Source organism: Lactuca serriola, chromosome 7 (assembly GCF_051521515.1).
Source record: "Lactuca serriola cultivar US96UC23 chromosome 7, Lser_US96UC23_V15, whole genome shotgun sequence".
NCBI classification, from domain to species: Eukaryota; Viridiplantae; Streptophyta; class Magnoliopsida; order Asterales; family Asteraceae; genus Lactuca; species Lactuca serriola.
The window spans coordinates 201054234-201108439 of record NC_136414.1 but is presented as its reverse complement, the minus strand read 5'-3'; the positions used below and the strand labels follow the sequence as shown (position 1 = coordinate 201108439).

The following is a 54206-nucleotide window of genomic DNA, read 5'->3' as shown; positions in this document are numbered from 1 at the left end:
CAAAGTATGATCGGTTGTGGATGGTTTGAATAATGTTATTATTCGGGAAGTCAAAACATGCAAGGTGAAACACAAGAAAAATATTAATCCCATATGGCCTCAAACTTTTGAGTATAAAAAAAAAACTCATTTTCTATCATCTATATTATTTTAAAACAAGTTACAAAAATGGTCATTCTGGTTTACCAAATGTCACGAATTCAGTCATTTTATACTTGAAAAGACGAAAATGTCATTCCTGAATACTAACGGAGTTAGTAAAATGGCCACACGTGCATGTTTTGCAAACCACAATTCCCATTTGCATAATGAAAATTAATAGTGACCGACTTTGTGACATTTGACAAACCATTAGGACTATTTTTATAATTTTGTCTAAAAAATAAAGTATTAACGTAAACTGATAAATAAAATTACATTAATTAACTATACATAATGGTTAATATTTTAAAAAAGCTACATAATCGAACATAAAAATAACCAAATAGATAAGCTTTTACTAATTAATAATAACAATAGTTAAAAAGTTATCATTAAATCTAAAAATAAATTTTTATTTTATTTTCACTCAAACCATGGATTGAAGTCATTGATTAATGTGATTGTAATATATATTTGTTTTATAATATATACTTCATCTTATTATAAGATTTTCAGTATTTTATAGTAAACGTAAAATGAAATAATTGTTTTTATAAAGTATATTTTTAATAATTTTTGTTATGTAATGTTAACATATATCAAGCATGTTGCCTAATTTTGTATACCAGGAAACACTTGAGATAAAAGTAATGGAAATCATCAACCTTAATAGAAAAAATATATTACAAAGTATATCAAATTACACAAAACACAAAAACATGTGAATGATAGCACTCGACAACAATTTAATCTAGCCACAAATATCATGAATGCGATCAAATAAAAAAGATTATAATCTCCGGATCAATCAAATCGCCCGAGCTCTATAATGGATTTTTCTTTTCTTTTTTTGATATCGTTGTACAATCTACTTCTTGGAAGGTGGTGGAGCAAAGAAAGGAATATTGGGAAGAGTTGTTGGAAAGTTAGGGATGGTAGGCATAGAAGGCAATGGAGGCAATGAAACTTTGGGCAAGTTAGGGATGCTGGGTATTTGTGGTAGTGGCAGTGTGGGGATGGTGGGCATTTGTGGTTGTGGCATTGTCGGGATTGTTGGTATCTGTGGCTGTGGCATTGTCGGGATTGTTGGTATCTGTGGTTGTGGCAGTGTCGGGAATGTGGTTGCTTGCAGCAAATTGCGGGAAGCAAAACACATCTCATTTGTTGTAATTGAGAATAGTGCAATTGCAAAAATGTAAAGGTAGGAGGTGGAAGCCATTGTAGGATTTTTTTGAGTCGCTAAAGATGAGTCAAAAGACTCTGAGAGGTGATCGAAGATTAATGAAGTTGATTAACCTGTGAAAAATAATGTACAAGAGACCATGTATATATAGGTAATGCACAGTGATAATGATTGATCCATAAATAATTAACGTGTCATGAGTTTTGTTGAGACTTACATTAGGTTGGTTGGTATGAAGATATCCAAGGCATGTAATGTTGTTAAACAACTTCCTGATAACAAGAAATCGTTTATTAACCCTCGTATATGTTAGGTAAGCTATTTTGCCACATAATATCGAGAGTTTTCCTTTTATGAAATTAATGACAAAAAAAAAAAAAAAAGTAAATTCACTCACAATTGCTAGTCAATGGTTTCCTAAACGGCCCAGATCTTGTATCTAAATTTGCTGCATCAATGGCCCTCAAACACCCACAAAATATGGATTATTCTGTTCAACTATTGGACCAATGTGAAAGTCCCTCCGGTCTTTGCTTTAAACTCTCTGATCAAAGTTTACTCCAAGAGAGCTCAACTACTGAAAAAAGCTTCGATTTCTATAAAAGAATTGTAAAATCGAATCATAAACCTGATAATTACTTGTTTACGTTCTTGATCAATTCTGCTGCACAGTTAGTGGATAAGAATTTTGGTTTGGCTGTACATGGGACTGCTTTGAAATACGCCTTGGATCAAGACCCACATGTTCAAAGCGGGTTGATTAATTTGTACGCTGAAATGGGGTCTCTTAGGGACTTAAAAGATTTGCTTTTTAGCATCAACAACCCAGATTTGGTAACTCAGACAACAATGGTGGTCGCCTGTGCAAAGTTAGGAGATATCAAATTCACACGCCAAGAGTTTGAAATAACGCTCGACCGAGATGTGATTGCCTGGAACGCAATGAAAGCAGGGTACGTGCGTTTCGGGGAGCCTTTAAACGGACTCGAACTGTTTAACACAATGGAAACGAAAGGTTTGAAGGTTCATGTATTATCTGCATGCACTCGGTTAAGTGCTTTAGATGCGGGACAACCGGCATATAGATATATAAAGTATAAAAAACTACAAATCAACACAACTCTTGGTAGTGCACTAGTCCATATATACGAAAAGTGTGGGGGTTTTAACACGGCAATGAATGTTTTTTTGGGTGATGAAAGAAAAGAATGTCTACACATGGAGTGGTGCCATGGGAGGACTAGCCATGCATGGTTATGGTAAAGAGTATCTTGACCTTTTTACCCTTATGCAACAAAAAAACATCACACGAAATGAGGTCACTTTCATTTCAATCTTAAAGGCTTGTAGTGTAGCGGGTCTTGTTGAAGAAGGTTGGAAGCATTCTTAATCTATGACCAAAGAGTAGAGCAGTATGGATGTATGGTTGATTTATACGGCCGATTGATCCGTTTGGATGAATCATTACGCTTCATCCAGAGTATGCCATGTGCACCGATTGCTGAAGCATGGGGTGCACCGTCTAAATGCCAACAAGATTTATAAAAATGTGGAAATGGCTAAACTTGCGTCTAGAAAGATGGTGGAATTAGAGGCTAACAGTGATGGTGCGTATGTGGAGTTGTCGAATGTTTTTGCGGATTTCAAGAATTTGAATGGTGTTGATGGCGTGAGGCATAAAATGAAATCAAAAGGTGTTGTGAAGATCCATGTTGTTATCGTTATCGATAGCAGTTAAGTTGAACATGTTGAACTGGTACTTAACTTTGTTTTGACTTTTTGACAATCGTTTCATTTTGAGAAATATTTAACCATTCATTGCATGTTTCTGTAATTATTGCAATTTTAATAGGTATTTTAGTTCTTGCCATTTCAATGCATTTTTTTCGTAATTTTTTAGTTTTCATGTATTTTTGTAAGTTTTATAAAACATTTAGTTTATTTCTTTAAAAAAAATCAATTTATAAATTTGTACCACTTAATGCTCAATAATTTTTAAAAGTATTATATGGTATTAAAAAAAATTGTTTTTATTATAAAAAAAATCAGTTGAAGCACATTAGATCGGACAAAAGGAATCTAATAAAACCAAAACGGTACCAGGCCTTTACAATTGTCTCAACAATATTTATTTCAGAGAAATTCAATATACTCCTACCTTTTATTCCTACCTATTTAAGATTGTGACAAATGTACAGATTTAACATCTTAATCTAATCTAAATTAAATTGAATGACACATGTCACCACCTAAATAGGTATGAAGATATTAGTGATGGGACCCGATTTATGGACCGGTTTAGAATCGGACTAACCCGGATTATGTTTAGCTCTTATTATTACAAGGTTACGACCCTAATTATGTACATATATGAACATAGTATACGAACTCCCCTTTACAAAACTTGCATAGATGGTTCACTAGTTTTGCTTCTCACACAACATCCTTTAATTATGTAAATCTTGTCAACCATAAAACATAACAAGATTTCACATAAGTGCAATGAAAAATAAAATTTTCTACCAAGACATAGAATTGTAACTTTTGAATTATTTACTAATAATAATAGTTAATGGTTTTAAAATAACTAATGGATGATCTTTCATAACTTTTTAATAGTAATAACTAGTTTAAAAATAGTGCACAATAATAATGATTAATAATAATAAAAAACGTAATATGTTTTTTTAACTTACAAACAATGGTTAGTATTTTAGAATATTATCATAATTGAAATCTAAAATGGACCAAATAAGTAAATTTTGATTAAATAATCATGACAATAGTTAAAAATGTAACAATAAGTTGAGAATTAAATTTAGTTTTATTTACACCCAATGAAGCCCTGAGTGATGTGAATTTAATATGTGTTGCACTACTAGAAACATAGGTATTGGTCACGAACATTTCTGTCGGGAAATCAGTTGGTAAAGCCATTAGTTACAAATCAATGATGGATACAGACGAAAAAACCTTGGTAGCTAATGGGCAGCGACAGATCAACAAGTGATTGGGCTATCGCGGAAGACTTTTGGATCAACTACATTTTGTCAAAGATCCGTCGCTAATTGCTGTCGCTTATCCGTTGTTGATTATTTGTAAATGAACAATTTTTCTATATATTTAATCATTGTTACTAATGTAATTAGCCATGGTCTATTAGGTGTTGAATCTACCACTAATCCTTACCCAAGTGTCACAAATTAAATTCAAGATTAACAAAGAAATAATAACCATGTTTACACCAAATTAAACAGCAAGCCGTATCATTTTATTAATAAGAACATACTTTCAAATCGAATAAAAAACTAGCAACATACTTTCAACTTAAATAAAAACTAGCCACAATTAATACCAACGTACAATTTACACAATTTGTAAAAGCTTTTGTTTATGTCCTTATAATATATTTATAATAATCATGCATTATCGTTTTGATTATTGCAAAAAGAGTAGTGGAATGCTTTATGGTCATCAGAAGTTGTGGTTGTGAAGACCTAAGTAAATGTTCCCATAATTAGAAACTGTATGAAAATGCTATACTAAAAAAAATGGAAATTTTCAATACCATAAACATGCATTTCCATCGACTTTTGACGTTAGTGACAAAACAAACAATCATATGGTAGTGCGTGTAAAAGAACGAAAAAAGTAAATGTTTTATATAGTAAAAGCACGTGTTAAGAAAGCAATGAACATCATAAAGAGGTATAGTTAAGGCTATTTTGTTCCACATTAAATGCTTTAAATATACAGTGTTTAATTGATGTTTAAAAACACTTAAGAAGATGGAAGATATAACTTGCAAAATACAAGACTTGTTGTTGGTTGCCATATTTGCTTCCTAAAATCATATCACAAACATCTAAATTAGAGCTGAAAAGTTATAATCCAAATATGGATAATAGCAACTTCATGAATACATGAGAAATTAATTGAAAGAACTAAATTATAAAGGCTGAAAAATTATAAACCAAATATGAATAGTAGCACTATGTATATACCTACTAAAGTAGTTTGATATCTTCCAAACTTGTAGGCATGGGAAACATAATAACAACTTCACGCACTCCTCGAAAAATGCATCAACTTTTCATTTAAATATGTAACTGAATGTTTGGCATATACATCTGTTAGGTTATAAATTTAAGAATTAAAATACAAATATTTTTCCAGTTAGGAGTTAGTAACAAAAGAATTACATAAAATCTAGGGTTTTTGTATAATATTACTTATATGAACTTACCTTGAAGTACTTATTTCATTATCTACACATGGGTGGTTACAAAATTTTCAACTCTTAGTACACATACAGAGTGCCGAATCCAAGATCAAAGTAAAAGGCTATCCCCAAAAATTTTCCTTGGCTACCTCGGGAACCACCTAGGTATGCTTATGATAGTACACATGTCTTGTTCATAAGCCTTTTACAGTTTTCCCCCTTCCCCTCACCTTCTATCTCCATCGCTGGTTATAGACTCCAACCAACACACCTTTACTTTGGATCCCCATAACATTGAGCATAGTCAAAACAAAAATTAGATAACATCAAAGGCACATACAAACTCTACTTAGTTCACCTTTTTTAGTATGGTCAAAATCTGATGGGCTTTGAGCACTACATCAATCATATGGTGTACATGCAAACCCTAAAGCATTGGATCTAGTTTGTCTAATGAACATGCAATAATCATCCAACGCTCATAAACCCTAATTCTAGCATACAATAATCGAAATTGACAAAAGAATAGAGTTTAGATCTTACATTGATTTTTATGTAGCAATAACAATCTCAATTCCCTTTGATCTTGACCTTTGAAAGCTTAGTGCCTTAAATGTTGCACCTCTAATGGAGTCACAAACACCATGAGCAACAAGATGGCCTAGGAGAAGGAGGAGGAGCACCAAAAACGTCCAAGAACCCTTATGGATTACTTCACCACATTTTGGGGCCTTAGGGGTTCCTTATATTGGTAGGCTATTAGGGTTTTGAACTAGAAAACCCTAATTTCACTGCTTAGGCCCTAAGGAGCCCATGACCTCTCTCTTTAGAGGCCTTGCACGAATTCTTATGGGTTTCCCCATAGATTTCATCCGCTCCAACTTCTATGGAGTCCATTAGCCCATTTATGCAACTATCATATAATTACATAATCAGTCCCCTTTATTTAATTAATCTCTTTTAGCCACAAAATTAATTATTATTAATTGTTGACAAATATTTATTAAACAATATAATTTCTCTTTTAATATATTATCCATATAATATATTAATAAATCATAATTAATCCTCTTTCTCCTTATTATATCCTATCAGTTGCATATGACTTCGGAACCTGATCAACAACCGTAGCTTTCAAAAGCCGCTGTCGAACTCTGATCATATCAGAAACGTGTCCTGTAGATAAGGGATCATATATTCCTCCATTCTAGATATCGTATGAACTGAGACATGGATTTTAATCAGACTCTCTGTTCATGTGTTGTTTCCCGATTTCCGATTTATGACGACTGACAACACACTACAATTCAACACATCAACTTAGTCCTGGCTCTGCCAAGCGCTTAGGGTGTCATCACTAAATCATCGAGGGCCCCATATATATCGCTTTTATCCCACTTTGGGTAAAAGGAACGGATAAAATTGGACTCAATGCTCGCTTGTACCTACCCATCAAATCACACACAACAATATGTTTTATAACACCAAGTTACTGGTGCGTTTACATATTATCAATGTGCAACCGAATTACAGAATAAAATTCACACGTCTCGGTTTCAAGAATATATGATATTATCGTCTCACTAATCACTCGTGATAAAATCCATGATGCGATCCAAGTGAGCATGTGTTTAATCCAATACTGTAATCTTACAGGAGCACTGATGAACCCTGCAACAAACTTTTGTTATGTCTAAGACACTTTAGACAATCTACAGTCAGATTCATGACAGTCTTCTTTCATACCTACTTCCAAAGTATGATCGGTTGTGGATGGTTTGAATAATGTTATTATTCGGGAAGTCAAAACATGCAAGGTGAAACACAAGAAAAATATTAATCCCATATGGCCTCAAACTTTTGAGTATAAAAAAAAAACTCATTTTCTATCATCTATATTATTTTAAAACAAGTTACAAAAATGGTCATTCTGGTTTACCAAATGTCACGAATTCAGTCATTTTATACTTGAAAAGACGAAAATGTCATTCCTGAATACTAACGGAGTTAGTAAAATGGCCACACGTGCATGTTTTGCAAACCACAATTCCCATTTGCATAATGAAAATTAATAGTGACCGACTTTGTGACATTTGACAAACCATTAGGACTATTTTTATAATTTTGTCTAAAAAATAAAGTATTAACGTAAACTGATAAATAAAATTACATTAATTAACTATACATAATGGTTAATATTTTAAAAAAGCTACATAATCGAACATAAAAATAACCAAATAGATAAGCTTTTACTAATTAATAATAACAATAGTTAAAAAGTTATCATTAAATCTAAAAATAAATTTTTATTTTATTTTCACTCAAACCATGGATTGAAGTCATTGATTAATGTGATTGTAATATATATTTGTTTTATAATATATACTTCATCTTATTATAAGATTTTCAGTATTTTATAGTAAACGTAAAATGAAATAATTGTTTTTATAAAGTATATTTTTAATAATTTTTGTTATGTAATGTTAACATATATCAAGCATGTTGCCTAATTTTGTATACCAGGAAACACTTGAGATAAAAGTAATGGAAATCATCAACCTTAATAGAAAAAATATATTACAAAGTATATCAAATTACACAAAACACAAAAACATGTGAATGATAGCACTCGACAACAATTTAATCTAGCCACAAATATCATGAATGCGATCAAATAAAAAAGATTATAATCTCCGGATCAATCAAATCGCCCGAGCTCTATAATGGATTTTTCTTTTCTTTTTTTGATATCGTTGTACAATCTACTTCTTGGAAGGTGGTGGAGCAAAGAAAGGAATATTGGGAAGAGTTGTTGGAAAGTTAGGGATGGTAGGCATAGAAGGCAATGGAGGCAATGAAACTTTGGGCATGTTAGGGATGCTGGGTATTTGTGGTAGTGGCAGTGTGGGGATGGTGGGCATTTGTGGTTGTGGCATTGTCGGGATTGTTGGTATCTGTGGCTGTGGCATTGTCGGGATTGTTGGTATCTGTGGTTGTGGCAGTGTCGGGAATGTGGTTGCTTGCAGCAAATTGCGGGAAGCAAAACACATCTCATTTGTTGTAATTGAGAATAGTGCAATTGCAAAAATGTAAAGGTAGGAGGTGGAAGCCATTGTAGGATTTTTTTGAGTCGCTAAAGATGAGTCAAAAGACTCTGAGAGGTGATCGAAGATTAATGAAGTTGATTAACCTGTGAAAAATAATGTACAAGAGACCATGTATATATAGGTAATGCACAGTGATAATGATTGATCCATAAATAATTAACGTGTCATGAGTTTTGTTGAGACTTACATTAGGTTGGTTGGTATGAAGATATCCAAGGCATGTAATGTTGTTAAACAACTTCCTGATAACAAGAAATCGTTTATTAACCCTCGTATATGTTAGGTAAGCTATTTTGCCACATAATATCGAGAGTTTTCCTTTTATGAAATTAATGACAAAAAAAAAAAAAAAAGTAAATTCACTCACAATTGCTAGTCAATGGTTTCCTAAACGGCCCAGATCTTGTATCTAAATTTGCTGCATCAATGGCCCTCAAACACCCACAAAATATGGATTATTCTGTTCAACTATTGGACCAATGTGAAAGTCCCTCCGGTCTTTGCTTTAAACTCTCTGATCAAAGTTTACTCCAAGAGAGCTCAACTACTGAAAAAAGCTTCGATTTCTATAAAAGAATTGTAAAATCGAATCATAAACCTGATAATTACTTGTTTACGTTCTTGATCAATTCTGCTGCACAGTTAGTGGATAAGAATTTTGGTTTGGCTGTACATGGGACTGCTTTGAAATACGCCTTGGATCAAGACCCACATGTTCAAAGCGGGTTGATTAATTTGTACGCTGAAATGGGGTCTCTTAGGGACTTAAAAGATTTGCTTTTTAGCATCAACAACCCAGATTTGGTAACTCAGACAACAATGGTGGTCGCCTGTGCAAAGTTAGGAGATATCAAATTCACACGCCAAGAGTTTGAAATAACGCTCGACCGAGATGTGATTGCCTGGAACGCAATGAAAGCAGGGTACGTGCGTTTCGGGGAGCCTTTAAACGGACTCGAACTGTTTAACGCAATGGAAATGAAAGGTTTGAAGGTTCATGTATTATCTGCATGCACTCGGTTAAGTGCTTTAGATGCGGGACAACCGGCATATAGATATATAAAGTATAAAAAACTACAAATCAACACAACTCTTGGTAGTGCACTAGTCCATATATACGAAAAGTGTGGGGGTTTTAACACGGCAATGAATGTTTTTTTGGGTGATGAAAGAAAAGAATGTCTACACATGGAGTGGTGCCATGGGAGGACTAGCCATGCATGGTTATGGTAAAGAGTATCTTGACCTTTTTACCCTTATGCAACAAAAAAACATCACACGAAATGAGGTCACTTTCATTTCAATCTTAAAGGCTTGTAGTGTAGCGGGTCATGTTGAAGAAGGTTTGGAAGCATTCTTAATCTATGACCAAAGAGTAGAGCAGTATGGATGTATGGTTGATTTATACGGCCGATTGATCCGTTTGGATGAATCATTACGCTTCATCCAGAGTATGCCGTGTGCACCGATTGCTGAAGCATAGGGTGCACCGTCTAAATGCCAACAAGATTTATAAAAATGTGGAAATGGCTAAACTTGCGTCTAGAAAGATGGTGGAATTAGAGGCTAACAGTGATGGTGCGTATGTGGAGTTGTCGAATGTTTTTGCGGATTTCAAGAATTTGAATGGTGTTGATGGCGTGAGGCATAAAATGAAATCAAAAGGTGTTGTGAAGATCCATGTTGTTATCGTTATCGATAGCAGTTAAGTGGAACATGTTGAACTGGTACTTAACTTTGTTTTGACTTTTTGACAATCGTTTCATTTTGAAAAATATTTAACCATTCATTGCATGTTTCTGTAATTATTGCAATTTTAATAGGTATTTTAGTTCTTGCCATTTCAATGCATTTTTTTCGTAATTTTTTAGTTTCCATGTATTTTTGGAAGTTTTATAAAACATTTAGTTTATTTCTTTAAAAAAAATCAATTTATAAATTTGTACCACTTAATGCTCAATAATTTTTAAAAGTATTATATGGTATTAAAAAAAAATGTTTTTATTATAAAAAAAATCAGTTGAAGCACATTAGATCGGACAAAAGGAATCTAATAAAACCAAAACGGTACCAGGCCTTTACAATTGTCTCAACAATATTTATTTCAGAGAAATTCAGTATATTCCTACCTTTTATTCCTACCTATTTAAGATTGTGACAAATGTACAGATTTAACATCTTAATCTAAGCTAAATTAAATTGAATGACACATGTCACCACCTAAATAGGTATGAAGATATTAGTGATGGGACCCGATTTATGGACCGGTTTAGAATCGGACTAACCCAGATTATGTTTAGGTCTTGTTATTACAAGGTTACGACCCTAATTATATACATATATGAACATAGTATACGAACTCCCCTTTACAAAACTTGCATACATGGTTCACTAGTTTTGCTTCTCACACAACATCATTTAATTATGTAAATCTTGTCAACCATAAAGCATAACAAGATTTCACATAAGTGCAATGAAAAATAAAATTTTCTACCAAGACATAGAATTGTAACTTTTGAATTATTTACTAATAATAATAGTTAATGGTTTTAAAATAACTAATGGATGATCTTTCATAACTTTTTAATAGTAATAACTAGTTTAAAAATAGTGCACAACAATAATGATTAATAATAATAAAAAACGTAATATGTTTTTTTAACTTACAAACAATGGTTAGTATTTTAGAATATTATCATAATCGAAATCTAAAATGGACCAAATAAGTAAATTTTGTTTAAATAATCATGACAATAGTTAAAAATGTAACAATAAATTAAGAATTAAATTTAGTTTTATTTACACCCAATGAAGCCCTGATTGATGTGAATTTAATATGTGTTGCACTACTAGAAACATAGGTATTGGTCACGAACATTTCTGTCGGGAAATCAGTTGGTAAAGCCATTAGTTACAAATCAATGATGGATACAGACGAAAAAACCTTGGTAGCTAATGGGCAGCGACAGATCAACAAGTGATTGGGCTATCGCGGAAGACTTTTGGATCAACTACATTTTGTCAAAGATCCGTCGCTAATTGCTGTCGCTTATCCGTTGTTGATTATTTGTAAATGAACAATTTTTCTATATATTTAATCATTGTTACTAATGTAATTAGCCATGGTCTATTAGGTGTTGAATCTACCACTAATCCTTACCCAAGTGTCACAAATTAAATTCAAGATTAACAAAGAAATAATAACCATGTTTACACCAAATTAAACAGCAAGCCGTATCATTTTATTAATAAGAACATACTTTCAAATCGAATAAAAAACTAGCAACATACTTTCAACTTAAATAAAAACTAGCCACAATTAATACCAACGTACAATTTACACAATTTGTAAAAGCTTTTGTTTATGTCCTTATAATATATTTATAATAATCATGCATTATCGTTTTGATTATTGCAAAAAGAGTAGTGGAATGCTTTATGGTCATCAGAAGTTGTGGTTGTGAAGACCTAAGTAAATGTTCCCATAATTAGAAACTGTATGAAAATGCTATACTAAAAAAAATGGAAATTTTCAATACCATAAACATGCATTTCCATCGACTTTTGACGTTAGTGACAAAACAAACAATCATATGGTAGTGCGTGTAAAAGAACGAAAAAAGTAAATGTTTTATATAGTAAAAGCACGTGTTAAGAAAGCAATGAACATCATAAAGAGGTATAGTTAAGGCTATTTTGTTCCACATTAAATGCTTTAAATATACAGTGTTTAATTGATGTTTAAAAACACTTAAGAAGATGGAAGATATAACTTGCAAAATACAAGACTTGTTGTTGGTTGCCATGTTTGCTTCCTAAAATCATATCACAAACATCAAAATTAGAGCTGAAAAGTTATAATCCAAATATGGATAATAGCAACTTCATGAATACATGAGAGATTAATTGAAAGAACTAAATTATAAAGGCTGAAAAGTTATAATCCAAATATGAATAGTAGCACTATGTATATACCTACTAAAGTAGTTTGATATCTTTCAATCTTGTAGGCATGGGAAACATAATAACAACTTCACGCACTCCTTGAACGATGCATCAACTTTTCATTTAAATATGTAACTGAATGCTTGGCATATACATCTGTTAGGTTATAAATTTAAGAATTAAAATACAAATATTTTTCCAGTTAGGAGTTAGTAACAAAAGAATTGCCTAAAATCTAGGGTTTTTGTATAATATTACTTATATGAACTTACCTTGAAGTACTTATTTCATTATCTACACATGGGTGGTTACAAAATTTTCAAATCTTAGTACACATACAGAGTGGCGGATCCAAGATCAAAGTAAAAGGCTATCCCCAAAATTTTTCCTTGGCTACCTCGGGAACCACCTAGGTATGCTTATGGTAGTACACATGTCTTATTCATAAGCCTTGTACAGTTTTCCCCCTCTCCTCACCTTCTATCTCCATCGCTGGTTATAGACTCCAACCAACACACCTTTACTTTGGATCCCCATAACATTGAGCATAGTCAAAACAAAAATTAGATAACATCAAAGGCACATACAAACTCTACTTAGTTCACCTTTTTCAGTATGGTCAAAATCTGATGGGCTTTGAGCACTACATCAATCATATGGTGTACATGCAAACCCTAAAGCTTTGGATCTAGTTTGTCTAATGAACATGCAATAATCATCCAACGCTCATAAACCCTAATTCTAGCATACAACAATCGAAATTGACAAAAGAATAGAGTTTAGATCTTACATTGATTTTTATGTAGCAATAACAATCTCAATTCCCTTTGATCTTGACCTTTGAAAGCTTAGTGCCTTAAATGTTGCGCCTCTAATGGAGTCACAAACACCATGAGCAACAAGATGGCCTAGGAGAAGGAGGATGAGCACCAAAAACGTCCAAGAACCCTTATGGATTACTTCACCACATTTTGGGGCCTTAGGGGTTCCTTATATTGGTAGGCTATTAGGGTTTTGAACTAGGAAACCCTAATTTCACTGCTTAGGCCCTAAGGAGCCCATGACCTCCCTCTTTAGAGGCCTTGCACGAATTCTTATGGGTTTCCCCATAGATTTCATCCGCTCCAACTTCTATGGAGTCCATTAGCCCATTTATGCAACTATCATATAATTACACAATCAGTCCCCTTTATTTAATTAATCTCTTTTAGCCACAAAATTAATTATTATTAATTGTTGACAAATATTTATTAAACAATATAATTTCTCTTTTAATATATTATCCATATAATATATTAATAAATCATAATTAATCCTCTTTCTCCTTATTTTATCCTATCAGTTGCATATGACTTCGGAACCTGATCAACAACCGTAGCTTTCAAAAGCCGCTGTCGAACTCTGATCATATCAGAAACGTGTCCTTTAGATAAGGGATCATATATTCCTCCATTCTAGATATCGTATGAACTGAGACATGGATTTTAATCAGACTCTCTGTTCATGTGTTGTTTCCCGATTTCCGATTTATGACGACTGACAACACACTACAATTCAACACATCAACTTAGTCCCGGCTCTGCCAAGCGCTTAGGGTGTCATCACTAAATCATCGAGGGCCCCATATATATCGCTTTTATCCCACTTTGGGTAAAAGGAACGGATAAAATTGGACTCAATGCTCGCTTGTACCTACCCATCAAATCACACACAACAATATGTTTTATAACACCAAGTTACTGGTGCGTTTACATATTATCAATGTGCAACCGAATTACAGAATAAAATTCACACGTCTCGGTTTCAAGAATATAGGATATTATCGTCTCACTAATCACTCGTGATAAAATCCATGATGCGATCCAAGTGAGCATGTGTTTAATCCAATACTGTAATCTTACAGGAGCACTGATGAACCCTGCAACAAACTTTTGTTATGTCTAAGACACTTTAGACAATCTACAGTCAGATTCATGACAGTCTTCTTTCATACCTACTTCCAAAGTATGATCGGTTGTGGATGGTTTGAATAATGTTATTATTCGGGAAGTCAAAACATGCAAGGTGAAACACAAGAAAAATATTAATCCCATATGGCCTCAAACTTTTGAGTATAAAAAAAAAACTCATTTTCTATCATCTATATTATTTTAAAACAAGTTACAAAAATGGTCATTCTGGTTTACCAAATGTCACGAATTCAGTCATTTTATACTTGAAAAGACGAAAATGTCATTCCTGAATACTAACGGAGTTAGTAAAATGGCCACACGTGCATGTTTTGCAAACCACAATTCCCATTTGCATAATGAAAATTAATAGTGACCGACTTTGTGACATTTGACAAACCATTAGGACTATTTTTATAATTTTGTCTAAAAAATAAAGTATTAACGTAAACTAATAAATAAAATTACATTAATTAACTATACATAATGGTTAATATTTTAAAAAAGCTACATAATCGAACATAAAAATAACCAAATAGATAAGCTTTTACTAATTAATAATAACAATAGTTAAAAAGTTATCATTAAATCTAAAAATAAATTTTTATTTTATTTTCACTCAAACCATGGATTGAAGTCATTGATTAATGTGATTGTAATATATATTTGTTTTATAATATATACTTCATCTTATTATAAGATTTTCAGTATTTTATAGTAAACGTAAAATGAAATAATTGTTTTTATAAAGTATATTTTTAATAATTTTTGTTATGTAATGTTAACATATATCAAGCATGTTGCCTAATTTTGTGTACCAGGAAACACTTGAGATAAAAGTAATGGAAATCATCAACCTTAATAGAAAAAATATATTACAATGTATATCAAATTACACAAAACACAAAAACATGTGAATGATAGCACTCGACAACAATTTAATCTAGCCACAAATATCATGAATGCGATCAAATAAAAAAGATTATAATCTCCGGATCAATCAAATCGCCCGAGCTCTATAATGGATTTTTCTTTTCTTTTTTTGATATCGTTGTACAATCTACTTCTTGGAAGGTGGTGGAGCAAAGAAAGGAATATTGGGAAGAGTTGTTGGAAAGTTAGGGATGGTAGGCATAGAAGGCAATGGAGGCAATGAAACTTTGGGCATGTTAGGGATGCTGGGTATTTGTGGTAGTGGCAGTGTGGGGATGGTGGGCATTTGTGGTTGTGGCATTGTCGGGATTGTTGGTATCTGTGGCTGTGGCATTGTCGGGATTGTTGGTATCTGTGGTTGTGGCAGTGTCGGGAATGTGGTTGCTTGCAGCAAATTGCGGGAAGCAAAACACATCTCATTTGTTGTAATTGAGAATAGTGCAATTGCAAAAATGTAAAGGTAGGAGGTGGAAGCCATTGTAGGATTTTTTTGAGTCGCTAAAGATGAGTCAAAAGACTCTGAGAGGTGATCGAAGATTAATGAAGTTGATTAACCTGTGAAAAATAATGTACAAGACACCATGTATATATAGGTAATGCACAGTGATAATGATTGATCCATAAATAATTAACGTGTCATGAGTTTTGTTGAGACTTACATTAGGTTGGTTGGTATGAAGATATCCAAGGCATGTAATGTTGTTAAACAACTTCCTGATAACAAGAAATCGTTTATTAACCCTCGTATATGTTAGGTAAGCTATTTTGCCACATAATATCGAGAGTTTTCCTTTTATGAAATTAATGACAAAAAAAAAAAAAAAAAGTAAATTCACTCACAATTGCTAGTCAATGGTTTCCTAAACGGCCCAGATCTTGTATCTAAATTTGCTGCATCAATGGCCCTCAAACACCCACAAAATATGGATTATTCTGTTCAACTATTGGACCAATGTGAAAGTCCCTCCGGTCTTTGCTTTAAACTCTCTGATCAAAGTTTACTCCAAGAGAGCTCAACTACTGAAAAAAGCTTCGATTTCTATAAAAGAATTGTAAAATCGAATCATAAACCTGATAATTACTTGTTTACGTTCTTGATCAATTCTGCTGCACAGTTAGTGGATAAGAATTTTGGTTTGGCTGTACATGGGACTGCTTTGAAATACGCCTTGGATCAAGACCCACATGTTCAAAGCGGGTTGATTAATTTGTACGCTGAAATGGGGTCTCTTAGGGACTTAAAAGATTTGCTTTTTAGCATCAACAACCCAGATTTGGTAACTCAGACAACAATGGTGGTCGCCTGTGCAAAGTTAGGAGATATCAAATTCACACGCCAAGAGTTTGAAATAACGCTCGACCGAGATGTGATTGTCTGGAACGCAATGAAAGCAGGGTACGTGCGTTTCGGGGAGCCTTTAAACGGACTCGAACTGTTTAACGCAATGGAAATGAAAGGTTTGAAGGTTCATGTATTATCTGCATGCACTCGGTTAAGTGCTTTAGATGCGGGACAACCGGCATATAGATATATAAAGTATAAAAAACTACAAATCAACACAACTCTTGGTAGTGCACTAGTCCATATATACGAAAAGTGTGGGGGTTTTAACACGGCAATGAATGTTTTTTTGGGTGATGAAAGAAAAGAATGTCTACACATGGAGTGGTGCCATGGGAGGACTAGCCATGCATGGTTATGGTAAAGAGTATCTTGACCTTTTTACCCTTATGCAACAAAAAAACATCACACGAAATGAGGTCACTTTCATTTCAATCTTAAAGGCTTGTAGTGTAGCGGGTCATGTTGAAGAAGGTTTGGAAGCATTCTGAATCTATGACCAAAGAGTAGAGCATTATGGATGTATGGTTGATTTATACGGCCGATTGAGCCGTTTGGATGAATCATTACGCTTCATCCAGAGTATGCCATGTGCACCGATTGCTGAAGCATGGGGTGCACCGTCTAAATGCCAACAAGATTTATAAAAATGTGGAAATGGCTAAACTTGCGTCTAGAAAGATGGGGGAATTAGAGGCTAACAATGATGGTGCGTATGTGGAGTTGTCGAATGTTTTTGCGGATTTCAACAATTTGAGTGGTGTTGATGGCGTGAGGCATAAAATGAAGTCAAAAGGTGTTGTGAAGATCCATGTTGTTATCGTTATCGATAGGAGTTAAGTTGAACATGTTCAATGGTATTTAACTTTGTTTTGACTTTTTGACAATGGTTTCATTTTGAAAAGTATTTAAGCATTCATTGCATCTTTTTGTAATTCTTGCAATTTTAATGGGTATTTTAGTTCTTGTCATTTCAATGCATTTTTTTTCGTAATCTTTTAGTTTCCATGCATTTTTGTAAGTTTTATAAAACATTTAGTTTATTTCTTTAAAAAAATCAATTTATAAATTTGTACCACTTAATGCTCAATAATTTTTAAAAGTATTATATGGTATTAAAAATTGTTTTTATTATAAAAAAAATCAGTTGAAGCACATTAGATCGGACAAAAGGAATCTAATAAAACCGAAACGGTACCATGGCTTTACAATTGTCTCAACTATATTTATTTCAGAGAAATTCAATATACTCCTACCTTTTATTCCTACCTATTTAAGATTGTGACAAATGTACAGATTTAACATCTCAATCCAATCTAAATTAAATTGAATGACACATGTCACCACCTAAATAGGTATGAAGATAGTAGTGATGGGACCCGATTTATGGACCGGTTTAGAATCGGACTAACCCGGATTATGTTCAGCTCTTGCTATTACAAGGTTACGACCCAAATTATGTACATATATGAACATAGTATACGAACTCCCCTTTACAAAACTTGCATACATGGTTCACTAGTTTTACTTCTCACACAACATCCTTTAATTATGTAAATCTTGTCAACCATAAAACATAACAAGATTTCACATAAGTACTGTAATGAAAAATAAAATTTTCTACCAAGACATAGAATTGTAACTTTTGAATTATTTACTAATAATAATAGTTAATGGTTTTAAAATAACTAATGGATGATCTTTCATAACTTTTTAATAGTAATAACTAGTTTAAAAATAGTGCACAATAATAATAATTAATAATAATAAAAAACGTAATATGTTTTTTTAACTTACAAACAATGGTTAGTATTTTAGAATATTATCATAATTGAAATCTAAAATGGACCAAATAAGTAAAATTTGGATTAAATAATCATGACAATAGTTAAAAATGTAACAATAAATTGAGAATTAAATTCAGTTTTATTTACACCCAATGAAGCCCTCATTGATGTGATTTTAATATGTGTTGCACTACAAGAAACATAGGTATTGGTGACGAACATTTCTGTCGAGAAATCTGTTGCAAAAGCCATTAGTTACAAATCAATGATGGATACAGACGAAAAAACCTTGGTAGCTAATGGGCATTGACGGATCAACAAGTGATTGAGCTATCGTGGAAGACTTTTGGATCAACTACATTTTGTCAAAGATCCGTCGCTAATTGCCGTCGCTTATCCGTCGTTGATTATTTGTAAATGAACAATTTTTCTATATATTTAATCATTGTTACTAATGTAATTAGCCATGGTCTATTAGGTGTTGAATCTACCACTAATCCTTACCCAAGTGTCACAAATTAAATTCCAGATTAACAAAGAAATAATAACCATGTTTACACCAAATTAAACATCAAGCCGTATCATTTTATTAATAAGAACAAACTTGCAAATCGAATAAAAAACTAGCAACATACTTTCAAATTAAATAAAAACTAGCAACAATTAATACCAACGTACAATTTACACAATTTGTAAAAGCTTTTGTTTTTGTTCTTATAATATATTTGTAATAATCATGCACTGTCGTTTTGATTATTTCAGAAAGAGTAGTGGAATGCTTTATGGTCATCAGAAGTTGTGGTTGTCAAGACCTAAGTAAATGTTCCAATAATAGGAAACTGTATGAGAATGCTATACTAAAAAAAATGGAAAGTTTCAATACCATAAGCATGCTTTTCCATCGACTTTTGACGTTAGTGACAAACCAAACAATCATATGGTAGTGGCTGTAAAAGAATGAAAAAGGTAAATGTTTTATATAGTAAAAGCACATGTTAAGAAAGCAATGAACATCATAAAGAGGTATAGTTAAGGCTATTTTGTTCCACATTAAATGCTTTAAATATATAGTGTTTAATTGATGTTTAAAAACACTTAAGAAGATGGAAGATATAACTTGCAAAATACAAGACTTGTTGTTGGTTGCCATGTTTGCTTCCTAAAATCATATCACAAACATCAAAATTAGAGCTGAAAAGTTATAATCCAAATATGGATAATAGCAACTTCATGAATACATGAGAAATTAATTGAAAGAACTAAATTATAAAGGCTGAAAAGTTATAATCCAAATATGAATAGTAGCACTATGTATATACCTACTAAAGTAGTTTGACATCTTTCAAACTTGTAGGCATGGGAAACATAATAACAACTTCACGCACTCCTTGAACGATGCATCAACTTTTCATTTAAATATGTAACTGAATGATTGGCATATACATCTGTTAGGTTATAAATTTAAGAATTAAAATACAAATATTTTTCCAGTTAGGAGTTAGTAACAAAAGAATTGCATAAAATCTAGGGTTTTTGTATAATATTACTTATATGAACTTACCTTGAAGTACTTATTTCATTATCTACACATGGGTGGTTACAAAATTTTCAAATCTTAGTACACATACAGAGTGGCGGATCCAAGATCAAAGTAAAAGGCTATCCCCAAAATTTTTCCTTGGCTACCTCGGGAACCACCTAGGTATGCTTATGGTAGTACACATGTCTTATTCATAAGCCTTGTACAGTTTTCCCCCTCTCCTCACCTTCTATCTCCATCGCTGGTTATAGACTCCAACCAACACACCTTTACTTTGGATCCCCATAACATTGAGCATAGTCAAAACAAAAATTAGATAACATCAAAGGCACATACAAACTCTACTTAGTTCACCTTTTTTAGTAAGGTCAAAATCTGATGGGCTTTGAGCACTACATCAATCATATGGTGTACATGCAAACCCTAAAGCTTTGGATCTAGTTTGTCTAATGAACATGCAATAATCATCCAACGCTCATAAACCCTAATTCTAGCATACAATAATCGAAATTGACAAAAGAATAGAGTTTAGATCTTACATTGATTTTTGTGTAGCAATAACAATCTCAATTCCCTTTGATCTTGACCTTTGAAAGCTTAGTGCCTTAAATGTTGCACCTCTAATGGAGTCACAAACACCATGAGCAACAAGATGGCCTATGAGAAGGAGGAGGAGCACCAAAAACGTCCAAGAACCCTTATGGATTACTTCACCACATTTTGGGGCCTTAGGGGTTCCTTATATTGGTAGGCTATTAGGGTTTTGAACTAGGAAACCCTAATTTCACTGCTTAGGCCCTAAGGAGCCCATGACCTCCCTCTTTAGAGGCCTTGCACGAATTCTTATGGGTTTCCCCATAGATTTCATCCGCTCCAACTTCTATGGAGTCCATTAGCCCATTTATGCAACTATCATATAATTACACAATCAGTCCCCTTTATTTAATTAATCTCTTTTAGCCACAAAATTAATTATTATTAATTGTTGACAAATATTTATTAAACAATATAATTTCTCTTTTAATATATTATCCATATAATATATTAATAAATCATAATTAATCCTCTTTCTCCTTATTTTATCCTATCAGTTGCATATGACTTCGGAACCTGATCAACAACCGTAGCTTTCAAAAGCCGCTGTCGAACTCTGATCATATCAGAAACGTGTCCTTTAGATAAGGGATCATATATTCCTTCATTCTAGATATCATATGAACTGATACATGGATTTTAATCAGACTCTCTGTTCATGTGTTGTTTCCCGATTTCCGATTTATGACGACTGACAACACACTACAATTCAACACATCAACTTAGTCCTGGCTCTGCCAAGCGCTTAGGGTGTCATCACTAAATCATCGAGGGCCCCATATATATCGCTTTTATCCCACTTTGGGTAAAAGGAACGGATAAAATTGGACTCAATGCTCGCTTGTACCTACCCATCAAATCACACACAACAATATGTTTTATAACACCAAGTTACTGGTGCGTTTACATATTATCAATGTGCAACCGAATTACAGAATAAAATTCACACGTCTCGGTTTCAAGAATATAGGATATTATCGTCTCACTAATCACTCGTGATAAAATCCATGATGCGATCCAAGTGAGCATGTGTTTAATCCAATACTGTAATCTTACAGGAGCACTGATGAACCCTGCAACAAACTTTTGTTATGTCTAAGACACTTTAGACAATCTACAGTCAGATTCATGACAGTCTTCTTTCATACCTACTTCCAAAGTATGATCGGTTGTGGATGGTTTGAATAATGTTATTATTCGGGAAGTCAAAACATGCAAGGTGAAACACAAGAAAAATATTAATCCCATATGGCCTCAAACTTTTGAGTATAAAAAAAAAACTCATTTTCTATCATCTATATTATTTTAAAACAAGTTACAAAAATGGTCATTCTGGTTTACCAAATGTCACGAATTCAGTCATTTTATACTTGAAAAGACGAAAATGTCATTCCTGAATACTAACGGAGTTAGTAAAATGGCCACACGTGCATGTTTTGCAAACCACAATTCCCATTTGCATAATGAAAATTAATAGTGACCGACTTTGTGACATTTGACAAACCATTAGGACTATTTTTATAATTTTGTCTAAAAAATAAAGTATTAACGTAAACTGATAAATAAAATTACATTAATTAACTATACATAATGGTTAATATTTTAAAAAAGCTACATAATCGAACATAAAAATAACCAAATAGATAAGCTTTTACTAATTAATAATAACAATAGTTAAAAAGTTATCATTAAATCTAAAAATAAATTTTTATTTTATTTTCACTCAAACCATGGATTGAAGTCATTGATTAATGTGATTGTAATATATATTTGTTTTATAATATATACTTCATCTTATTATAAGATTTTCAGTATTTTATAGTAAACGTAAAATGAAATAATTGTTTTTATAAAGTATATTTTTAATAATTTTTGTTATGTAATGTTAACATATATCAAGCATGTTGCCTAATTTTGTATACCAGGAAACACTTGAGATAAAAGTAATGGAAATCATCAACCTTAATAGAAAAAATATATTACAAAGTATATCAAATTACACAAAACACAAAAACATGTGAATGATAGCACTCGACAACAATTTAATCTAGCCACAAATATCATGAATGCGATCAAATAAAAAAGATTATAATCTCCGGATCAATCAAATCGCCCGAGCTCTATAATGGATTTTTCTTTTCTTTTTTTGATATCGTTGTACAATCTACTTCTTGGAAGGTGGTGGAGCAAAGAAAGGAATATTGGGAAGAGTTGTTGGAAAGTTAGGGATGGTAGGCATAGAAGGCAATGGAGGCAATGAAACTTTGGGCATGTTAGGGATGCTGGGTATTTGTGGTAGTGGCATTGTCGGGATTGTTGGTATCTGTGGCTGTGGCATTGTCGGGATTGTTGGTATCTGTGGTTGTGGCAGTGTCGGGAATGTGGTTGCTTGCAGCAAATTGCGGGAAGCAAAACACATCTCATTTGTTGTAATTGAGAATAGTGCAATTGCAAAAATGTAAAGGTAGGAGGTGGAAGCCATTGTAGGATTTTTTTGAGTCGCTAAAGATGAGTCAAAAGACTCTGAGAGGTGATCGAAGATTAATGAAGTTGATTAACCTGTGAAAAATAATGTACAAGAGACCATGTATATATAGGTAATGCACAGTGATAATGATTGATCCATAAATAATTAACGTGTCATGAGTTTTGTTGAGACTTACATTAGGTTGGTTGGTATGAAGATATCCAAGGCATGTAATGTTGTTAAACAACTTCCTGATAACAAGAAATCGTTTATTAACCCTCGTATATGTTAGGTAAGCTATTTTGCCACATAATATCGAGAGTTTTCCTTTTATGAAATTAATGACAAAAAAAAAAAAAAAAAGTAAATTCACTCACAATTGCTAGTCAATGGTTTCCTAAACGGCCCAGATCTTGTATCTAAATTTGCTGCATCAATGGCCCTCAAACACCCACAAAATATGGATTATTCTGTTCAACTATTGGACCAATGTGAAAGTCCCTCCGGTCTTTGCTTTAAACTCTCTGATCAAAGTTTACTCCAAGAGAGCTCAACTACTGAAAAAAGCTTCGATTTCTATAAAAGAATTGTAAAATCGAATCATAAACCTGATAATTACTTGTTTACGTTCTTGATCAATTCTGCTGCACAGTTAGTGGATAAGAATTTTGGTTTGGCTGTACATGGGACTGCTTTGAAATACGCCTTGGATCAAGACCCACATGTTCAAAGCGGGTTGATTAATTTGTACGCTGAAATGGGGTCTCTTAGGGACTTAAAAGATTTGCTTTTTAGCATCAACAACCCAGATTTGGTAACTCAGACAACAATGGTGGTCGCCTGTGCAAAGTTAGGAGATATCAAATTCACACGCCAAGAGTTTGAAACAACGCTCGACCGAGATGTGATTGCCTGGAACGCAATGAAAGCAGGGTACGTGCGTTTCGGGGAGCCTTTAAACGGACTCGAACTGTTTAACGCAATGGAAATGAAAGGTTTGAAGGTTCATGTATTATCTGCATGCACTCGGTTAAGTGCTTTAGATGCGGGACAACCGGCATATAGATATATAAAGTATAAAAAACTACAAATCAACACAACTCTTGGTAGTGCACTAGTCCATATATACGAAAAGTGTGGGGGTTTTAACACGGCAATGAATGTTTTTTTGGGTGATGAAAGAAAAGAATGTCTACACATGGAGTGGTGCCATGGGAGGACTAGCCATGCATGGTTATGGTAAAGAGTATCTTGACCTTTTTACCCTTATGCAACAAAAAAACATCACACGAAATGAGGTCACTTTCATTTCAATCTTAAAGGCTTGTAGTGTAGCGGGTCATGTTGAAGAAGGTTTGGAAGCATTCTTAATCTATGACCAAAGAGTAGAGCAGTATGGATGTATGGTTGATTTATACGGCCGATTGATCCGTTTGGATGAATCATTACGCTTCATCCAGAGTATGCCGTGTGCACCGATTGCTGAAGCATAGGGTGCACCGTCTAAATGCCAACAAGATTTATAAAAATGTGGAAATGGCTAAACTTGCGTCTAGAAAGATGGTGGAATTAGAGGCTAACAGTGATGGTGCGTATGTGGAGTTGTCGAATGTTTTTGCGGATTTCAAGAATTTTAATGGTGTTGATGGCGTGAGGCATAAAATGAAGTCAAAAGGTGTTGTGAAGATCCATGTTGTTATCGTTATCGATAGCAGTTAAGTTGAACATGTTGAACTGGTACTTAACTTTGTTTTGACTTTTTGACAATCGTTTCATTTTGAAAAATATTTAACCATTCATTGCATGTTTCTGTAATTATTGCAATTTTAATAGGTATTTTAGTTCTTGCCATTTCAATGCATTTTTTTCGTAATTTTTTAGTTTCCATGTATTTTTGGAAGTTTTATAAAACATTTAGTTTATTTCTTTAAAAAAATCAATTTATAAATTTGTACCACTTAATGCTCAATAATTTTTAAAAGTATTATATGGTATTAAAAAAAAATGTTTAAATTATAAAAAAAATCAGTTGAAGCACATTAGATCGGACAAAAGGAATCTAATAAAACCAAAACGGTACCAGGCCTTTACAATTGTCTCAACAATATTTATTTCAGAGAAATTCAGTATATTCCTACCTTTTATTCCTACCTATTTAAGATTGTGACAAATGTACAGATTTAACATCTTAATCTAATCTAAATTAAATTGAATGACACATGTCACCACCTAAATAGGTATGAAGATATTAGTGATGGGACCCGATTTATGGACCGGTTTAGAATCGGACTAACCCAGATTATGTTTAGGTCTTGTTATTACAAGGTTACGACCCTAATTATATACATATATGAACATAGTATACGAACTCCCCTTTACAAAACTTGCATACATGGTTCACTAGTTTTGCTTCTCACACAACATCATTTAATTATGTAAATCTTGTCAACCATAAAACATAACAAGATTTCACATAAGTGCAATGAAAAATAAAATTTTCTACCAAGACATAGAATTGTAACTTTTGAATTATTTACTAATAATAATAGTTAATGGTTTTAAAATAACTAATGGATGATCTTTCATAACTTTTTAATAGTAATAACTAGTTTAAAAATAGTGCACAACAATAATGATTAATAATAATAAAAAACGTAATATGTTTTTTTAACTTACAAACAATGGTTAGTATTTTAGAATATTATCATAATCGAAATCTAAAATGGACCAAATAAGTAAATTTTGTTTAAATAATCATGACAATAGTTAAAAATGTAACAATAAATTAAGAATTAAATTTAGTTTTATTTACACCCAATGAAGCCCTAATTGATGTGAATTTAATATGTGTTGCACTACTAGAAACATAGGTATTGGTCACGAACATTTCTGTCGGGAAATCTGTTGGTAAAGCCATTAGTTACAAATCAATGATGGATACAGACGAAAAAACCTTGGTAGCTAATGGGCAGCGAAAGATCAAGAAGTGATTGGGCTATCGCGGAAGACTTTTGGATCAACTACATTTTGTCAAAGATCCGTCGCTAATTGTCGTCGCTTATCCGTTGTTGATTATTTGTAAATGAACAATTTTTCTATATATTTAATCATTGTTACTAATGTAATTAGCCATGGTCTATTAGGTGTTGAATCTACCACTAATCCTTACCCAAGTGTCACAAATTAAATTCAAGATTAACAAAGAAATAATAACCATGTTTACACCAAATTAAACAGCAAGCCGTATCATTTTATTAATAAGAACATACTTTCAAATCGAATAAAAAACTAGCAACATACTTTCAACTTAAATAAAAACTAGCCACAATTAATACCAACGTACAATTTACACAATTTGTAAAAGCTTTTGTTTATGTCCTTATAATATATTTATAATAATCATGCATTATCGTTTTGATTATTGCAAAAAGAGTAGTGGAATGCTTTATGGTCATCAGAAGTTGTGGTTGTGAAGACCTAAGTAAATGTTCCCATAATTAGAAACTGTATGAAAATGCTATACTAAAAAAAATGGAAATTTTCAATACCATAAACATGCATTTCCATCGACTTTTGACGTTAGTGACAAAACAAACAATCATATGGTAGTGCGTGTAAAAGAACGAAAAAAGTAAATGTTTTATATAGTAAAAGCACGTGTTAAGAAAGCAATGAACATCATAAAGAGGTATAGTTAAGGCTATTTTGTTCCACATTATATGCTTTAAATATACAGTGTTTAATTGATGTTTAAAAACACTTAAGAAGATGGAAGATATAACTTGCAAAATACAAGACTTGTTGTTGGTTGCCATGTTTGCTTCCTAAAATCATATCACAAACATCAAAATTAGAGCTGAAAAGTTATAATCCAAATATGGATAATAGCAACTTCATGAATACATGAGACATTAATTGAAAGAACTAAATTATAAAGGCTGAAAAGTTATAATCCAAATATGAATAGTAGCACTATGTATATACCTACTAAAGTAGTTTGATATCTTTCAATCTTGTAGGCATGGGAAACATAATAACAACTTCACGCACTCCTTGAACGATGCATCAACTTTTCATTTAAATATGTAACTGAATGCTTGGCATATACATCTGTTAGGTTATAAATTTAAGAATTAAAATACAAATATTTTTCCAGTTAGGAGTTAGTAACAAAAGAATTGCCTAAAATCTAGGGTTTTTGTATAATATTACTTATATGAACTTACCTTGAAGTACTTATTTCATTATCTACACATGGGTGGTTACAAAATTTTCAAATCTTAGTACACATACAGAGTGGCGGATCCAAGATCAAAGTAAAAGGCTATCCCCAAAATTTTTCCTTGGCTACCTCGGGAACCACCTAGGTATGCTTATGGTAGTACACATGTCTTATTCATAAGCCTTGTACAGTTTTCCCCCTCTCCTCACCTTCTATCTCCATCGCTGGTTATAGACTCCAACCAACACACCTTTACTTTGGATCCCCATAACATTGAGCATAGTCAAAACAAAAATTAGATAACATCAAAGGCACATACAAACTCTACTTAGTTCACCTTTTTCAGTATGGTCAAAATCTGATGGGCTTTGAGCACTACATCAATCATATGGTGTACATGCAAACCCTAAAGCTTTGGATCTAGTTTGTCTAATGAACATGCAATAATCATCCAACGCTCATAAACCCTAATTCTAGCATACAACAATCGAAATTGACAAAAGAATAGAGTTTAGATCTTACATTGATTTTTATGTAGCAATAACAATCTCAATTCCCTTTGATCTTGACCTTTGAAAGCTTAGTGCCTTAAATGTTGCGCCTCTAATGGAGTCACAAACACCATGAGCAACAAGATGGCCTAGGAGAAGGAGGATGAGCACCAAAAACGTCCAAGAACCCTTATGGATTACTTCACCACATTTTGGGGCCTTAGGGGTTCCTTATATTGGTAGGCTATTAGGGTTTTGAACTAGGAAACCCTAATTTCACTGCTTAGGCCCTAAGGAGCCCATGACCTCCCTCTTTAGAGGCCTTGCACGAATTCTTATGGGTTTCCCCATAGATTTCATCCGCTCCAACTTCTATGGAGTCCATTAGCCCATTTATGCAACTATCATATAATTACACAATCAGTCCCCTTTATTTAATTAATCTCTTTTAGCCACAAAATTAATTATTATTAATTGTTGACAAATATTTATTAAACAATATAATTTCTCTTTTAATATATTATCCATATAATATATTAATAAATCATAATTAATCCTCTTTCTCCTTATTTTATCCTATCAGTTGCATATGACTTCGGAACCTGATCAACAACCGTAGCTTTCAAAAGCCGCTGTCGAACTCTGATCATATCAGAAACGTGTCCTTTAGATAAGGGATCATATATTCCTCCATTCTAGATATCGTATGAACTGAGACATGGATTTTAATCAGACTCTCTGTTCATGTGTTGTTTCCCGATTTCCGATTTATGACGACTGACAACACACTACAATTCAACACATCAACTTAGTCCCGGCTCTGCCAAGCGCTTAGGGTGTCATCACTAAATCATCGAGGGCCCCATATATATCGCTTTTATCCCACTTTGGGTAAAAGGAACGGATAAAATTGGACTCAATGCTCGCTTGTACCTACTCATCAAATCACACACAACAATATGTTTTATAACACCAAGTTACTGGTGCGTTTACATATTATCAATGTGCAACCGAATTACAGAATAAAATTCACACGTCTCGGTTTCAAGAATATAGGATATTATCGTCTCACTAATCACTCGTGATAAAATCCATGATGCGATCCAAGTGAGCATGTGTTTAATCCAATACTGTAATCTTACAGGAGCACTGATGAACCCTGCAACAAACTTTTGTTATGTCTAAGACACTTTAGACAATCTACAGTCAGATTCATGACAGTCTTCTTTCATACCTACTTCCAAAGTATGATCGGTTGTGGATGGTTTGAATAATGTTATTATTCGGGAAGTCAAAACATGCAAGGTGAAACACAAGAAAAATATTAATCCCATATGGCCTCAAACTTTTGAGTATAAAAAAAAAACTCATTTTCTATCATCTATATTATTTTAAAACAAGTTACAAAAATGGTCATTCTGGTTTACCAAATGTCACGAATTCAGTCATTTTATACTTGAAAAGACGAAAATGTCATTCCTGAATACTAACGGAGTTAGTAAAATGGCCACACGTGCATGTTTTGCAAACCACAATTCCCATTTGCATAATGAAAATTAATAGTGACCGACTTTGTGACATTTGACAAACCATTAGGACTATTTTTATAATTTTGTCTAAAAAATAAAGTATTAACGTAAACTGATAAATAAAATTACATTAATTAACTATACATAATGGTTAATATTTTAAAAAAGCTACATAATCGAACATAAAAATAACCAAATAGATAAGCTTTTACTAATTAATAATAACAATAGTTAAAAAGTTATCATTAAATCTAAAAATAAATTTTTATTTTATTTTCACTCAAACCATGGATTGAAGTCATTGATTAATGTGATTGTAATATATATTTGTTTTATAATATATACTTCATCTTATTATAAGATTTTCAGTATTTTATAGTAAACGTAAAATGAAATAATTGTTTTTATAAAGTATATTTTTAATAATTTTTGTTATGTAATGTTAACATATATCAAGCATGTTGCCTAATTTTGTATACCAGGAAACACTTGAGATAAAAGTAATGGAAATCATCAACCTTAATAGAAAAAATATATTACAAAGTATATCAAATTACACAAAACACAAAAACATGTGAATGATAGCACTCGACAACAATTTAATCTAGCCACAAATATCATGAATGCGATCAAATAAAAAAGATTATAATCTCCGGATCAATCAAATCGCCCGAGCTCTATAATGGATTTTTCTTTTCTTTTTTTGATATCGTTGTACAATCTACTTCTTGGAAGGTGGTGGAGCAAAGAAAGGAATATTGGGAAGAGTTGTTGGAAAGTTAGGGATGGTAGGCATAGAAGGCAATGGAGGCAATGAAACTTTGGGCATGTTAGGGATGCTGGGTATTTGTGGTAGTGGCAGTGTGGGGATGGTGGGCATTTGTGGTTGTGGCATTGTCGGGATTGTTGGTATCTGTGGCTGTGGCATTGTCGGGATTGTTGGTATCTGTGGTTGTGGCAGTGTCGGGAATGTGGTTGCTTGCAGCAAATTGCGGGAAGCAAAACACATCTCATTTGTTGTAATTGAGAATAGTGCAATTGCAAAAATGTAAAGGTAGGAGGTGGAAGCCATTGTAGGATTTTTTTGAGTCGCTAAAGATGAGTCAAAAGACTCTGAGAGGTGATCGAAGATTAATGAAGTTGATTAACCTGTGAAAAATAATGTACAAGAGACCATGTATATATAGGTAATGCACAGTGATAATGATTGATCCATAAATAATTAACGTGTCATGAGTTTTGTTGAGACTTACATTAGGTTGGTTGGTATGAAGATATCCAAGGCATGTAATGTTGTTAAACAACTTCCTGATAACAAGAAATCGTTTATTAACCCTCGTATATGTTAGGTAAGCTATTTTGCCACATAATATCGAGAGTTTTCCTTTTATGAAATTAATGACAAAAAAAAAAAAAAAAGTAAATTCACTCACAATTGCTAGTCAATGGTTTCCTAAACGGCCCAGATCTTGTATCTAAATTTGCTGCATCAATGGCCCTCAAACACCCACAAAATATGGATTATTCTGTTCAACTATTGGACCAATGTGAAAGTCCCTCCGGTCTTTGCTTTAAACTCTCTGATCAAAGTTTACTCCAAGAGAGCTCAACTACTGAAAAAAGCTTCGATTTCTATAAAAGAATTGTAAAATCGAATCATAAACCTGATAATTACTTGTTTACGTTCTTGATCAATTCTGCTGCACAGTTAGTGGATAAGAATTTTGGTTTGGCTGTACATGGGACTGCTTTGAAATACGCCTTGGATCAAGACCCACATGTTCAAAGCGGGTTGATTAATTTGTACGCTGAAATGGGGTCTCTTAGGGACTTAAAAGATTTGCTTTTTAGCATCAACAACCCAGATTTGGTAACTCAGACAACAATGGTGGTCGCCTGTGCAAAGTTAGGAGATATCAAATTCACACGCCAAGAGTTTGAAATAACGCTCGACCGAGATGTGATTGCCTGGAACGCAATGAAAGCAGGGTACGTGCGTTTCGGGGAGCCTTTAAACGGACTCGAACTGTTTAACGCAATGGAAATGAAAGGTTTGAAGGTTCATGTATTATCTGCATGCACTCGGTTAAGTGCTTTAGATGCGGGACAACCGGCATATAGATATATAAAGTATAAAAAACTACAAATCAACACAACTCTTGGTAGTGCACTAGTCCATATATACGAAAAGTGTGGGGGTTTTAACACGGCAATGAATGTTTTGTTGGGTGATGAAAGAAAAGAATGTCTACACATGGAGTGGTGCCATGGGAGGACTAGCCATGCATGGTTATGGTAAAGAGTATCTTGACCTTTTTACCCTTATGCAACAAAAAAACATCACACGAAATGAGGTCACTTTCATTTCAATCTTAAAGGCTTGTAGTGTAGCGGGTCATGTTGAAGAAGGTTTGGAAGCATTCTTAATCTATGACCAAAGAGTAGAGCAGTATGGATGTATGGTTGATTTATACGGCCGATTGATCCGTTTGGATGAATCTTTACGCTTCATCCAGAGTATGCCGTGTGCACCGATTGCTGAAGCATAGGGTGCACCGTCTAAATGCCAACAAGATTTATAAAAATGTGGAAATGGCTAAACTTGCGTCTAGAAAGATGGTGGAATTAGAGGCTAACAGTGATGGTGCGTATGTGGAGTTGTCGAATGTTTTTGCGGATTTCAAGAATTTTAATGGTGTTGATGGCGTGAGGCATAAAATGAAATCAAAAGGTGTTGTGAAGATCCATGTTGTTATCGTTATCGATAGCAGTTAAGTTGAACATGTTGAACTGGTACTTAACTTTGTTTTGACTTTTTGACAATCGTTTCATTTTGAAAAATATTTAACCATTCATTGCATGTTTCTGTAATTATTGCAATTTTAATAGGTATTTTAGTTCTTGCCATTTCAATGCATTTTTTTCGTAATTTTTTAGTTTCCATGTATTTTTGGAAGTTTTATAAAACATTTAGTTTATTTCTTTAAAAAAAATCAATTTATAAATTTGTACCACTTAATGCTCAATAATTTTTAAAAGTATTATATGGTATTAAAAAAAAATGTTTTTATTATAAAAAAAATCAGTTGAAGCACATTAGATCGGACAAAAGGAATCTAATAAAACCAAAACGGTACCAGGCCTTTACAATTGTCTCAACAATATTTATTTCAGAGAAATTCAGTATATTCCTACCTTTTATTCCTACCTATTTAAGATTGTGACAAATGTACAGATTTAACATCTTAATCTAATCTAAATTAAATTGAATGACACATGTCACCACCTAAATAGGTATGAAGATATTAGTGATGGGACCCGATTTATGGACCGGTTTAGAATCGGACTAACCCAGATTATGTTTAGGTCTTGTTATTACAAGGTTACGACCCTAATTATATACATATATGAACATAGTATACGAACTCCCCTTTACAAAACTTGCATACATGGTTCACTAGTTTTGCTTCTCACACAACATCATTTAATTATGTAAATCTTGTCAACCATAAAACATAACAAGATTTCACATAAGTGCAATGAAAAATAAAATTTTCTACCAAGACATAGAATTGTAACTTTTGAATTATTTACTAATAATAATAGTTAATGGTTTTAAAATAACTAATGGATGATCTTTCATAACTTTTTAATAGTAATAACTAGTTTAAAAATAGTGCACAACAATAATGATTAATAATAATAAAAAACGTAATATGTTTTTTTAACTTACAAACAATGGTTAGTATTTTAGAATATTATCATAATCGAAATCTAAAATGGACCAAATAAGTAAATTTTGTTTAAATAATCATGACAATAGTTAAAAATGTAACAATAAATTAAGAATTAAATTTAGTTTTATTTACACCCAATGAAGCCCTGATTGATGTGAATTTAATATGTGTTGCACTACTAGAAACATAGGTATTGGTCACGAACATTTCTGTCGGGAAATCTGTTGGTAAATCTGTTGGTAAAGCCATTAGTTACAAATCAATGATGGATACAGACGAAAAAACCTTGGTAGCTAATGGGCAGCGAAAGATCAAGAAGTGATTGGGCTATCGCGGAAGACTTTTGGATCAACTACATTTTGTCAAAGATCCGTCGCTAATTGTCGTCGCTTATCCGTTGTTGATTATTTGTAAATGAACAATTTTTCTATATATTTAATCATTGTTACTAATGTGATTAGCCATGGTCTATTAGGTGTTGAATCTACCACTAATCCTTACCCAAGTGTCACAAATTAAATTCAAGATTAACAAAGAAATAATAACCATGTTTACACCAAATTAAACAGCAAGCCGTATCATTTTATTAATAAGAACATACTTTCAAATCGAATAAAAAACTAGCAACATACTTTCAACTTAAATAAAAACTAGCCACAATTAATACCAACGTACAATTTACACAATTTGTAAAAGCTTTTGTTTATGTCCTTATAATATATTTATAATAATCATGCATTATCGTTTTGATTATTGCAAAAAGAGTAGTGGAATGCTTTATGGTCATCAGAAGTTGTGGTTGTGAAGACCTAAGTAAATGTTCCCATAATTAGAAACTGTATGAAAATGCTATACTAAAAAAAATGGAAATTTTCAATACCATAAACATGCATTTCCATCGACTTTTGACGTTAGTGACAAAACAAACAATCATATGGTAGTGCGTGTAAAAGAACGAAAAAAGTAAATGTTTTATATAGTAAAAGCACGTGTTAAGAAAGCAATGAACATCATAAAGAGGTATAGTTAAGGCTATTTTGTTCCACATTATATGCTTTAAATATACAGTGTTTAATTGATGTTTAAAAACACTTAAGAAGATGGAAGATATAACTTGCAAAATACAAGACTTGTTGTTGGTTGCCATGTTTGCTTCCTAAAATCATATCACAAACATCAAAATTAGAGCTGAAAAGTTATAATCCAAATATGGATAATAGCAACTTCATGAATACATGAGACATTAATTGAAAGAACTAAATTATAAAGGCTGAAAAGTTATAATCCAAATATGAATAGTAGCACTATGTATATACCTACTAAAGTAGTTTGATATCTTTCAATCTTGTAGGCATGGGAAACATAATAACAACTTCACGCACTCCTTGAACGATGCATCAACTTTTCATTTAAATATGTAACTGAATGCTTGGCATATACATCTGTTAGGTTATAAATTTAAGAATTAAAATACAAATATTTTTCCAGTTAGGAGTTAGTAACAAAAGAATTGCCTAAAATCTAGGGTTTTTGTATAATATTACTTATATGAACTTACCTTGAAGTACTTATTTCATTATCTACACATGGGTGGTTACAAAATTTTCAAATCTTAGTACACATACAGAGTGGCGGATCCAAGATCAAAGTAAAAGGCTATCCCCAAAATTTTTCCTTGGCTACCTCGGGAACCACCTAGGTATGCTTATGGTAGTACACATGTCTTATTCATAAGCCTTGTACAGTTTTCCCCCTCTCCTCACCTTCTATCTCCATCGCTGGTTATAGACTCCAACCAACACACCTTTACTTTGGATCCCCATAACATTGAGCATAGTCAAAACAAAAATTAGATAACATCAAAGGCACATACAAACTCTACTTAGTTCACCTTTTTCAGTATGGTCAAAATCTGATGGGCTTTGAGCACTACATCAATCATATGGTGTACATGCAAACCCTAAAGCTTTGGATCTAGTTTGTCTAATGAACATGCAATAATCATCCAACGCTCATAAACCCTAATTCTAGCATACAACAATCGAAATTGACAAAAGAATAGAGTTTAGATCTTACATTGATTTTTATGTAGCAATAACAATCTCAATTCCCTTTGATCTTGACCTTTGAAAGCTTAGTGCCTTAAATGTTGCGCCTCTAATGGAGTCACAAACACCATGAGCAACAAGATGGCCTAGGAGAAGGAGGATGAGCACCAAAAACGTCCAAGAACCCTTATGGATTACTTCACCACATTTTGGGGCCTTAGGGGTTCCTTATATTGGTAGGCTATTAGGGTTTTGAACTAGAAAACCCTAATTTCACTGCTTAGGCCCTAAGGAGCCCATGACCTCCCTCTTTAGAGGCCTTGCACGAATTCTTATGGGTTTCCCCATAGATTTCATCCGCTCCAACTTCTATGGAGTCCATTAGCCCATTTATGCAACTATCATATAATTACACAATCAGTCCCCTTTATTTAATTAATCTCTTTTAGCCACAAAATTAATTATTATTAATTGTTGACAAATATTTATTAAACAATATAATTTCTCTTTTAATATATTATCCATATAATATATTAATAAATCATAATTAATCCTCTTTCTCCTTATTTTATCCTATCAGTTGCATATGACTTCGGAACCTGATCAACAACCGTAGCTTTCAAAAGCCGCTGTCGAACTCTGATCATATCAGAAACGTGTCCTTTAGATAAGGGATCATATATTCCTCCATTCTAGATATCGTATGAACTGAGACATGGATTTTAATCAGACTCTCTGTTCATGTGTTGTTTCCCGATTTCCGATTTATGACGACTGACAACACACTACAATTCAACACATCAACTTAGTCCCGGCTCTGCCAAGCGCTTAGGGTGTCATCACTAAATCATCGAGGGCCCCATATATATCGCTTTTATCCCACTTTGGGTAAAAGGAACGGATAAAATTGGACTCAATGCTCGCTTGTACCTACTCATCAAATCACACACAACAATATGTTTTATAACACCAAGTTACTGGTGCGTTTACATATTATCAATGTGCAACCGAATTACAGAATAAAATTCACACGTCTCGGTTTCAAGAATATAGGATATTATCGTCTCACTAATCACTCGTGATAAAATCCATGATGCGATCCAAGTGAGCATGTGTTTAATCCAATACTGTAATCTTACAGGAGCACTGATGAACCCTGCAACAAACTTTTGTTATGTCTAAGACACTTTAGACAATCTACAGTCAGATTCATGACAGTCTTCTTTCATACCTACTTCCAAAGTATGATCGGTTGTGGATGGTTTGAATAATGTTATTATTCGGGAAGTCAAAACATGCAAGGTGAAACACAAGAAAAATATTAATCCCATATGGCCTCAAACTTTTGAGTATAAAAAAAAACTCATTTTCTATCATCTATATTATTTTAAAACAAGTTACAAAAATGGTCATTCTGGTTTACCAAATGTCACGAATTCAGTCATTTTATACTTGAAAAGACGAAAATGTCATTCCTGAATACTAACGGAGTTAGTAAAATGGCCACACGTGCATGTTTTGCAAACCACAATTCCCATTTGCATAATGAAAATTAATAGTGACCGACTTTGTGACATTTGACAAACCATTAGGACTATTTTTATAATTTTGTCTAAAAAATAAAGTATTAACGTAAACTGATAAATAAAATTACATTAATTAACTATACATAATGGTTAATATTTTAAAAAAGCTACATAATCGAACATAAAAATAACCAAATAGATAAGCTTTTACTAATTAATAATAACAATAGTTAAAAAGTTATCATTAAATCTAAAAATAAATTTTTATTTTATTTTCACTCAAACCATGGATTGAAGTCATTGATTAATGTGATTGTAATATATATTTGTTTTATAATATATACTTCATCTTATTATAAGATTTTCAGTATTTTATAGTAAACGTAAAATGAAATAATTGTTTTTATAAAGTATATTTTTAATAATTTTTGTTATGTAATGTTAACATATATCAAGCATGTTGCCTAATTTTGTGTACCAGGAAACACTTGAGATAAAAGTAATGGAAATCATCAACCTTAATAGAAAAAATATATTACAATGTATATCAAATTACACAAAACACAAAAACATGTGAATGATAGCACTCGACAACAATTTAATCTAGCCACAAATATCATGAATGCGATCAAATAAAAAAGATTATAATCTCCGGATCAATCAAATCGCCCGAGCTCTATAATGGATTTTTCTTTTCTTTTTTTGATATCGTTGTACAATCTACTTCTTGGAAGGTGGTGGAGCAAAGAAAGGAATATTGGGAAGAGTTGTTGGAAAGTTAGGGATGGTAGGCATAGAAGGCAATGGAGGCAATGAAACTTTGGGCATGTTAGGGATGCTGGGTATTTGTGGTAGTGGCAGTGTGGGGATGGTGGGCATTTGTGGTTGTGGCATTGTCGGGATTGTTGGTATCTGTGGCTGTGGCATTGTCGGGATTGTTGGTATCTGTGGTTGTGGCAGTGTCGGGAATGTGGTTGCTTGCAGCAAATTGCGGGAAGCAAAAAACATCTCATTTGTTGTAATTGAGAATAGTGCAATTGCAAAAATGTAAAGGTAGGAGGTGGAAGCAATTGTAGGATTTTTTTGTGTCGCTAAAGATGAGTCAAAAGACTCTGAGAGGTGATCGAAGATTAATGAAGTTGATTAACCTGTGAAAAATAATGTACAAGAGACCATGTATATATAGGTAATGCACAGTGATAATGATTGATCCATAAATAATTAACGTGTCATGAGTTTTGTTGAGACTTACATTAGGTTGGTTGGTATGAAGATATCCAAGGCATGTAATGTTGTTAAACAACTTCCTGATAACAAGAAATCGTTTATTAACCCTCGTATATGTTAGGTAAGCTATTTTGCCACATAATATCGAGAGTTTTCCTTTTATGAAATTAATGACAAAAAAAAAAAAAAAGTAAATTCACTCACAATTGCTAGTCAGTGGTTTCCTAAACGGCCCAGATCTTGTATCTAAATTTGCTGCATCAATGGCCCTCAAACACCCACAAAATATGGATTATTCTGTTCAACTATTGGACCAATGTGAAAGTCCCTCCGGTCTTTGCTTTAAACTCTCTGATCAAAGTTTACTCCAAGAGAGCTCAACTACTGAAAAAAGCTTCGATTTCTATAAAAGAATTGTAAAATCGAATCATAAACCTGATAATTACTTGTTTACGTTCTTGATCAATTCTGCTGCACAGTTAGTGGATAAGAATTTTGGTTTGGCTGTACATGGGACTGCTTTGAAATACGCCTTGGATCAAGACCCACATGTTCAAAGCGGGTTGATTAATTTGTACGCTGAAATGGGGTCTCTTAGGGACTTAAAAGATTTGCTTTTTAGCATCAACAACCCAGATTTGGTAACTCAGACAACAATGGTGGTCGCCTGTGCAAAGTTAGGAGATATCAAATTCACACGCCAAGAGTTTGAAATAACGCTCGACCGAGATGTGATTGCCTGGAACGCAATGAAAGCAGGGTACGTGCGTTTCGGGGAGCCTTTAAACGGACTCGAACTGTTTAACGCAATGGAAATGAAAGGTTTGAAGGTTCATGTATTATCTGCATGCACTCGGTTAAGTGCTTTAGATGCGGGACAACCGGCATATAGATATATAAAGTATAAAAAACTACAAATCAACACAACTCTTGGTAGTGCACTAGTCCATATATACGAAAAGTGTGGGGGTTTTAACACGGCAATGAATGTTTTTTTGGGTGATGAAAGAAAAGAATGTCAACACATGGAGTGGTGCCATGGGAGGACTAGCCATGCATGGTTATGGTAAAGAGTATCTTGACCTTTTTACCCTTATGCAACAAAAAAACATCACACGAAATGAGGTCACTTTCATTTCAATCTTAAAGGCTTGTAGTGTAGCGGGTCTTGTTGAAGAAGGTTGGAAGCATTCTTAATCTATGACCAAAGAGTAGAGCAGTATGGATGTATGGTTGATTTATACGGCCGATTGATCCGTTTGGATGAATCATTACGCTTCATCCAGAGTATGCCATGTGCACCGATTGCTGAAGCATAGGGTGCACCGTCTAAATGCCAACAAGATTTATAAAAATGTGGAAATGGCTAAACTTGCGTCTAGAAAGATGGTGGAATTAGAGGCTAACAGTGATGGTGCGTATGTGGAGTTGTCGAATGTTTTTGCGGATTTCAAGAATTTGAATGGTGTTGATGGCGTGAGGCATAAAATGAAATCAAAAGGTGTTGTGAAGATCCATGTTGTTATCGTTATCGATAGCAGTTAAGTTGAACATGTTGAACTGGTACTTAACTTTGTTTTGACTTTTTGACAATCGTTTCATTTTGAAAAATATTTAACCATTCATTGCATGTTTCTGTAATTATTGCAATTTTAATAGGTATTTTAGTTCTTGCCATTTCAATGCATTTTTTTCGTAATTTTTTAGTTTCCATGTATTTTTGTAAGTTTTATAAAACATTTAGTTTATTTCTTTAAAAAAAATCAATTTATAAATTTGTACCACTTAATGCTCAATGATTTTTAAAAGTATTATATGGTATTAAAAAAATGTTTTTATTATAAAAAAAATCAGTTGAAGCACATTAGATCGGACAAAAGGAATCTAATAAAACCAAAACGATACCATGGCTTTACAATTGTCTCAACTATATTTATTTCAGAGAAATTCAATATACTCCTACCTTTTATTCCTACCTATTTAAGATTGTGACAAATGTACAGATTTAACATCTCAATCCAATCTAAATTAAATTGAATGACACATGTCACCACCTAAATAGGTATGAAGATAGTAGTGATGGGACCCGATTTATGGACCGGTTTATAATCGGACTAACCCGGATTATGTTCAGCTCTTGTTATTACAAGGTTACGACCCAAATTATGTACATATATGAACATAGTATACGAACTCCCCTTTACAAAACTTGCATACATGGTTCACTAGTTTTACTTCTCACACAACATCCTTTAATTATGTAAATCTTGTCAACCATAAAACATAACAAGATTTCACATAAGTACTGTAATGAAAAATAAATTTTCTACCAAGACATAGAATTGTAACTTTTGAATTATTTACAAATAATAATAGTTAATGGTTTTAAAATAACTAATGGATGATCTTTCATAACTTTTTAATAGTAATAACTAGTTTAAAAATAGTGCACAATAATAATAATTAATAATAATAAAAAACGTAATATGTTTTTTTAACTTACAAACAATGGTTAGTATTTTAGAATATTATCATAATTGAAATCTAAAATGGACCAAATAAGTAAAATTTGGATTAAATAATCATGACAATAGTTAAAAATGTAACAATAAATTGAGAATTAAATTCAGTTTTATTTACACCCAATGAAGCCCTGATTGATGTGATTTTAATATGTGTTGCACTACAAGAAACATAGGTATTGGTGACGAACATTTCTATCGGGAAATCTGTTGCAAAAGCCATTAGTTACAAATCAATGATGGATACAGACGAAAAAACCTTGGTAGCTAATGGGCAGCGACGGATCAACAAGTGATTGAGCTATCGCGGAAGACTTCTGGATCAACTACATTTTGTCAAAGATCCGTCGCTAATTGTCGTCGCTTATCCGTCGTTGATTATTTGTAAATGAACAATTTTTCTATATATTTAATCATTGTTACTAATGTAATTAGCCATGGTCTATTAGGTGTTGAATCTACCACTAATCCTTACCCAAGTGTCACAAATTAAATTCCAGATTAACAAAGAAATAATAACCATGTTTACACCAAATTAAACATCAAGCCGTATAATTTTATTAATAAGAACAAACTTGCAAATCGAATAAAAAACTAGCAACATACTTTCAAATTAAATAAAAACTAGCAACAATTAATACCAACGTACAATTTACACAATTTGTAAAAGCTTTTGTTTTTGTTCGTATAATATATTTTTAATAATCATGCACTGTCGTTTTGATTATTTCAGAAAGAGTAGTGGAATGCTTTATGGTCATCAGAAGTTGTGGTTGTCAAGACCTAAGTAAATGTTCCAATAATAGGAAACTGTATGAGAATGCTATACAAAAAAAAAATGGAAAGTTTCAATACCATAAACATGCTTTTCCATTGACTTTTGACGTTAGTGACAAACTAAACAATCATATGGTAGTGGCTGTAAAAGAACGAAAAAGGTAAATGTTTTATATAGTAAAAGCACATGTTAAGAAAGCAATGAACATCATAAAGAGGTATAGTTAAGGCTATTTTGTTCCATATTAAATGCTTTAAATATATATTGTTTAATTGATGTTTAAAAACATTTAAGAAGATGGAAGATATAACTTGCAAAATACAAGACTTGTTGTTGGTTGCCATATTTGCTTCCTAAAATCATATCACAAACATCTAAATTAGAGCTGAAAAGTTATAATCCAAATATGGATAATAGCAACTTCATGAATACATGAGAAATTAATTGAAAGAACTAAATTATAAAGGCTGAAAAATTATAAACCAAATATGAATAGTAGCACTATGTATATACCTACTAAAGTAGTTTGATATCTTCCAAACTTGTAGGCATGGGAAACATAATAACAACTTCACGCACTCCTCGAAAAATGCATCAACTTTTCATTTAAATATGTAACTGAATGCTTGGCATATACATCTGTTAGGTTATAAATTTAAGAATTAAAATACAAATATTTTTCCAGTTAGGAGTTAGTAACAAAAGAATTGCATAAAATCTAGGGTTTTTGTATAATATTACTTATATGAACTTACCTTGAAGTACTTATTTCATTATCTACACATGGGTGGTTACAAAATTTTCAACTCTTAGTACACATATAGAGTGCCGAATCCAAGATCAAAGTAAAAGGCTATCCCCAAAAATTTTCCTTGGCTACCTCGGGAACCACCTAGGTATGCTTATGGTAGTACACATGTCTTGTTCATAAGCCTTGTACAGTTTTCCCCCTTCACCTAGGTATGATTATTTGTAAATGAACAATTTTTCTATATATTTAATCATTGTTACTAATGTAATTAGCAATGGTCTATTAGGTGTTGAATCTACCACTAATCCTTACCCAAGTGTCACAAATTAAATTCAAGATTAACAAAGAAATAATAACCATGTTTACACCAAATTAAACATCAAGCCATATCATTTTATTAATAAGAACATACTTTCAAATCGAATAAAAAACTAGCAACATACTTTCAACTTAAATAAAAACTAGCAACAATTAATACCAACGTACAATTTACACAATTTGTAAAAGCTTTTCTTTCTGTCCTTATAATACATTTATAACAATCATGCACTATCGTTTTGATTATTGCAAAAACAGTAGTGGAATGCTTTATGGTCATCAAAAGTTGTGGTTGCGAAGACCTAAGTAAATGTTCCCATAATTAGAAACTGTATGAAAATGCTATACTAAAAAAATGGAAATTTTCAATACCATAAACATGCTTTTCCATCGACTTTTGACGTTAGTGACAAACCAAACAATCATATGGTAGCGGTTGTAAAAGAACGAAAAAAGTAAATGTTTTATATAGTAAAAGCATGTGTTAAGAAAGCAATGAACATCATAAAGAGGTATAGTTAAGGCTATTTTGTTCCACATTAAATGCTTTAAATATACAGTGTTTAATTGAAGTTTAAAAACACTTAAGAAGATGGAAGATATAACTTGCAAAATACAAGACTTGTTGTTGGTTGCCATATTTGCTTCCTAAAATCATATCACAAACATCTAAATTAGAGCTGAAAAGTTATAATCCAAATATGGATAATAGCAACTTCATGAATACATGAGAAATTAATTGAAAGAACTAAATTATAAAGGCTGAAAAATTATAAACCAAATATGAATAGTAGCACTATGTATATACCTACTAAAGTAGTTTGATATCTTCCAAACTTGTAGGCATGGGAAACATAATAACAACTTCACGCACTCCTCGAAAAATGCATCAACTTTTCATTTAAATATGTAACTGAATGCTTGGCATATACATCTGTTAGGTTATAAATTTAAGAATTAAAATACAAATATTTTTCCAGTTAGGAGTTAGTAACAAAAGAATTGCATAAAATCTAGGGTTTTTGTATAATATTACTTATATGAACTTACCTTGAAGTACTTATTTCATTATCTACACATGGGTGGTTACAAAATTTTCAACTCTTAGTACACATATAGAGTGCCGAATCCAAGATCAAAGTAAAAGGCTATCCCCAAAAAATTTCCTTGGCTACCTCGGGAACCACCTAGGTATGCTTATGGTAGTACACATGTCTTGTTCATAAGCCTTGTACAGTTTTCCCCCTTCACCTAGGTATGATTATTTGTAAATGAACAATTTTTCTATATATTTAATCATTGTTACTAATGTAATTAGCAATGGTCTATTAGGTGTTGAATCTACCACTAATCCTTACCCAAGTGTCACAAATTAAATTCAAGATTAACAAAGAAATAATAACCATGTTTACACCAAATTAAACATCAAGCCATATCATTTTATTAATAAGAACATACTTTCAAATCGAATAAAAAACTAGCAACATACTTTCAACTTAAATAAAAACTAGCAACAATTAATACCAACGTACAATTTACACAATTTGTAAAAGCTTTTCTTTCTGTCCTTATAATACATTTATAACAATCATGCACTATCGTTTTGATTATTGCAAAAACAGTAGTGGAATGCTTTATGGTCATCAAAAGTTGTGGTTGCGAAGACCTAAGTAAATGTTCCCATAATTAGAAACTGTATGAAAATGCTATACTAAAAAAATGGAAATTTTCAATACCATAAACATGCTTTTCCATCGACTTTTGACGTTAGTGACAAACCAAACAATCATATGGTAGCGGTTGTAAAAGAACGAAAAAAGTAAATGTTTTATATAGTAAAAGCATGTGTTAAGAAAGCAATGAACATCATAAAGAGGTATAGTTAAGGCTATTTTGTTCCACATTAAATGCTTTAAATATACAGTGTTTAATTGAAGTTTAAAAACACTTAAGAAGATGGAAGATATAACTTGCAAAATACAAGACTTGTTGTTGGTTGCCATATTTGCTTCCTAAAATCATATCACAAACATCTAAATTAGAGCTGAAAAGTTATAATCCAAATATGGATAATAGCAACTTCATGAATACATGAGAAATTAATTGAAAGAACTAAATTATAAAGGCTGAAAAATTATAAACCAAATATGAATAGTAGCACTATGTATATACCTACTAAAGTAGTTTGATATCTTCCAAACTTGTAGGCATGGGAAACATAATAACAACTTCACGCACTCCTCGAAAAATGCATCAACTTTTCATTTAAATATGTAACTGAATGCTTGGCATATACATCTGTTAGGTTATAAATTTAAGAATTAAAATACAAATATTTTTCCAGTTAGGAGTTAGTAACAAAAGAATTGCATAAAATCTAGGGTTTTTGTATAATATTACTTATATGAACTTACCTTGAAGTACTTATTTCATTATCTACACATGGGTGGTTACAAAATTTTCAACTCTTAGTACACATATAGAGTGCCGAATCCAAGATCAAAGTAAAAGGCTATCCCCAAAAAATTTCCTTGGCTACCTCGGGAACCACCTAGGTATGCTTATGGTAGTACACATGTCTTGTTCATAAGCCTTGTACAGTTTTCCCCCTTCACCTAGGTATGATTATTTGTAAATGAACAATTTTTCTATATATTTAATCATTGTTACTAATGTAATTAGCAATGGTCTATTAGGTGTTGAATCTACCACTAATCCTTACCCAAGTGTCACAAATTAAATTCAAGATTAACAAAGAAATAATAACCATGTTTACACCAAATTAAACATCAAGCCATATCATTTTATTAATAAGAACATACTTTCAAATCGAATAAAAAACTAGCAACATACTTTCAACTTAAATAAAAACTAGCAACAATTAATACCAACGTACAATTTACACAATTTGTAAAAGCTTTTCTTTCTGTCCTTATAATACATTTATAACAATCATGCACTATCGTTTTGATTATTGCAAAAACAGTAGTGGAATGCTTTATGGTCATCAAAAGTTGTGGTTGCGAAGACCTAAGTAAATGTTCCCATAATTAGAAACTGTATGAAAATGCTATACTAAAAAAATGGAAATTTTCAATACCATAAACATGCTTTTCCATCGACTTTTGACGTTAGTGACAAACCAAACAATCATATGGTAGCGGTTGTAAAAGAACGAAAAAAGTAAATGTTTTATATAGTAAAAGCATGTGTTAAGAAAGCAATGAACATCATAAAGAGGTATAGTTAAGGCTATTTTGTTCCACATTAAATGCTTTAAATATACAGTGTTTAATTGATGTTTAAAAACACTTAAGAAGATGGAAGATATAACTTGCAAAATACAAGACTTGTTGTTGGTTGCCATATTTGCTTCCTAAAATCATATCACAAACATCTAAATTAGAGCTGAAAAGTTATAATCCAAATATGGATAATAGCAACTTCATGAATACATGAGAAATTAATTGAAAGAACTAAATTATAAAGGCTGAAAAATTATAAACCAAATATGAATAGTAGCACTATGTATATACCTACTAAAGTAGTTTGATATCTTCCAAACTTGTAGGCATGGGAAACATAATAACAACTTCACGCACTCCTCGAAAAATGCATCAACTTTTCATTTAAATATGTAACTGAATGCTTGGCATATCAATCTGTTAGGTTATAAATTTAAGAATTAAAATACAAATATTTTTCCAGTTAGGAGTTAGTAACAAAAGAATTGCATAAAATCTAAGGTTTTTGTATAATATTACTTATATGAACTTACCTTGAAATACTTATTTCATTATCTACACATGGGTGGTTACAAAATTTTCAAATCTTAGTACACATACAGAGTGGCGGATCCAAGATCAAAGTAAAAGGCTATCCCCAAAATTTTTCCTTGGCTACCTCGGGAACCACCTAGGTATGCTTATGGTAGTACACATGTCTTGTTCATAAGCCTTGTACAGTTTTCCCCCTTCCCCTCACCTTCAATCTCCATCACTGGTTATAGACTCCAACCAACACACCTTTACTTTGGATCCCCATAACATTAAGCATAGTCAAAACAAAAATTAGATAACATCAAAGGCACATACAAACTCTACTTAGTTCACATTTTTTAGTATGGTCAAAACCTGATGGGCTTTGAGCACTACATCAATCATATGGTGTACATGCAAACCCTAAAGCTTTGGATCTAGTTTGTCTAATGAACATGCAATAATCATGCAACACTCATAAACCCTAATTCTAGCATACAATAACCGAAATTGACAAAAGAATAGAGTTTAGATCTTACATATATTTTTATGTAGCAATAACAATCTCAATTCCCTTTGATCTTGACCTTTGAAAGCTTAGTGCCTCAAATGTTGCACCTCTAATGGAGTCACAAACACCATGAGCAACAAGATGGCTTAGGAGAAGGAGGAGGAGCACCAAAAATGTCCAAGGACCCTTATGGATTACTTCACCACATTTTGGGGGCCTTAGGGGTTCCTTATATTGGTAGGCTATTAGGGTTTTGAACTAGGAAACCCTAATTTCACTGCTTAGGCCCTAAGGAGCCCATGAACTCCCTCTTTAGAGGCCTTGGACGAATTCTTATGGGTTTCCCCATAGATTTCATCCACTCCAACTTCTATGGAGTCCATTAGCCCATTTATGCAACTATCTTATAATTACACAATCAGTCCCCTTTATTTAATTAATCTCTTTTAGCCACAAAATTAATTATTATTAATTGTTAACTAATATTTATTAAACAATATGATTTCTCTTATAATATATTATCCATATAATATATTAATAAATCATAATTAATCCTCTTTCTCCTTATTATATCCTATCAGTTGCATATGACTTCGGAACCTGATCAACAACCGTAGCTTTCAAAAGCCGCTGTCGAACTCTGATCATATCAGAAACGTGTCCTGTAGATAAGGGATCATATATTCCTCCATTCTAGATATCGTATGAACTGAGACATGGATTTTAATCAGACTCTCTGTTCATGTGTTGTTTCCCGATTTCCGATTTATGACGACTGACAACACACTACAATTCAACACATCAACTTAGTCCTGGCTCTGCCAAGCGCTTAGGGTGTCATCACTAAATCATCGAGGGCCCCATATATATCGCTTTTATCCCACTTTGGGTAAAAGGAACGGATAAAATTGGACTCAATGCTCGCTTGTACCTACCCATCAAATCACACACAACAATATGTTTTATAACACCAAGTTACTGGTGCGTTTACATATTATCAATGTGCAACCGAATTACAGAATAAAATTCACACGTCTCGGTTTCAAGAATATAGGATATTATCGTCTCACTAATCACTCGTGATAAAATCCATGATGCGATCCAAGTGAGCATGTGTTTAATCCAATACTGTAATCTTACAGGAGCACTGATGAACCCTGCAACAAACTTTTGTTATGTCTAAGACACTTTAGACAATCTACAGTCAGATTCATGACAGTCTTCTTTCATACCTACTTCCAAAGTATGATCGGTTGTGGATGGTTTGAATAATGTTATTATTCGGGAAGTCAAAACATGCAAAGTGAAACACAAGAAAAATATTAATCCCATATGGCCTCAAACTTTTGAGTATAAAAAAAAAACTCATTTTCTATCATCTATATTATTTTAAAACAAGTTACAAAAATGGTCATTCTGGTTTACCAAATGTCACGAATTCAGTCATTTTATACTTGAAAAGACGAAAATGTCATTCCTGAATACTAACGGAGTTAGTAAAATGGCCACACGTGCATGTTTTGCAAACCACAATTCCCATTTGCATAATGAAAATTAATAGTGACCGACTTTGTGACATTTGACAAACCATTAGGACTATTTTTATAATTTTGTCTAAAAAATAAAGTATTAACGTAAACTGATAAATAAAATTACATTAATTAACTATACATAATGGTTAATATTTTAAAAAAGCTACATAATCGAACATAAAAATAACCAAATAGATAAGCTTTTACTAATTAATAATAACAATAGTTAAAAAGTTATCATTAAATCTAAAAATAAATTTTTATTTTATTTTCACTCAAACCATGGATTGAAGTCATTGATTAATGTGATTGTAATATATATTTGTTTTATAATATATACTTCATCTTATTATAAGATTTTCAGTATTTTATAGTAAACGTAAAATGAAATAATTGTTTTTATAAAGTATATTTTTAATAATTTTTGTTATGTAATGTTAACATATATCAAGCATGTTGCCTAATTTTGTGTACCAGGAAACACTTGAGATAAAAGTAATGGAAATCATCAACCTTAATAGAAAAAATATATTACAATGTATATCAAATTACACAAAACACAAAAACATGTGAATGATAGCACTCGACAACAATTTAATCTAGCCACAAATATCATGAATGCGATCAAATAAAAAAGATTATAATCTCCGGATCAATCAAATCGCCCGAGCTCTATAATGGATTTTTCTTTTCTTTTTTTGATATCGTTGTACAATCTACTTCTTGGAAGGTGGTGGAGCAAAGAAAGGAATATTGGGAAGAGTTGTTGGAAAGTTAGGGATGGTAGGCATAGAAGGCAATGGAGGCAATGAAACTTTGGGCATGTTAGGGATGCTGGGTATTTGTGGTAGTGGCAGTGTGGGGATGGTGGGCATTTGTGGTTGTGGCATTGTCGGGATTGTTGGTATCTGTGGCTGTGGCATTGTCGGGATTGTTGGTATCTGTGGTTGTGGCAGTGTCGGGAATGTGGTTGCTTGCAGCAAATTGCGGGAAGCAAAACACATCTCATTTGTTGTAATTGAGAATAGTGCAATTGCAAAAATGTAAAGGTAGGAGGTGGAAGCCATTGTAGGATTTTTTTGAGTCGCTAAAGATGAGTCAAAAGACTCTGAGAGGTGATCGAAGATTAATGAAGTTGATTAACCTGTGAAAAATAATGTACAAGAGACCATGTATATATAGGTAATGCACAGTGATAATGATTGATCCATAAATAATTAACGTGTCATGAGTTTTGTTGAGACTTACATTAGGTTGGTTGGTATGAAGATATCCAAGGCATGTAATGTTGTTAAACAACTTCCTGATAACAAGAAATCGTTTATTAACCCTCGTATATGTTAGGTAAGCTATTTTGCCACATAATATCGAGAGTTTTCCTTTTATGAAATTAATGACAAAAAAAAAAAAAAAAAGTAAATTCACTCACAATTGCTAGTCAATGGTTTCCTAAACGGCCCAGATCTTGTATCTAAATTTGCTGCATCAATGGCCCTCAAACACCCACAAAATATGGATTATTCTGTTCAACTATTGGACCAATGTGAAAGTCCCTCCGGTCTTTGCTTTAAACTCTCTGATCAAAGTTTACTCCAAGAGAGCTCAACTACTGAAAAAAGCTTCGATTTCTATAAAAGAATTGTAAAATCGAATCATAAACCTGATAATTACTTGTTTACGTTCTTGATCAATTCTGCTGCACAGTTAGTGGATAAGAATTTTGGTTTGGCTGTACATGGGACTGCTTTGAAATACGCCTTGGATCAAGACCCACATGTTCAAAGCGGGTTGATTAATTTGTACGCTGAAATGGGGTCTCTTAGGGACTTAAAAGATTTGCTTTTTAGCATCAACAACCCAGATTTGGTAACTCAGACAACAATGGTGGTCGCCTGTGCAAAGTTAGGAGATATCAAATTCACACGCCAAGAGTTTGAAATAACGCTCGACCGAGATGTGATTGCCTGGAACGCAATGAAAGCAGGCTACGTGCGTTTCGGGGAGCCTTTAAACGGACTCGAACTGTTTAACGCAATGGAAATGAAAGGTTTGAAGGTTCATGTATTATCTGCATGCACTCGGTTAAGTGCTTTAGATGCGGGACAACCGGCATATAGATATATAAAGTATAAAAAAACTACAAATCAACACAACTCTTGGTAGTGCACTAGTCCATATATACGAAAAGTGTGGGGGTTTTAACACGGCAATGAATGTTTTTTTGGGTGATGAAAGAAAAGAATGTCTACACATGGAGTGGTGCCATGGGAGGACTAGCCATGCATGGTGATGGTAAAGAGTATCTTGACCTTTTTACCCTTATGCAACAACAAAACATCACACGAAATGAGGTCACTTTCATTTCAATCTTAAAGGCTTGTAGTGTAGCGGGTCATGTTGAAGAAGGTTTGGAAGCATTCTGAATCTATGACCAAAGAGTAGAGCATTATGGATGTATGGTTGATTTATACGGCCGATTGATCCGTTTGGATGAATCATTACGCTTCATCCAGAGTATGCCATGTGCACCGATTGCTGAAGCATGGGGTGCACCGTCTAAATGCCAACAAGATTTATAAAAATGTGGAAATGGCTAAACTTGCGTCTAGAAAGATGGTGGAATTAGAGGCTAACAATGATGCTGCGTATGTGGAGTTGTCGAATGTTTTTGCGGATTTCAAGAATTTGAGTGGTGTTGATGGCGTGAGGCATAAAATGAAGTCAAAAGGTGTTGTGAAGATCCATGTTGTTATCGTTATCGATAGGAGTTAAGTTGAACATGTTCAATGGTATTTAACTTTGTTTTGACTTTTTGACAATGGTTTCATTTTGAAAAGTATTTAAGCATTCATTGCATCTTTTTGTAATTCTTGCAATTTTAATGGGTATTTTAGTTCTTGTCATTTCAATGCATTTTTTGTTTCGTAATTTTTTAGTTTCCATGCATTTTTGTAAGTTTTATAAAACATTTAGTTTATTTCTTTAAAAAAATCAATTTATAAATTTGTACCACTTAATGCTCAATAATTTTTAAAAGTATTATATGGTATTAAAAATTGTTTTTATTATAAAAAAAATCAGTTGAAGCACATTAGATCGGACAAAAGGAATCTAATAAAACCGAAACGGTACCATGGCTTTACAATTGTCTCAACTATATTTATTTCAGAGAAATTCAATATACTTCTACCTTTTATTCCTACCTATTTAAGATTGTGACAAATGTACAGATTTAAAATCTCAATCTAATCTAAATTAAATTGAATGACACATGTCACCACCTAAATAGGTATGAAGATAGTAGTGATGGGACCCGATTTATGGACCGGTTTAGAATCGGACTAACGCGGATTATGTTCAGCTCTTGTTATTACAAGTTTACGACCCAAATTATGTACATATATGAACATAGTATACGAACTCCCCTTTACAAAACTTGCATACATGGTTCACTAGTTTTACTTCTCACACAACATCCTTTAATTATGTAAATCTTGTCAACCATATAACATAACAAGATTTCACATAAATGCAATGAAAAATAAAATTTTCTACCTAGACATAGAATTGTAACTTTTGAATTATTTACTAATAAGAATACTTAATGGTTTTAAAATAACTAATGGATGATCTTTCATAACTTTTTAATAGTAATAACTAGTTTAAAAATAGTGCACAAAAATAATAATTAATAATAACATAAAAACATAATACGTTTTTTAACTTACAAACAATGGTTAGTATTTTAGAATATTATCATAATTGAAATCTAAAATGGACCAAATAAGTAAAATTTGGATTAAATAATCATGACAATAGTTAAAAATGTAACATTAAATTGAGAATTAAATTTAGTTTTATTTACACCTAATGAAGCCCTGATTGATGTGATTTTAATATGTGTTGCACTACTAGAAACATAGGTATTGGTGACGAATATTTCTGTCGGGAAATCCGTTGCTAAAGCCATTAGTTACAAATCAATGATGGAGACAGACGAAAAAACCTTGGTAGCTAATGGGCAGCGACGGATCAACAAGTGATTGGGCTATCACGGAAGACTTTTGGATCAAGTACATTTTGTCAAAGATCCGTCGCTAATTGTCGTCGCTTAGCCTTTGTTGATTATTTGTAAATGAACAATTTTTCTATATATTTAATCATTGTTACTAATCTAATTAGCAATGGTCTATTAGGTGTTGAATCTACCACTAATCCTTACCCAAGTGTCACAAATTAAATTCCAGATTAACAAAGAAATAATAACCATGTTTACACCAAATTAAACGTCAAGCTGTATCATTTTATTAATAATAACATACTTTCAAATCGAATAAAAAACTAGCAACATACTTTCAACTTAAATAAAAAACTAGCAACAATTAATACCAACGTAAAATTGACACAATTTATAAAAGCTTTTGTTTCTGTCCTTATAATATATTTGTAATAATCATGCACTGTCGTTTTGATTATTTCAAAAAGAGTAGTGGAATGTTTTATGGTCATCAGAAGTTGTGGTTGTGAAGACCTAAGTAAATGTTCCAGTAATAGGAAAATGTATGAGAATGCTATACTAAAAAAATAAAAAAAATTGGGAAATTTCAATACCATAAACATGCTTTTCCATCGACTTTTGACGTTAGTGACAAACCAAACAATCATATGGTAGTGGCTGTAAAAGAACGAAAAAAGTGAATGTTTTATATAGTAAAAGCACATGTTTAGAATGCAATGAACATCATAAAGAGGTATAGTTAAGGCTATTTTTTTCCACATTAAATGCATTAAATATATAGTGTTTAATTGATGTTTTAAAAACACTTAAGAAGATGGAAGATATAACTTGAAAAATACAAGACTTGTTGTTGGTTGCCATATGTCATCAAGAATCCGATCCGGTCAAAATCCGAATCCGATTTTAATCCGGTTTAAACCGATTTTAGTGGGACGGTTTTGGATCCGGTTTTTAGCAAATCCGGTTTACGATCCGGTATCAAATCCGATTTGAAATGTAGGATTAGGATCCGATTGAAAATCTGGTTTTGAATCCGATCCGATCCGGTTTGGTCAAAACCGGTTTTGACCCAATCCGGTTTCGAATTGGATCTGGTTTTGAATAGTGAAACCGGTTTTTGTGTGCATCTCTATTGAGCATAGTCAAAACAAAAATTAGATAACATCAAAGGCACATACAAACTCTACTTAGTTCACCTTTTTTGAGTATGGTCAAAACCTAATGGGTTTTGAGCACTACATCAATCCAATGGTGTACATGCAAACCCTAAAGCTTTGGATCTAGTTTGTCTAATGAACATGCAATAATCATCCAACGCTCATAAACCCTAATTCTAGCATACAAAAATCGAAATTGACAAAAGAATAGAGTTTAGATCTTACATTGATTGTTATGTAGAAATAACAATCTCAATTCCTTTTTATCTTGACCTTTGAAAGCTTAGTGCCTCAAATGTTGCACCTCTAATGGAGTCACAAACACCATGAGCAACAAGATGACCTAGGAGAAGGAGGAGGAGCACCATAAAAGTCCAAGAACCCTTAAGGATTATTTCACCATATTTTTGGGGCCTTAGGGGTTCCTTATATTGGTAGGCTATTAGGGTTTTGAACTAGGACTCATCTGCAGAACTACAACAAAATCCAACTGAGCAAAGAATTCTAAATACCCCGACCTTGGGCACAAGAAGAAAATCATGTTGCTCCACAAAATCTTCTGACTTCTACAACTATGTACCTCAGCTCTCTCCCCGATATCCCTTTCAACATTGAGCACTTGGTCAAGTCTTGATCCCACAACAGAACCTCTAAAGGTTACCCATAACATACCCAACAATGTCTCTTTGACTACCTTCTCTCCACAACCATCTCGGCCCATTGTGACACACAACTTAAGAAGTTTGCCTTACCACAAGTGAAAACTACCACTTGCCGCCGCATTTGATACACTCGACCTCTGAGATCTACTACCCATTAGCTCCATGCATCTTGAGATCCTTTCCATTCCAATGAACTAACCCACTCAGGT

The 54206-nt window shown here is 32.7% G+C and overlaps 7 pseudogenes; all 7 read left to right on the top strand.

The window, feature by feature from the left end:
* The first annotated feature begins 1720 nt into the window (after positions 1-1720).
* LOC145064713 (putative pentatricopeptide repeat-containing protein At5g40405 pseudogene) lies at positions 1721-3062 on the top strand (annotated as a pseudogene).
* A 5957-nt stretch (positions 3063-9019) lies between these two features.
* LOC145064712 (putative pentatricopeptide repeat-containing protein At5g40405 pseudogene) lies at positions 9020-10362 on the top strand (annotated as a pseudogene).
* Positions 10363-16319: 5957 nt separating this feature from the next.
* LOC145064711 (putative pentatricopeptide repeat-containing protein At5g40405 pseudogene) lies at positions 16320-17662 on the top strand (annotated as a pseudogene).
* A 5924-nt stretch (positions 17663-23586) lies between these two features.
* Positions 23587-24929, top strand: LOC145064710 (putative pentatricopeptide repeat-containing protein At5g40405 pseudogene; annotated as a pseudogene).
* A 5955-nt stretch (positions 24930-30884) lies between these two features.
* LOC145064709 (putative pentatricopeptide repeat-containing protein At5g40405 pseudogene) lies at positions 30885-32227 on the top strand (annotated as a pseudogene).
* Positions 32228-38193: 5966 nt separating this feature from the next.
* LOC145064708 (putative pentatricopeptide repeat-containing protein At5g40405 pseudogene) lies at positions 38194-39535 on the top strand (annotated as a pseudogene).
* A 10053-nt stretch (positions 39536-49588) lies between these two features.
* On the top strand, positions 49589-50932 carry LOC145064707 (putative pentatricopeptide repeat-containing protein At5g40405 pseudogene; annotated as a pseudogene).
* The last annotated feature ends 3274 nt before the right edge of the window (positions 50933-54206 follow it).